The sequence below is a fragment of the Prunus persica genome, chromosome G2 (assembly GCF_000346465.2).
Source record: "Prunus persica cultivar Lovell chromosome G2, Prunus_persica_NCBIv2, whole genome shotgun sequence".
Lineage (NCBI taxonomy): Eukaryota > Viridiplantae > Streptophyta > Magnoliopsida > Rosales > Rosaceae > Prunus > Prunus persica.
Window position 1 is genome coordinate 26,824,623 of NC_034010.1, and position 61,753 is coordinate 26,886,375.

The 61,753-nt window shown below is 38.5% G+C and overlaps 9 protein-coding genes and 1 long non-coding RNA gene across 15 annotated transcripts; 4 read left to right on the forward strand and 6 right to left on the reverse strand.

Moving 5' to 3' along the window:
• LOC18785095 (cytosolic endo-beta-N-acetylglucosaminidase 1) lies at positions 4,869-9,858 on the reverse strand. Its single transcript, XM_007219061.2, has 11 exons — positions 8,880-9,858; positions 8,392-8,529; positions 8,122-8,231; positions 7,904-8,015; positions 7,714-7,821; positions 7,450-7,562; positions 6,841-6,922; positions 6,630-6,710; positions 6,404-6,459; positions 5,971-6,106; positions 4,869-5,772 (listed from the first exon to the last, which is right to left on the reverse strand). Exons 1-11 carry the CDS (start codon positions 9,393-9,395, stop codon positions 5,032-5,034), a joined length of 2,193 nt encoding a protein of 730 aa, XP_007219123.2. The 5' UTR covers positions 9,396-9,858; the 3' UTR covers positions 4,869-5,031.
• LOC18785672 (DEAD-box ATP-dependent RNA helicase 18) lies at positions 9,942-13,638 on the reverse strand. 2 transcript variants are annotated; one of them, XM_007220493.2, is made up of 11 exons: positions 13,338-13,638; positions 13,026-13,262; positions 12,656-12,913; positions 12,480-12,559; positions 12,270-12,375; positions 12,061-12,174; positions 11,879-11,977; positions 11,648-11,737; positions 11,147-11,253; positions 10,901-11,044; positions 9,942-10,668 (listed from the first exon to the last, which is right to left on the reverse strand). In XM_007220493.2, exons 1-11 carry the CDS (start codon positions 13,605-13,607, stop codon positions 10,398-10,400), a joined length of 1,776 nt encoding a protein of 591 aa, XP_007220555.1. In that variant the 5' UTR covers positions 13,608-13,638; the 3' UTR covers positions 9,942-10,397. The 2 variants fall into 2 exon arrangements, with proteins under 2 accessions (XP_007220555.1, XP_020413632.1); XM_020558043.1 differs by having other exon boundaries at positions 10,632-10,721.
• LOC18787095 lies at positions 13,783-18,569 on the forward strand. Its single transcript, XM_007219708.2, has 11 exons — positions 13,783-14,037; positions 14,666-14,708; positions 15,063-15,116; positions 15,583-15,646; positions 15,969-16,025; positions 16,220-16,326; positions 16,425-16,463; positions 17,096-17,184; positions 17,300-17,378; positions 17,919-17,966; positions 18,079-18,569. Exons 1-11 carry the CDS (start codon positions 13,862-13,864, stop codon positions 18,160-18,162), a joined length of 840 nt encoding a protein of 279 aa, XP_007219770.2. The 5' UTR covers positions 13,783-13,861; the 3' UTR covers positions 18,163-18,569.
• On the reverse strand, positions 18,139-19,171 carry LOC109947458. Its single transcript, XR_002270191.1, has 3 exons — positions 19,084-19,171; positions 18,817-18,966; positions 18,139-18,226 (listed from the first exon to the last, which is right to left on the reverse strand). It is a non-coding gene; the product is annotated as an uncharacterized LOC109947458 (long non-coding RNA).
• Positions 19,254-24,570, forward strand: LOC18786319 (protein trichome birefringence-like 33). Of its 2 annotated transcripts, XM_020557492.1 has the most exons (7): positions 19,254-19,331; positions 21,602-21,813; positions 21,917-22,133; positions 22,952-23,129; positions 23,239-23,438; positions 23,525-23,683; positions 23,861-24,558. In XM_020557492.1, exons 2-7 carry the CDS (start codon positions 21,618-21,620, stop codon positions 24,198-24,200), a joined length of 1,290 nt encoding a protein of 429 aa, XP_020413081.1. In that variant the 5' UTR covers positions 19,254-19,331; positions 21,602-21,617; the 3' UTR covers positions 24,201-24,558. The 2 variants fall into 2 exon arrangements, with proteins under 2 accessions (XP_020413081.1, XP_007218045.2); XM_007217983.2 differs by lacking the exon at positions 19,254-19,331 and having other exon boundaries at positions 21,373-21,813; positions 23,861-24,570.
• LOC18784666 (abscisic acid receptor PYL4) lies at positions 28,013-29,350 on the reverse strand. The gene has a single exon (XM_007219605.2). It carries the CDS (start codon positions 28,959-28,961, stop codon positions 28,248-28,250), a length of 714 nt encoding a protein of 237 aa, XP_007219667.2. The 5' UTR covers positions 28,962-29,350; the 3' UTR covers positions 28,013-28,247.
• LOC18786216 (SNF2 domain-containing protein CLASSY 1) lies at positions 31,525-39,226 on the reverse strand. Of its 4 annotated transcripts, none has more exons than XM_020556557.1 (6): positions 38,565-39,226; positions 37,321-37,430; positions 36,585-36,838; positions 34,337-35,776; positions 33,897-34,043; positions 31,525-33,639 (listed from the first exon to the last, which is right to left on the reverse strand). In XM_020556557.1, exons 2-6 carry the CDS (start codon positions 37,370-37,372, stop codon positions 31,699-31,701), a joined length of 3,834 nt encoding a protein of 1,277 aa, XP_020412146.1. In that variant the 5' UTR covers positions 37,373-37,430; positions 38,565-39,226; the 3' UTR covers positions 31,525-31,698. The 4 variants fall into 4 exon arrangements, with proteins under 4 accessions (XP_020412146.1, XP_020412145.1, XP_020412144.1 ...); XM_020556556.1 differs by having other exon boundaries at positions 38,548-39,226; XM_020556555.1 differs by lacking the exon at positions 38,565-39,226 and adding an exon at positions 38,013-38,496.
• Positions 40,773-43,176, reverse strand: LOC18785445 (dehydration-responsive element-binding protein 2C). The gene is made up of 2 exons (XM_020558224.1): positions 42,946-43,176; positions 40,773-42,356 (listed from the first exon to the last, which is right to left on the reverse strand). Exon 2 carries the CDS (start codon positions 42,309-42,311, stop codon positions 41,145-41,147), a length of 1,167 nt encoding a protein of 388 aa, XP_020413813.1. The 5' UTR covers positions 42,312-42,356; positions 42,946-43,176; the 3' UTR covers positions 40,773-41,144.
• On the forward strand, positions 49,456-52,536 carry LOC18784785 (cation/H(+) antiporter 15). Its single transcript, XM_020557443.1, has 3 exons — positions 49,456-49,605; positions 49,943-50,938; positions 51,063-52,536. The coding sequence occupies exons 1-3, from the start codon at positions 49,456-49,458 to the stop codon at positions 52,272-52,274; spliced, it is 2,358 nt and encodes a 785-aa protein (XP_020413032.1). The 3' UTR covers positions 52,275-52,536.
• LOC18787278 (cation/H(+) antiporter 15) lies at positions 53,009-55,788 on the forward strand. Its single transcript, XM_020557444.1, has 3 exons — positions 53,009-53,254; positions 53,358-54,356; positions 54,468-55,788. Exons 1-3 carry the CDS (start codon positions 53,009-53,011, stop codon positions 55,623-55,625), a joined length of 2,403 nt encoding a protein of 800 aa, XP_020413033.1. The 3' UTR covers positions 55,626-55,788.

Below are 61,753 nucleotides of genomic sequence, written 5' to 3' on the forward strand. Positions count from 1 at the left end.
AACTTTTGGGGGGCCAACTGGGTCTTCTAGATCATGAAACATCTGGTGGGATTTTAGAGCCAAAAGTTTTAGCATAGTCAAAATCAGGTTGAAAACAAGTAGCCAAGCAGCAGATTGATGAAAATTATATAAATATACATATCTCTTCATGGAGACAAGAATAGATAGTGGGAGCCTTTATAATTTCTCTTTTGAGGGCTCGAGGTTAATTGATTGGATTTCAAAATGTAATCTTTCTCCTTTCTTCTTTCTCTCTTGTCTAAGTCATTCCATTTGATACTCTTTAAGACACTTTACTTGGATGCCAAATATGCCAAAGTGATTGAATGATTAAATGTTAATCACCTGTTGATTTACATGATTCTGTATTAACCAAATCTTCCTAATAGCATTTGCAAACACATCAACGTGGCTGGTTAATTGGTCATTTTCCTCTGCATAATCAAAGAAATCTCAATCATTATAAAGGCATTATATTTTTTCCATAAATGCAGAACAGCAACTCTTCATTTTAAAGTCATGCATCTTTTTCGACCAAAAAAAAAAAAAGTCATGCATCTTTGTTTATGAATGCTCTGAAGTTCCTTTATAGCTACTATGCATATAAAAAAAACTTCAGAATTCAGAGTGCACAACCATTTTTACATGTTCCTGACCACCTCACCCCAACTTCTCTTTGAAAAGTTTATATATTTAATTTCAGTCAGTATTTTTATATATTATTCATGGACTGAGATTTTCATGGTGGAGAACAATCAACTGTTTGACCAAAAATGGGCACAGTTTGCTTTGACAAATTGACAAAGCAGGTAACCATATAGCTAGCTGGCTGGGTGGTTGACTTTTAAATTAGGTAAGATTTGTCAGTGGGTGAAACTAGGTCTATGAATGATGTAAGGAAGCTTAACAAAGTATGTGATCAGGGCTCGCATGTCAGCAACAGAACTGAACTGTTAATTCCTCTGTGTCCATGTGAAAATGAGTTTACTTGTGTATGCAGAATGATCTAATGATTGAGTATTAGTGCAAACCTAATTATGTTCCATCAACTTACTGTCTGGTTTTAAGGGACATTGGGAAAAAGTAAACTCGATGCTAGAAGTGCCAGAAGGGACTTCAAGGTCTGAAACATAAAAAGTTGCGTAGTTTGAGCCTGTATGGAGAACAAAAGAAAGACGCGGTAACACAAATTAATTTGCGCACAACCGCAATCGAACCCATGCACTTCACTAAGATGGACACGGACCTCATCACCACGCTATAGCTAGTGTTGTCAAATTTTCTGCTTTCTTTTATTTATTTACCCTTATACTTGTTTTCTCATTCCATATTTTCTCATAATTTTCACAATTATTTTGTGAATTGAGAGACGAAAATGGAAATCTAAGTTGAGGGACCATTGGTTCTAAAAAGCCTTTTGTTTATATTAAAATACTTAATGTCTTATTATTTTCTCACAAAAATTTCAAAGTTTTTCTTGTTCATCCATTAAAAAAAAACCTAAACTAAACTTAATTAAAAATGAAATTGGGTGTCTGTATCAAAAACTAACAATTAGTTAGAAAATTCTGTAAGTAACAAAGTTTGTCAGCGGACATTATGTGTAATCTCAATCACACAAGCTCACCGTGTGGTTTTATAAATTTCTTTTATTAAACTAGTAGATAATTGATTAAATAAACATGTCTCGAAGTTTTATTCAATTATTTCATATTTTAAAATTATTTTCATTATTTTTATTCAATTTCTATCGATATCGATATTTCTGTCAAAATTTTCGTATTTTAGGACTCTCGATATTTCTGAAACCACCGATATTTAATACCTTAGTCAAAACAGAGGCAGAAAAAATATCTCCACTATGATTTTTATTGTTTCTGATTTTATTCTAATATGATAGGGGCTTTACTTTATTCTTCAAAAATAAGATCAGCCTTTACAGTCAGCTTTCCTTGTTGGGGATTCGACAGGGCAATTGTTGCACCATACGGGCTGCAACGAAAACAACCTAACTCAGCCTTTGAAGCAGTGTAGATAAAACACCTAGCATGCTAGATTCTAAAATGTTTCCAAGGAGAGAAAATAATTAAGTTTCATTCTTGAGAAAAATTCCAATGATTAAAAGTAAGCAACAAACTTAGGAACTTATTAGATCACCTTATTTTCTCATGAAAAAGAATCAGGTTGCTTTCTTCTGAACCAACAATCTGCAACAAATACAATGTTAGAATTAGATCTCAAATTAAAACTAGTATTGCATCACACACTTGAAAACATTATGCAAAGCCCTTTTAGGGTATATAAAATACCACATCAGCATAATGTCGTTTTGTTGATTGGAGTGTATGTGATAGGGGGTTCAGGGATATAGAATACATAAAATTTTAGAGCTATATAGTAAAAGATAATAATGAACATCTTATTGAGGATACGACTGCGTACGGTACGTGATATGTTCACATTGTATTATAAGTCCAACTAAAATATTATAGCATGAGCATATTTATTTATATCTAAATCCTAAACTCTAAATGGTGAACTTTATATTCTGTATGGATTTTAATCTATATGAACTAAGTTAGCATGTCATATCCTGTTACGGGCAAAGTGGCACACAGGCTATAATTTAAAAATTATTAGTGTGTTTGGGCTGGCTAAACCAATTCTATATTATAAACATATTGGCAATGCATGGCTGTCTAAGTTGTGAAGTAAAATCTAGAAAAAACTTTACCTTCAGTAATAGTAACTTAGTAAGTAACGAATAGTCATGTATCGGTGAAAGGTAGTCATGCTTCCCATAACTGCGACCTTGACAACTTTCACTGGAGTTTCATCTTTCCACGTCAATCCCCTCTTGTATCATTATCGTTATAAGAGATATTTGCAACTATAAATATCATTCTTTTCGCGTCAACTACCCTCTTGTACCATTATCGTTATCTAACCTACAATTGGCTCTTACAGCTTCTTTTCGCGTCAACTCCACCAAAAACATAATTTGGAAGACTGTCCTTCTTCACTCGATTATCAACAATAATTATGTGTTGAAGAACCAAATAGCACTTGTCATAGTGCATCTCAAATGATTAGTTTACTAGTTGTTAATAAATTGATCTTTTAAAGGATGAACAAAAAATGATTAGTTTTCCCCCTTCAACATGGACACACAAAAGAAAAATAGTGGTAGATTACTTGTTTTTGTTATGTAACAACATATTAATTTAACCCAAGAAAATCAACATATAATTAAAGGTGCTAAGTATAATTAGATTATTTTAATTAGCCACCTAATGACAGTAGTTTCAAATGTCATTCGAAAGTGATGATATGTTGGACATTCATGATTATCTAATTTATATATCTTGCAATTTTAATTTTCCTTAATGACATAACTGTCACATCACTTAAGTTTTACATGAAATACAATCAAATGAATTAAGGATCCAATTAATCAAATGCAAGAGGGAGCAAGTAGTTCACATGTTCTTGCATGATTTAGTAGTTCCTATATGTTCTTTATATATAATTTGTCAAACAACTTGCACACAAGTTTCCGCAAGAAGAATAGAACTTTGGGGGGCCAACTTGGTCTTCTAGCACTTGAAACATCTAGTGGGAATTTAAAGCCAAAAGTTTTAGCAGAATCAAAATGAGGTTGAAAACAAATAACCAAACAGGAAATTATATATATATATATATATATATATATATTTGACAGGACAAAGGTGTCTCCCTCCTATTGCCTCTTCATGGAGACAATAATAGATAGTGGGAGCCTTTATAATTTCTCTTTTGAAGGCTCTAGGTTAATAATACTTCCAAAACAGAGGTTATTGATTGGATTTCAAAATATCAACTTTCTCCTTTCTCCTTTCTTCTTTCTTCTTTCTCCTTTCTCCTTTCTCTCATGTCTAAGTCATTCCATTTGATACTCTTTAAGACACTTTACTTGGATGCCAAATATGCCAAAGTGATTGAATGATTAAGTGTTAATCACATGTTGATTTAAAGGATTCTATATTAATCTATATTCCAGCTGCATTCGGAACCATAGATAATTCTCTCCTAGTAGCATTTGCAAACACATCACTGTGGCTGGTTAATTGGTCATTTCTTCTTTTGTGTGATATAGGTGTTGCTTTGGCAACTTATCCATAGAAGCAGAACAGCAACTGTTCATTTACATAAACTATTAAACACCTGTTAATTATTAAGGGGTGTGCAAAGTCATGCATCTTTGTTTATGGATGCTATGAAGTTCCTATGTGTATATATATATATATATATATATATATAACAAACTTCAGACTTCATATTGCACAACCATTGTTTCATGTTCCTGACCACCCTACCCCAACTTCTTATATATTTTATTGCAGTCAGTAATTTAATATATTATTGATAGAGGCTGAGATTTTCATAGTGGAGAACAATAAACTATTTGACCAAAAATTGGCTCAGTTTGCTTTGACAAAAGGTTTGGACAGAAGTGCTTGATATACACTTCACCATGGACAAATTGACAAAGCAGGTAACCATATAGCTAGCTGGGTGGTTTTGAGTAAGATATGTAAGTGGGTGGAGCCAGGGTTTAGGATTGATGTTAGGAAGCTTAACAGGGGTAAACAAAGTATGTGATTAAGGCTCACGTGTCAGCAACAGAACTGAACTGCCAATTCCTCTGTGTCCATGTGAAAATCAGTTTACTTGTGTTTGCAGAATGATCTAATGACTGAGTATCAGTGCAAACGTAATTATGGTCCATCAACTTACTGTCTGGTTTTAAGGGACATAGGGAAAAAGTAAAGCATATCGTATCAGTGAGGAAACTGTTTGCTAGATGCAATCATGCAACATAGAAGCACTTTATTAACTACCATATTTTATTTAAGCAAATCGGCAGTGGTGATCAAATGTTGAGGAACACCACTTTTCTTTATGGGAAAATAAATAATTCTTACATTTTCATCATCTTATTATCAAAGTACAACATTATTCACCCTCACAGTCACTACACTTGCAACTTGTTTACCAAGCTTCAGTATCCAATAGAAAAACAGGCGATTCGGTTAGCTTCTGGCTACTCCCGCCGACACCACTCACTTGAATAATAAACTTGATGTTAGAAGTACCAGAAGGGACTTCAAGGTCAGAAACATAAAAAGCTTCCACTCGAGCCACTCCAAGATACTCGCGCACCCCTAGTGTTGCTCCTGGATGGCCACGGGCATCTTCTGCTAGTTTTTCAACATAAATATTATAATTTCGGAATGCATAATCATTCCCATCTTTCAATTTCCACGTGATCTTAAGACTAAGGTTCTTGGAACCCTTAGATCCTGTAGTCCATTTGATATATTGACCTTCGACAAGCCACAAGTCAGAAGGTGGAAAACCAGAATTGTGTCCAAAAGTTTCAATTGAAATATGACCAAGCACTGCATAGTAGTCTGTTGGATTCTGAGAACAAGAATTATCTTGGCCTTCTGATAAGGAATTTTGTCTCCTTTCATCAAATTCAGGCTCTGACTGATAGCACAGAGCATTTATTTCTGTTAATCTGTATCCACTCATGCTGATGTTACTCTCCTGTATGACCCATCCAGGGGAAGTTCCTGGCTTTTGAAGTTGACGTGTCATAATCACTTTATTAAATTTGCTTGAGAGTTGGTTCAGGTTCTGGGAAACAAGAAGTACTGACTTTATTTCCTTCAGAGCAGAAGAGAAATTAAGACACAGGCCTAGTTGAGAATTATTCTCTGACTTCACCTGCATAAATTGGAATATTCACAGCTTAACTAGATGTAAGTGAAAAACTGCAAACTGGAATTCCTATCAGATTGGATACGCTTGTCTGCTTGTGCACTATATGTCAAAACAATCAGATTCTAGGCAGCATACAAAAGTTGAGTCTTACTAAGATTTGGACAGCTTTAGTAACTCTAATGCACAGAACGGATAACTTACAGAATATGTAAAGTGGAGAGGTAAATCCCCCAAAAGAAGATCTCCTTGAAAGAGCCTTGCAGTAAAAATAGCATTGTCTTCAAGTTTTCCTTTAAATGTGATGTTTCCTCCTCCACTATAAGATGCTTCCCTGAAACTATACTTTGCCAGCATATGCTTGAATGAGGAAGAATACTCACGTCTTATATTAACATTCACATACAATTTACTCATGACAGAAGTTTGATGACTCTGAATTAGGAGTAACAGTGGTTTTTTTTTTTTTTTGGGACAGAGAGTAACAGTGGCTAGTCCATCAAATCTATCCAAAAATGTTCTCAAGTTTTTGCAATGCTTAGGCGCCAAAACTTTGAGAGTCGATATAAAAATGAGAAGTGCTCACGCACCAGGTGTTAAATTATCAGTTTTGATAGGAAGAAGAACTAAAACTTACTCAATATGGACCTGAATGCCATCTGGAGTTGAATTGTCAGTATACTCAAGGAAAGGCTGCGAGATTCAAAACCCAATGTCAATTGCAGTAATCAGCATACTCAATAATATTTTAATGAAAATAATAGAAGAAAGAGAAAGGAATCTAACAGAAACCTAATGATACATGATTATACTGATACGTACCATGGCAAAATAAAGAATCCACAAGACTATTTGGTACATACCTGAAAACCTTGGGAAGAAATGTTGCACCACGGAGCATCTGATACTTGCTCTCCATCAACAGAAAAATGATATCCATGGCCCTGAACAACAATACAGAAAAATGGCGTTCAGATAACATATACAGGATGTATGAAGTTTATGAACGAGGGTCATGCGTCTAATATCCACCAATGACCCACTACAGTGTCAAGTTGTCAACATAGTCACAACCTGATCAAAATTTGAATAGAATGGTAGAACTTTAGGATAATTTTGTGCTATTCCCCATGATTTTTCCACAAGGGCCCACCAACTGCAAAAATATATGACAATATGTCATAAAACAATTGAAATTACTGTAAAGAAGCTATGGTAAATGTAAAATTCATACTGTTAAGAGTTCAACCAGTCCTAATGGGAACTAACTGGGGCTGATTATATAAAATTCTTTTCCAACTAACCAGGGTTGGCAATTACTAAATGTTGGCATTCAAGAAGATCAAATAGCTTTAGTAGTACACATATAAAAAACTATAATCATTATTTCAAGGACACTTGATTAAGTTAGGAATATTAGTGCATCATTATGCCCGCTTCTGTCAGGAAATAATGCATCACTATACCAGCTTTTTGTCAAAAGGTGTGGAAATAACATGTGAGCCTTTGTCCATAAATAATGCCTATAAACTATTCACTGGTACTGGAAATTCCGGAGCTTAATGATGCCACCAGAAATGGATCCAAAAATAATAATTAAATAAACTTTTAAGGAATAGTTTGTATACGAATCAATGGAACTACAAGTTTGTGAAACTTTGCAACAAGGGGCAAGTCAATTACTGATTCTGAGCAATCTGAAAATTTGGTGGTTGATTAGTTTCATAGATCCATCCAGGAGCAAATATGGCAGTTGAAACACCATCCCTTTTCAGCACATCAAGTGCAACACTTGTCTGATATGCAGAGTTATTACAAGTCAAAATATAACAATCCTCCATTCAACTTATTTAGTATAAAATAAGTGAAAGACAAAAACAAGACTACCAGATAACATGAAAGACAAAAGCACTTCTCTGAAATGCAGAGTTATACGAAGTCACATACATTCCATTGTCCACCACCGAAACTGCCCCTTCCAAATACATCTATTCCCATGTAGACATCATACTTTCTGTCTCCAGCAACATCAGCTGAAAGCATAGGGTAGTTTTTCTGCAGAGAAAAGGTTTTAACTATGTGAAATAGTAATGAAAAAGCAAAAACCAACTTCCATAAGGAGAAGTGAAAACCATACCTTCCATGTATAGTTCACAAAGATTCCATCACATATATCAAAGAAAGGTTTATTCTTTTCATTTAGTTGATCTTGCCAGTTAAGTTTACCATCAGTTGTAACACTATCATACCTGCATAATTAACAATAACCAGTCAAACATAAACTTAAAATGGTACACTATAACAAAAGGGGGCAAATAAGAAGTGACTGGAAATATAGTTTCCCCAAAAACTTGCCATATCACTAAAGAGCCAGGGACCGAGGAATGCATTGTCTGCGTCAAATGGCTGACAAATACTTTCAAATTAGGGATTTGGCTCGACTTCAACTCAACCTCCATATTGATCTGCAAGTAGCAGTTATTGTGACAACTAAAAAACAAGAGTGCAACAGACCGGATTGCCACCAACCATAAAAATGAAAGAAACCAGGAATTCAACAATGCACTATAAGCCAAATGATAATTGGCTGGTTAACAAAACATGTAGTTATGGTGAACTACATACCAGCCATCCATCGAAGCCCAAAGCAACAGCAAGCTCCGTCAAGCACTTAGCATACTTTTGAGCAGACTCTTCTGTAGAGAGCAATTTATTGCAAATAAGCGTGCCTTCATCCCATTCCGTGATGAAAGTTCCCAATACCTTAGATTCCATAATGAAGAAAGTTACAAATAGCAATTCCTTTCAACCCATCTATTTGGGATTATACACGGCTCAAAAGCAAAACATACCATAACCCACAAGCAAAAACATAAACAAATCGAAATGACTTGTAATCAACATTTCTGAGTCCCAGGAAACAAGAAAAGACGACAATTTCTGTACATACCAACTCAAAGGCTCACCCCTATGTCTTAAACTAACAAAAAGTCATGCCATTTGTACCAGGCTCTTCAGAATTCCAAGCACAAACAATTATTCACTCCATCACTGAAAACCCAAAAGCCAAAACATATTTACTGAAAATCCCAATAGCCCAAAACTTCATGTACCTTAACACCGTGCCTGTGAGCCGTATTGGTCCAACATGGAGGTGGAAGAGTAACAAGACTATGCGAAAAGTAGATGAAAACATCCATCAAATACCAATGCCATATCGCATACGCATTCGAGTTAGTCCCTCCTTGGACCCACCTGTCATCTCCATAACCACCATCCATGTCATGGCACACAATCACTCTCGGCCTATTGGGCAGCAGCAAAGAAGACGACGCAGATTGGAGAGCAACCGAGGCTTTGTTGAAAGGGTAGTGAAAGGACTCGAAGTAGGACCCGGACTCGAGCTCTTCGAGCGTCTTGATTGGGTACGAAATTGGCACGGCGGGCTGGGTCGGGTCGAACGGTGGAGGGCTCGGAGCAGAGAATTGGTTCTCTAGATCGGAGGTTGGTTTGGACATTCTGAAGAAGAGTACGAAAGTCTGGGCTTTTCGGTGAATTAGTCTGAGGAGGTTAAGGAGAGAGACGAGGGTTTTACGGATGATATAGGAGCGAAGACGAGGAAGAAGCATCGCCAAAGAGAGAGACTTTCAGATGCTCGAGCTGGTTGTGTATTATTGGTGGGAAACATTCTAAAACAACGAAAGACTTCAACGAGAGGAGACGAGACTGTGTATATGGTCAGGAATTTAAGAATTGACATTACTACCATATTAATAGTTCGTTTCTTGTTTCTTTTTCTTTTTGGATAGGAATCGGATTCATAAGTTTCAGGCCAGAAAAGTCGGTGACTTTGGAACATAGCACGAAGATGAGGTGCTTGGAATTTTATGGGTGCTTTGATTGGGTATTCTGGAAGCTTATCATACAATTTGTTTGTGCAAGATTTGATAGTTCGCACATGCACACTCCACAATAGGCCAAAAGAAAAAGAATTTCCACACTTTTTTCCCTGGAGGAAATTGACCACATATGTTAGGCTTGTTCTGCGACTGAGTGGAATTGTTGCTCAATTTGGGATGTAATTTCCTTGCGGCTGAAGGTTTGGCAGCATCCAAATCCACAAGACGATACCAATATGTACGTTCTTTTCATACAATGTTATTTTTTGTTCGACATTGAAGGCAACACAAGAATGTATGCTACTGTTTTCATTCATGGAAAATTATGAACTGTTCTGATACAATTCTCTGTTTCTGCAGTCTCCGGCGATATCAACTTAACAAGACTGAAGATTTCACAAGAAGAGCAAGTTAAACTAATAAATAAGAAAGCGAACAAACACAAACCGGTGATAAAAATTTATACTAATCAACAGATCCTGTATTCAAAACTAGCAGGAGCAAAAGCTCTTTCTGACCCTCACCTGCAAAGTTGTCTTCCAACAATTTGTGTTGCATCTGTAGGTTTTATCTTTCAACAAACTTTAAGATGCCTTGGTCAGTTTGTTTTCGTCCAAATACGGGCGTCCCAATCCATAGCTGAAATGTTTTCTATGACCTGTGAAATTCATAAAGGGCTATAGACTTCTATAATGTCTGGATTCCAGAATCACATTCTGTCTATTTATTCCTTCAAAGTAAGTCTTCCGTTCCTGTTAACTTCGCAAATTGACTTTCGTCAATATCCCCCCTTTTGAGCTTCTTTAGCAAGCGGTATTCTCTTGCCAACTCATCTTCATCTTCAACTGTCTGGGCAGCACGTCTTTGCTTAGCTGTTTTCTTCCTCATCTGAGTAGCTGTATCATTTGCGCTTTTGTTGGGTTTTTGAGGTTTAACTTCTTGCTTTTTTGCTTCTTTCTTTGCTTGCAGATTCTTCTTTCTTTGCTTCTCACGAGATTTATCCCTACATATAAATTCTTTCCTTTAGCAATGGCTTATCACGAGAGCTGAGAAAACCTAATCAATATCACAGATTGAAGAAAGCAAGCATGAAGGTTAAGCCTATACTACTGCATGCCAAAATTAACGCTCATGATTCTAAGATGAACAAAGTATTGTGCTTTTCAATATCTCAAAGTTAGTGAGAGTGAAAATTCTATTCAGATTGTGACAGAAAAGATTGATAGAGTTCTTACTTAAACTTGATCTCCTCCAAGTTGATGTCTTTAACAGGGATGAAACCCTCTGTGGAAAGAGAGTGGTGCTTGACCTCAGGCATTGCAGGGAGCTGCAGTAGTCCGAATCCCATGCCCAGTTTCCCAATTTCAAGTTCTTTCCACCTGCATTAATTAAATACTTAAATTAGAGAAAGAAAGGGCCTTTTTTTCTTCTTTTTATTTTTTTCCCCGGGCTAAGTTGAACACAAGGCACTGTTAAGACACCTGAAAATGTATGAGCAATGGTGTTCTTTATATGCACGGATGTAAGAAACAAATGCCCTGAGTCCCTTTTCCATGACATCACGGTCCTTTTTTGCGGCAGATCGTATCTGAAACAAGGTTTCAACACAACGTCAATTCAATTACTAAAAACTTTTATCAAAATGTTTAGAAGTAAAAATATCACTACATTATATTTGACCAAAAACTTCAAAAACAGACAAGACCACCATAAGCTTTATTTGCAAGACAACATGATAGATAATATATGATAGAATAAACTAATTTGATGAATAGCATCGAAATACGAGTGTTGAAATCAATCTGTGTTATAAGATCTTATATATTAAAGCTGGCATCTTTGGCACAAGTTATCGATCAGATATTCACTCAGTAAAAAGAAGCCTAGTCACATTATTATAACAGGTCTAACGAGGAAAAAGTTGAGCACATACGTTTTTTCAATGTAAAATTAGATAAAGGATACAATAAAATGATGCTTACCTGAGGAATAACATTAGAAACATCATCAGAACATTTCCTTTCTTGAAGAGGCACTCTTCTTATCCGCAGGAATTCTACATAAGCTTCCTCCTACAATAGTGTGACTACAATCAGAACCTTCAACATCATAAATGAAAATCAACATAGAAAAAAAGAGTCATAACAGAGCTGTAAAATAGTTTTGTTAACAAGGAATCAATTATCACATAGTTATGAGTGCTATAACTAAACCTTTGGCAACAGAAAAACGATTGCACTTCCTTGTCTACCCATACGAGCTGTTCGGCCAACTCTATGTACGAAAACATTTGGATCTTGAGGGGTATCATACTGCAAAAAAAAAAAAAGGTGAATTATACTTTCTAGCTCTCATAACCAGAAATGACCATCTAGGTGCTACTGTAATAAGCTACCTGCACTATACAGTCAACACCTGGAATATCGAGTCCACGAGCTGCAACATCAGTACATAGAAGGATGCCACTTGATAGAGATGTAAATGAGGCTAAAGCTTTATCCCTTGCAGCCTAGAAAACATAAAAATTTGAAAGCACAAGGACTGATGAGTTAAATAAATGCTAATCCAGAGACTGACCAAGTAAGCTGGTCCGTAATGTTTTACCTGCTTCATCTTCCCATGAAGAGCAATCAAAGGGAAACCCTTTAAAGAACCAAGCAATGGAAGAACAAGTCCCCAGTAGTCAACGCAAGCACAAGTCATGAAGTATCTAAAAAAGAATAAAGAAAATCACTATACAAAGCTAACCAACATTTAACCAGGAAATCTGATTTGATCACATTCGCTACAACATACTAATCTCATGTTACTTACACTATGGTCTTGTTAGACTTATTCTTAACAAGGAGATCCACAAGTTGTGACGGTTTCTTGTCTGCCTCGCACTCCAGATACTGTATGTAGAGTGCACCGTCAGAGTAGGAAATAATGAAACAATAAGAGACATTAGCAACACATTAGTATAGTCAATGCTATGTTATAGAGCATGCCTCAATGGCAAGGCCAGAAGGTGTTTTTGAAGAGGCTAACTGTTGCGACAATGCCGAATTATTCGATTTTGTTTCTGCTCGTACTTCGACTCTCACAGGATTCCTTAGTCCTGCTCTGGCCAGCTCTTCAACTGCTTCAGTTTGGGTAGCTGAAAAGAGACCAGTTCTACGAAGCTTTGGCAAGCGAGACATAATATCATTTATCTGCTTCTGGAAACCCATATCCAAGAGCCTATCAGCCTCATCTAAAATCAAAATCTGCAACAAATTATAGATGACATGAGCCTTTATCAGCTTACCAGCCTCATCTATCATGAAGTATAATTTCAATCAAATCCCATGAAACATAATTCCATTTACAAATACATACCTCAAGGTCTCGCAAATCCAAGCCATCCATGCGTTCCATAATGTCGTATAGTCTCCCCGGAGTGCCAATCAACAAATTGGCTCCTTCCTCCTCTATTTGCTTCGTGTCTGCTTTCACTTGCCCTCCACCAACCAAAAGCACACAATTGAAATTCGGCAGCGTCGAAATGAAGGGTTTTGCCACGTTGTATATTTGCGAAGACAGCTCCCTAGTCGGAGATATAATCATTCCCATCACCTGCACAAAAACAAAATTCGATTTTTCCTTCTACTTACCAAAATACAAAAGAAGAAGTAATGGTGTGGAGCAGACCTGCTGAGGTTTTGGAACGGTTGAAGCTCGTCGGAGTATCTCCACCAGTGGAACCACGAAGGCTAGGGTTTTGCCCGAGCCGGTAGCGGCGTCCACCGCCACGTCCTTGAACCTGCATAGTAAGGGGATTGTGGCGGCTTGAACCGGCGTGCAGAACTCGAACCCGCCTTGGGCTAGGGCTTCGAGGACCGGCTCGGAGAGTGGCGGCTTCAGGTCGGAGAAGCGCGTGTCGCTTAGCGCGCTGTTGGGGTTGAAAGAGTCGGCGTCCATGGCTTTTCTGTTTTCTTCGCGGTTCGCACCGTTAAGCTTTCTGCTTTCGCAACTTAAAGGTTTCTCCTTTTTAAACGGCCTGTCGTTCATTAGACACATGCCGTTTGTTTTAGAAAAAGAAAACGCCATGTCGTCGAATGTTGGTTGTTAGCATAAGTGAGTACAGTGATGGGCCATCAAGTGTCATGCTTTTGGTTCTTCTCCTTCATCAAGCATGAGATTTTAAGAGAATTGGTGTGAGCTTGGTGGTGAATATGGTGGTCGGAGGCGGTTTTATGAAATGGGTTTTAGTTATTTTAGCGATTCTGGAACGAGTTAACTCGGTCTCTGCTAACTGTCATTTCAGTGTCGTTGATGATAACAAGCTCTACGACTACAGCTTGGGCTCTCCCATCCCCTTATTCCCTCATGGCGTCCAAAGCGAAGATGGGTACTCTCTCTCTCTCTCTCTGAGTCCTCATCTCTCTGCTGCTTGATTTGGGTATTTCTTATTTTACATGAATGGTGAATGTTACCTTGTAATTTCAACAGTCTTACTTAAACATGGGTTATTTCTCACCTTCAATAAATTTGCCTCATGCTTGTAATCAGTGCCCATTGAGTTTAACAAGCTTTGCTGCAATGGGTGGAACATGTACCTCATCTGCATGTCCTGCAACTGTTTGATTCGTTTGATTTCTCTGTGCTGTTTCCATGTTGGAGACGGGCTTCCTTCAAATTTTTCATAGTAGTGTGCTTTTATCCTATTAAGCATTTATCAAAATTTTTAGTTGATTAGTGTTTTCTTTAGGCAGCTTAATGCGGATGTCTTTTTAAGAAATTCGGTTGAGCCATTTTGATTTCTCTAGTTTACTATTGGGAAGAATCTTCAAAAGAGCAATAGTTGTATGGAACATTATGCTTTAATGGGTGGCAAAGATTTGTCAGACTCGATACACATTGAAAGCACTCTGCTTTATGGTGACATTTGTGATGTATGTTTGTTAATTATTGATGTGGCCAGCTTCTAATCAAAGTAAAAAATCGTTGTTCCTTGCTCTTGAATTTCACTACTACAGATTCTACAAGGTGGCAGCAAATGAGACTGTGCTCTGGTTTCAGGTTGGCTCCATCAGGTCACACTTTTGTTTTTCAACTGATCTTTTGTATGACTATGATCGTGTTACCACAATGCAGTTATTTATGTTTGGGCATTTACTGCTTAATTGCAAGCAGTAAATTAGATAGTGTGTTTTCTATTTTTGGCACATGGACCGTTCTGCTTTTCCATAACAAATTTAAAATGAGAAAGATTCTTTAGTGTGAAGTTGACTTCTATGATTAGGTCATTGATCTTAAGCTGAAGATATATTTTATGATTCCATTATGAATTTATGTTATATTTATTTGAGCCTAGGCCTTAGTATTGCAGCTAGATTCATTATTGAGTTTCTTTTCTTTGACTGTCTGGAGCAGCTTTGCGATGGAATGATTTTCAATCACGACCCACCTAGATGCGTCGATTGCTGGGTAAATTTCTTGGCTTCCATGCTGTTCTTGGGTTTATGTTGGTAGAGACGGCAATGATATTGTTGCCATCTGAAATGACTTGCACTTATTTACTTGATGTACTTAGTTCCTCCCTGTATTGTGACATGTAATGAAGCCCCGCTGGATAGTTTGCTCTCTCTCGCTTTCTGCCTTCAAAGAGAAAAGAGAAAATTATAGAGATGTGACATGGAATTTGACAACTTAAGGTTGCACTTAGATACTGCTAGCTAAAACAACTTGAGGAAGAGTTATTTCTAAAATTTAAAATCTAAAACTAGGATAGAAATACTACGGGATTGGAAAGATTATTTTTACAGCATTCAAAGGTTGGGACGCTTTTTGTCCAGTTTTCACATATAGAAAGGAAAAGATAGTAAAACTTACTGTCCAACACAAGTTTCTATGAAATATCTTATTTATTTGATTATCATATTGAGCATTGCAGGATTGTGGGGGGCCATCACGCTGTGGCATGGGTTGTAGTGCGCTTGTGGCAAATAACATAGGAGGTACATATGCTTTCTGTTTCATATGATTAATGTTGTTTCACTTCATGTACTTTACTGTATCTGTTGCTTGTTGATAAAGCCAGAAATAGGAGTTCATTTTTTATTGCATTGGTACGAGAGTGGTAGTCAGTGACTCAATCATCTTTGAACCTGTTGATGAAGGAATGATACCCTTACTATCTATCCAACTGTGCTGCTCTCTTTTTTAATTTCAAACAAAGCTGGACCTCGAGATGGGCCTTGCTTGTCTAATTTGGACAAAAAGTTGTTGCGTTTTAAAAGACTAATTATTCTTCTAAAATTAACCACGTGGTGACTACAGGTTATGATGTGTGCACTACCATTGGGCGTGCCTCGAGCATTGACATTAACATAATTGGTGAGTTTTCTGTTTTATTTCTCTCGCGTCTCCCCCAGATTTAAAAATTGAATGATACTTTTAGGTTTTCAATACTTTAGGCGATTATGGAATTACGCGAATATGTCTGGACATGCTTGCTTTCTGTCCTTCATGATTGATTCTGTTCGGGAATAAAATTTTGGAAGACTTATGACTTCCTTGTTATATGGCAGACAAGAAGAATCCTAACAGTGGTGTCATTGTTAAGATGTCAAATAGTGGCCTAAAGCTCAACTGTTCGCTCTCTGTGTCTGTAATTTGTGATCCAAATAGAGTTCAGGCAAGAATTTGTACAGAATAGTTTGTGTAATTTGAAAAGATCCTGGCGTTCTGACATGCCTGGTTAATGGCCTAGTTTCTCATCTTTCTATTTTACAGGGGCCACATTCACTGGAGAAAACTGGGAAATGTGACTACGTGAGTGCTTTTTGTTTCAGAAAAGCTTTTATTCCTCCATGCTTATTTCTTAATGATATATAAGATAGTATTTTACTTTGGTAAAGTTTTCCATGGGAGTTGGGATATTCTATCGCAGACCTTTAGCCTCCATCTTCAGCTTTTGTGCACTAAGCTTATTACCTGATTTGATAAGTAACTTTAGCTTGGATGCTGCCCTTCATTGCTTGCCAAGCCAACCAAATTTATTGAACTGAACCAATCTGATTAAAATGGTAGAATCTTTGTTGGAACTGAAGATGTGTTCAACCTGTTTCATTTTCCCGCTTAACACTTGTGTGCTTCTTAGTTGACTGAAAATGTGCTCAACCCATTTTTCTGGCTGGTGGCGCTTTATGTTGTAGGCTTTCTTTTTGTATATATGGTCAAGGTGGAGGAAAGGGTGGCGGTATTAGGAAAACTGATAAACTAGCTAGTCTTTTATGCTGTGAATATTTATATCATAGATTTTAAAATATGGTGGTCAAAAAGATTTTGAAATGTGTAGAACTGGTTCTCTTTTGTCTGTTCATTTAGCAAGATGGAAAAGGGGTTTGATAGTGAGTGTGCAGGATTCATAAAGTTTGAGGTTCATAATCTTCTCTATCTGACAGGCTACAGTGTTAACGCATCCTTCTGGTTGTGCCAAGGTCGTACATGTTCATGGACACTGGTGGGGCTGGTTTGGCACCTTAGGAACCATGTAAGAGTCAATTTTTTGCCTGAAAGTGGTTACCTTACAAATAGCATTGTCTATGCCTAACTTTTGAAGTTTTATCGAGTCATCTTAATTGATTGATAATTTATCTGACTTTCAGAGTCTTATGCCTTTTTGGAGCATATCTGCTGGCTGGGGCAGTTTATCAATATTTCAGTCTTGGAGTTCGTGGAATACACGTATGTTCCTCAATTTGTTCAGCTTCTTGCCTGCAAACTATTTAGTTATGCTTGATTTTTGTCCATGTATATGTCCTGAAATTGCTGTATGCATTTATTTTCTGTGCATTATTTTGAGATGGAATTCAAGTTCTCTTAGAAATTTATCCATAGGAGAAAGAGCTAGGATATGTCAATGAGTCAGGTGAAATGGTGGTCATGAGTTAGGCAAAGGAAACATGGTGATGTATCAAACAGTGGATGGGCCATGGCAATTGAAGGGGAGAGAGAACCAAACCACATGATCCTTAGGGCAAGTGAATTCAAACTTGTAGCAGTCATGAAATAGGGAACAAAGTCTCATCTTACTTTTTGTGGCAGCATCCCATTTAAAAAATCATGGTCTCATATCATCTATTCAGTCTGATACCAAAACTAGATCACATTGCAATAGGGAAAAATAATGATGATCATTATTATGGAATCGGGGCAAGGATCTAATTCCTTTGGTATTTAAGTCCTAGTAATTAAACTCTGATGCGTTGCTCCTCCGCTTTTCAGGTTATTCCAAACTTGGACTTTTGGACCAGCTTACCTCAGAGAACACAGGTATTCTATTGCTGTGGCATAGATATTTAGCAACTTTTCAATTAAAGTGCCTTTTACTTTATCTTAAGCGCTCAATATATTGTTAATAACATACAATCTCTTCTCATTCCAGAGTCTGTTTGCATCTTTATTGCGCAAATTTAGGGGATCTTCTTCTCAAGGTCATCGAAGCTCGTATTCTCCTGTCAACTTCTGAGCATACAGAATACAGATGTTTGTTTTAGATTAAGCTGGTGAATTCATTTTGTATCATCTCTACTCTGCCATCAACATTTAGAAAACAAGAGAAATGGGTCAGTGTGCAGACAACAGCCTTGTCAAAGCTAGCACTTAAGCTCAATATGCGCCATACACCATAATAGAAAGGGTGTTTTTTCCATCTCACCTATGCTTTCCATCTCTCTTTTTGTTCTTTCTCCATAAGTCATATTTTATTTGTAATCTAAAAACATCCTTACCAAGTACTTATTTGTTATTTCCCCTCTTACGTTGTGTCAGCTGCTGTTCAGGCAATTTTGGATGTATTGTTTGCATATGGATCTTAATCTTTCTATAGATAAAATTGATAAATGAGAACATTGGATTTTGAGTATCATGCTTTAACTTGGCTGCTGAAATGTATCATAATGCGTAACTAGAAGTTTTTGTGTGAAGTGAGCAGTTTTATTTTTTTCCCTTTTAAATCTTATTTGTTGAATTTAAGAGTCTGAAGATGTTTGAAAACATGCAGATACTGGACACATCTATTCTTATGGTAGAACTATATTACAGATTGATGCTTACTACATAAAAACAAAAAAACAAAACTTTTGGATTGTTTACTGGTATACTGGAAGTATTATCCGGTTACCTTGATATACATCACAGCTGAGCAGTTAGGGCAGTGATATGGTGGGAGAAGGCCTTGCAGATAGATGCTTGAGGGATATCTCATGGATTTGGTGGAATAGATGCTGGTTCGGTTGATACCGACTTAACCTATTAAAATTATCCAAATATGCTACATGCAGGGAAGACTTCCTGTTAGTATTGTGTGATTTTCCTGATCATATAATTTTCTTGCCTTTACTTTTCCAACGACAGAAATAGTATTGGATTGAAACCACACAAGGATTACCTGATGTGCTTGTATTTTCTACTGATCTGGATGTGGCTGGCTAACCACATTGTGGAGGCTCTTTGAAAAGCACCAGCAAACGCAGCAACTGCTAGTTGTGCCCAAGAAGATGCCGGACAGGTATAAGAGCAAAGGTGAAGACTCTTTTTCCCAAACTCTTAGAAGCATGAAGTACAAGTGGCCTCGCGTTGTCTGCCTCGTTATCCTTTTGCCACTTTTTAATGCGCTCTCTGTCTCTTCAGCCTCAGGTAAGAAGTTACATTGCCAACTTTTGTAATGAAATCAATGCATTGTTTGAGGGAGGATGGCATTTTGTTTTCTTGTGTGTTGTGAACTCTTTTCTTCTTTTATTCTTTTGGTGGGGAAGGGAGGGAGGGTTGGGGGGTCAATGGTGAAGAGCATCATGATATAATGCGGCATAAAGATGATCAAACTTTCTGCTTTTGCATCAATGCATGCAATTACATTGTGAAATTATGTTTACTGAAATTATATTGGTGATGACCCAAACTTTAGAAGGAATGTTTTTAGCTCTGAATTTACCAGTTTACGGATTAAAATTTGAGGTTCGGGCCTTATACTGCCCACTACTATATACAAAACTCAAATGATCTATAGAACATTACAATAGAATCCCATAGATTTAAAGAAATCTATTCATATTTTTCTTTCGCTCTCCTCCCAACTACTGAGTTCCATGTGCAAAGTTGCGATGCACATGAAACACCTGCACAGGATTGCATGAATATAAATAATATATATATATATATATATAGTATGTTTCTTTTTCGGCAGAGAACAGAATTTGAACTCATGGACGAGTACTGGAATCCGTCCGAGTCCATAAAATATAGGGTGATTTCTTTCCGTAACATACATGCTAGATATTTACCAAAATACAGGGTGATTTTTTTCTGTAACATAACATGCTAGATATTTAGCAGAATATAGGGTGATTTCTTTCTGTAATATAACAGGCTAGATCTTTAGCAGAAGTCAGTACAATATATGTGTGTAGAGAAGGGAGGAGGAAGACAAAATGAGAAAGAACATAACTTCGTGCATATAATATGATTGAAACTTAGACCAAAAAAAAAAATTGATTGAAACATCCAAGAGAAACCAAATAAAACTCATAGGCATAGTAAGATTACAAGTTATTAATGAAGACAATAATTGATTAGTTTATTAAGTTTAGTTGTTGGGTCACCATTATTTGTTGTGGTTGTCAGCTAATCACAGCTGCGTAAGAAAGCAGGTAAATGCCAACCACTTTGAAGCTGAAATGTGACCCAATTTCGAATCACCCTCTACCCAAAAAACCCAAAGCCCCCTTCATTAAAAAAATCTCTCTATCTTTTTATCATCGTGACGAGAAAGTGCAGGAGAATGATTTGTGATGTTTGACAGACAGACACACTTACCTTAGAAGCCAAGCCACATTACAACCAGTTCACATCATCATGCATCAGTATCAACCCACTACACTTCCTCGTTCTATGAATTTAGATTTAGATTTCTGTTTGGACCAAACATGGTAGTGGATTTTATTATTTCCAAACATATAAAAACCTGAGATGCAATTTACGATTCAGTTGCCAACATTTTGGATATGGTTTTTAGTTTTAAATACAAGGGAATTAAATAAGATATAATGGAAGTTTCCCATGTTTGATTTTTTTTATAAAAAAAAAAATACAAGTGATGTTGTATTTTAATTTAATTTAAATTACGAGGAGGGGGATTCGAATTCGGTACAAAGTGGTGAGTACATTCTCTCTAGCCAACTTGGCCAAGCTCATGTCTGCGATGTTTGAATTTTTACGTTCCTATTAACAAATAAAATCCATTAAATGTGAATCATTATTAATTTCAACAAATTGGAAAACAATCATATAAAAAATTTGAAAGTGTCAAATAAAGAAGGGTAAATTTTCAGATATATGCTCAGATTTTATTCTGCTCTAATGTGGAGGTGTTTATAAAAAAGTACAAAGATGTATTAATCCTAAATAACATAGGAAATATATCTAAATTACTATACGAAAAATAGGCAAGTAACAAAAATCGTAATATGGTAAGGAACTAAAATCCTAACTAAATAAGGACTCGTAAACCGAAAGTATCAAATATACTCCAAAATTGTGAGTGCATATAAGAGTAAATTTCACACTACCCAAATTATAAACTTGATAGTTAATTAAGAGCTGAACTATCCAATTTAAAATCAATTACTTTCTCAACAACTAATTGTTCATACAGATTTTCTTCTAACTAAACAGACCAACTCTGTCGCAGAAGTCTTTGCCTTGGAGAGAAACTTACTATGGCCGGTGGGCACCAACGATAGTGCATTTTAATATTCAACTTTATTTTTAAGACTGCCCGGCTTTCATTTCATATAATAATAATCCCTCCCTTCTACACAAAGACGATGAATCTCTCTCTATGTTCCTCTTCCTCCTCACTCTCATAAATCTCAAACAAATTAATTCGCATTCGATTCATTTTTGCACAGATACGTTATAATTTACATGAGAATAATGAAGCCACCGCCATTCTCTTCCCCTTCCTCCTCTGTTTTTCGCAAGGCCCGCCTCTCCCCCTACCTCTTCACCTTGCTCGCTTTCATCCTCTTCGTCGCCGTCCTCTACGGTGAGGACCTCATGTGCATCTTCGGCCAGCAGCTGCAACTCAGCCCCAACTCGGACCCACTCGTCATCAGAACCGGTGAGTCAACTCAACCCATCACCGAGTAATTTCCCATTAAAAAAATGGAATTTGCAATTGAAACTGTGGTTTTACTGAATTGGGTTTTTTGTTTTGGGGCTAGGGAAGAAGAGGGAGAAGCTGCCGTTCGCCATAGGTAAGAGCGAGGAAGGCTGCGACATATTCAGTGGGAGGTGGGTTTGGGACGAGTCGAATCGGCCGCTTTACGAGGAATCGGAGTGTCCGTACATTCAGCCTCAGTTGACTTGCCAAGAACACGGACGACCTGACAAGGATTATCAGAAATGGCGATGGCAGCCGCACGGCTGTGATCTTCCCAGGTCAGTGGCTCAGTCTCTTGCTCTACGCACCCATTAAACGCATTTTTTAGCTGCTCGTTTATTGTATAACGCTTTATTTCCTCGTTTAATTGGTTTTCTTGGGGAAAGTTGAACCGATTTTGCTTTCCGTTGCTTTACCCAAAAAAAAAAAACAAAACAAAACAAAATCAAAGACTCGTACGATGGGAACTCTCCTGTTCTCGATCCCTACTCACGAATCTCATCACCGACAAACAAAACCGTTTGTCCCTTTGTCTTTGTTTTGCCGAACCTGTTTTTTCCAATCGAACCGGCCGGGTGGACCAGTCATGCATGGGTTTAGAATAAGCTGCGTTAAATTCAAGGGGAATCGAAATCGCTTGTACCTTTCTTCCATCTGTCCCCGTGTGACACAAGCTATGAACGGGGAACCAATTTGTGTATGAACACGTGTATGTTTTCAACGGCTGTGATGGCCGCCGTTAATTTCGTATGTATCCGCCGCTAAGGCTCCGAAATGAGAAAGGCCCAAAACATAGTGGGCGTGGGCACGGCCCAGTTTGCTGATCATTTCCTGTGCAATTAATGTAGAAAACTATGTAATTTTAACTTGATTGTCAAAACTCAAAACTATGTTAATATACGTAATTTAATTTCTCTAATAATATATACTTCTTCTGCTCTCTTTTTTTCTTCTGTTTAGGGTCTTCTGTTTAATTTAATTTCTGTAATTACTAATTAGTAGGTGATCAACTATTACAAAATCATATACTTGATGTTGGATTTTCTAATTTCCCAGTAATGTAAAGTGTAAAAGATTCTACTCACAAATGATACAGCTTCAACGCAACATTGATGCTCGAGACACTACGCGGGAAACGGATGATGTTTGTTGGCGATTCTCTGAACCGGGGTCAGTATGTTTCCATGATTTGTCTTCTCCATTCGCTCATCCCCGAGGATGCCAAATCTATGGAAACCTTTGACTCAGACTCACGAACCGTTTTCACTGCAAAGGTTGGTCACATTTCTATGGGTTTCTATGTTGGTTCATACTTGGTTCTCAAATGTACATTCACATTTTACTGAATTGTTATCCTATAAATTTCTTTTTTCCACAATGTAGGAGTACAATGCCACAATTGAGTTCTACTGGGCGCCATTTCTTCTCGAGTCAAACTCCGATAATGCTGTCGTCCATAGGATATCTGAGAGGCTTGTCAGGAAAGGGTCCATCACTAAGCATGGCAAGCATTGGAAGGGCGTGGATGTCTTGGTGTTTAACACCTATCTGTGGTGGATGACTGGCTTGAAGTTTAAGATCTTGTACATTCTTGCCCCAGTCAAATTATACATTTTTTTATTTATAGCTATCTCTTCCTACATCGCTTAACCAAATGTTTAATCTTCAGGCAAGGTTCCTTCGATGATGAGGTGAAAGATATCGTGGAGGTACCAACAACAGAGGCTTATCGCATGGCGATGAAGACTATGTTGAGATGGGTGCGGAGGAACATGAACCCCAAGAAGACAAGGGTCTTTTTCACTAGCATGTCGCCTTCTCATGGAAAGTGAGTACAATTCTGTCACCCCATTTCTTCAAATCATATATATAGCATAGCAAACCATGGACAAAAATAGACAGAGAGTGAGAAAATTTGAGATCAATTTGAAGCTTTTTAGAAGGGAACTTGTGCTTGAAACTTTTACAAAATTTAGGTTGAGGACTAATGTTTATAATTTGGCAGGAGTGTAGATTGGGGAGGTGAATCAGGAGGTAACTGTTACAATCAAACTACTCCGATTGAAGATCCTAACTATTGGGGTTCAGATTCCCGGAAAAATATAATGGAGGTGATAGGAGACGTGTTCGGTAAATCAAAGGTGCCCATTACATTTCTCAACATCACCCAACTCTCAAGCTATCGCAAAGATGCACACACAGCAATCTACAAGAAGCAGTGGAATCCACTGACTCCAGAGCAATTAGCAAACCCTGTTAGCTATGCAGATTGTGTACATTGGTGTTTGCCTGGCCTTCAGGATACTTGGAATGAGCTTCTATTTGCCAAGCTTTTCTACCCTTGATTATATGGCTTCTTTCTTTTCTTTTTCTTTTTGAAAGAAAAAAGGTGGTGAATTCTTCTCCTTTCAGATAGTCTTGTTGGTGAGCTCCAGCCGGTGGCAATTGAATAGTGTAAATTAACGATGAAATGTGTGACATGGAAGGCTAAAGAAAGAGGGAAGTGAATGCGTGCAAAACTGTAAAAGTAAGTGATTCGTGGGGGAAAAAGAAGGGGGGGCCATACAGGAAGATAGATTTGGTCTTTTTGAAGTTGAAATATCAAAATGAAAATTTTGTTATTAAATTTGAGGTTTGTGAAGGGAAATTCTTTAAGTGATTGAATGTGCAATGGTACAGAATGATTTGCAATGTTTCAGACAATCTTTTTTCGTCTGGTTAACCTCTACACATTATTATGTATCGCTGAAAACTAAGTTTCTTTTTGGGATAATTGTAGAAAGGTTAGTCTTTCCATTTTCAAGGATTTTAAAAATTAAAATTAAAAAAAAAAAAAAAAAAAAAAAAAAACCTCTCCCTTTCCCCCTCACCCCAACCCCATCCGCCCCTAAAACACGTTGCACAATACCATTGAAAATGGAAAGACTAAAATAATAATTTTTTTAGTCTTTCCAAAATTTTTATATAATAATTTTTCCGTTTCTAAAATACCATTGAAAATGGAAAGACTAAAATACCCTTAAAATTGATGAACAATTGGATAGTGTTCAAGTTATATGACAAATCATGGATTTTGAAACATTTAGTTGACATTTCTCTTAAAAAATTTATTTAAAGTGACAAATTGAAACTGAAATAAATTTAGATGACATATCTATAAATCATTATGGGCCGGACGGCCCAAAACCCAAAAAACTACCCCTAAATGTTTGTGGGCCTATATGCCCTACAAAGATCCTTCAAACTACCCACAAATGTTTGTGGGCCTGTGTGCCCGACAAAGATCCTCCAAACTACCCACATATGTTCTTGTTTTTGGTCGGTAACTAGAAACAAATGTTTGTTTTCTAATGAACTGTTTTCACAGCCAGGGGGCACATTTCATTGCATAAGATTTCATATGTAGGCTAGGGTCAAATTATGATAAGGTGAAAAATGCGGTGGAGGTGGCCACCATGGAGGCTTATCGCATGGCGATGAAAAGTTTGTTCGGATGGGTGCAGAAGAACATGGACCCGAGAAGACGAGGGTCTTCATGGAAAAGTGAGTAGCCACCATTTTTATATCACACATACATAAAATGAGACATTGCACTTCAACTGGGAAGGTGAACCAGGAGACATTTGCTCAACATCACCCAATTCTCTCATTCCCATTACATCGTGTGTATTGGTGTTTGCCTTGTCTGGCCTTCAGGACACTTGGAATGAGCTTCGATTATTATAAGTCATACTTCATTAGAAGTCCTAAAGTGCTCATCGACATAGAGACTTGGGGCCCAAATGCTTTGCGTGGTGACAAAGTCTACAAACACTAAGAAACAGTCTTGTATAATTAGTGGCAAAGACTCCAAAATTAAGGAACATTAAAAAAAAATCCAATTATATATTCACACATAATTGATTTTCAAACCATCAAAATTCTATATTGCCGAGATAACTTTTCTAAACCTAACGACGTGAGAGGTTCCTTCTTTTTATTCAAGGGAATGAAATGCAAATATGAGTTGAATATTTGTCATAATCACAAAGGTGAGAGGCTCCTTCGATTTTTGACCTTGATTGATGATTGTATTGAAAACATTTGTTAACAAGTCTAAGTCATACATCATAATTAACAAAAGCAAACAACACATAAGCTCTTCTAGAACAAATAATTTGATGGTCCGTAACCTAATATTACAATAGTAGCCTTGATTAGAGCATATGCGATGATTATGATAAATTAAACTAAAACAGTAAAATTTCGTTTACAATAGAAGGTGCTATGTGATGAATCTTTTATTGAATTGCAATAGACTAATTATGTGACTCACATGCTAATAAACTAAAGCTATTAAATTATACAATTGCAAATAAAACTGAACAACCATTACAAATGCTCTTAAGAACTAATGAGCATGTCAATTGGAATTACTATGACTAGCTAGAAATCGTTAGTCGATGGTCAATCCATATTAATCTAGAGGAAATTAATTAAAGGATCTTTGGTATAAAGTAATGGTGCCCTTTGGACCTTAAATTCAGACGGTGGTTTCAAGAAAATTTCAGCGAAGAATTAGGTTTGGGTTGGTCTAGTCAAATCAGTCATGGGCACACACAGAGTCACATACACACACTGGCGAGGCAAAATGGGTGGCTTTGATTTCATTCTCTTGTAAACAAGAGGGGAACATTAAATTGCCTTCTTTGCCCACTTGCCTAAGCAACTTGCAAATCCTAAAAGACTATCGTCCCTTCCAACACACAACATAAACATATATATATAATAATAGCAGGCAAAACCTTGCAACTTGCATTAAACTTTTTAAAGTTTCTCCTTGATTTTGTTTGGTAATTTGCAACTTGCATTTGGTTTCTCCAACCAAGTTGCCTCGTTTTAAAGTCAAGTTGCAAACGCAGCTGTTGATTGATTCTTCAACCTCGCCAATTACCAATATAATACCTCCTCCTCCGTGCATTCTCTTCTATGCAAAAATAATAATAATTCCAAGGCTGCTATTTTATAATTCTTTTTTATTTCTTTTTTGAACTTTCGAAGAAAACTGCAGTAGACAAGAAATGCCAACTGTATCCCCAGCCTATAACAAGACACCTCAAGCAAATACAAAGGACACAAAATAATATTTATCATAATCTAACTATATATATAGCCTATCTGTGGCTCTGATCATCTTATTTGATAATTGATGCATGTCTATTTTTTTAGGTCGGCAATGCATGCCATATCTATCAATTAATTATCTTCTTTTTTTTAAGTATCAATTTTTTAAGAAACGCTTCCTCGTAGTAAACCATACTTTCATGGTAAGTATTAATAGAGTCTAGCCAAGTAGAAAATGACATTAATTTATAAATAAGTGATTTTCAGTTTAAATCTCCATGACATCTTGACAATGTGTGTGAGAAGACTGCCCTCCTCAATATCACTTGTATCGAAAAAAGAGTGTCATTAAAAGTGAAAGGCGAAACAGAAGGGGAGCAAGAGACTGTGTCTATTTAATTAATTTGAATCAATAAATTAAAACTGTAAAAATGTTTTTGTTTTCGTTTTTTATATTCAATATCAACTGGGCCAATGTAGCCATGGCCGCCCATACATGAATTTGAAGCTACATTAATTCATTCACGCGTGGTAGCACATCGGTGTAAGCGCAATGTTGCGAATCTTAACACTTTACAGCAGTTTTTGATCTATCTCATTGGCATTGACAATGAGAAGAAAAAAATAAATAAATAAAATACATTAACTCGATTTCTTAGCCAACTTTCTTTAAATTATATTAAAGTACATTGATAATTAGTACCTATATATCATTAGTATACTAAACGTACGGCAAGAAAGAATCACAAGTGAAATTTGTTACATGCATATAGATAAGATCATGCAACTCACGAACCATGCATATTATTAATTGATTAATTTAATTAGGGTTTAATTATATCCGTGATTAGCCAGTTGTTTCCATTAATTTGAGAGAAGCTGAAGAAAGAACCTGATCATGCAATCTAGGGTTGCACACAAATTCCGCATTAAAGTCGAAGAAATTAACAATTGAGCAAGAGAGAAATTAATAAGATGAACAAACAAATCATGAAATTAAACACAATTTGTATATATATATATATATATATATCGCGAGAGAGAGAGAGAGAGAGAGAGAGAGAGAGAGAGCGATAATCTTCAGAAGGGATACATGGTAAAGGAAACACGGGGTTTTAATTATACACAATATCATACGTACGGACAACCTTTGACCATTTCAACCAGCTGCTGATGAGATAGAGCCTCAGAAAACCTATCGAATCTACAAATAGTCTCCACAAAAAGAAAGAAAACGAAAAAAGAAAGAAAGAATCATGAACTCATTTTGATTATGAAATAATAATATTTCATGAGGGCTTGTTGTTGTTACTCTTGGTGGATGGTTTGGCCATGCTCTCCGCGATCTGAGCCAGCGACTGCAAGTTGCAGCGCACGATGGTGTCGACGAACACGCACGTCTCCTCCTTGGTGTTTCCCGGCGGAACGTCCACCACGTACGACTCCACCACGACGGTCCCGAGTCCACTCGGCGAGTCGTGGAGCGTGGTGACGGATCGGTAGTTCTCGAGCCGGTGGTCCCCACCCACAACACTGAAGCTCAGGACGTGTCGCTCGTCGTCGAGGATCTCGAGGCGCTCCGTGCTGGACCCCGCGGGGAGGCCCGACACCACGTGGACCTTCCGGAGCGTGCCCACGTCGCCGGTCCCGTCGATGACCTGGCAGCTCTTGAGGAAGTGCTTGTAGGCCTGTGGGTTGTCGAAGCGCCGCACCACCGACCACACGGTCGGGACGGGGGCCTCGATGGACTGCACAACCGCGGAGCAGCACTGGTTGGGGTTGGGCGACATCACGTGAGCGTTGAGGCGCGTGAAGTCCTCCGCTACAGCTGCGGCCGCGGCGTGGGATTGGAATTGCTTGTGGTGGATTAATGTGTTTGTGGGATAAAAATTAGGAGAGTTATTGATGGGTCTTTGGAATTGCAGTGAGGAAGGCATTTGCTTTGGTGATCTCTCTTTCTCTATCTCTGAATGTAGACAACAAGGTTTAGGGCTGGCCTTCATAACTTCATCATATATATCATAGCCATGGAGAGAGAGAGAGAGAGAGAGAGAGAGAGAGAGAGAGAGAGAGGGAGAGAGAGAGATTAGGGTTATAATATTTAAGCTGGTGTGATGAGGTCCACTTGTATTAGTTTTGCTGTTTCCTCGGACAGAGAGAGAAAGATGAGAGAGAGAGAGAGAGAAGAATGGGATTGGGGGTTGGGGGTGATGATGTTGAACACAAACAGCTTACGCCGGACTCGCAAGTGGATCCTCAACTTGCAGCTCTTCTTTGGACTTAGTTAAGCCTTTTAATTATCCCCTTCTTTATTTCCAACTACACCTTCGCCCACTTGTTTTTATATATTTCTTTTCAACCTTTTTTTTAATCGCGTGTTGATTCTGTTTTTTCAAACCTTGGTACTTTTCGATTTAACTTTACCCGGTCATCCAATTACCCATAAACTGCCTTCTTTTCTTAATCCTTATTTTCTCATAATTAATTAATTAATTAATTGTCCCCATAGTTTACGCATACTAAAGTGAAAATTATAAATAAATAAAAAAGATTACAAGGACAAGAGTAAAAATTCGGATAAACAATACCTATGTTAAGCATATAATTTAATGTTTAAAAAAAAAAATACAAACGATATTAAGAGAAGCGTGATTCATGAAAGTACTTGGTCATCAACGTGAGAAGAAAAAAAACAAAGGTATCCTTCCCTTTATCCCAGCTATATATTTTCCTGAGTCATGCATTGTGAGTTCAACTATTTATTTAATTAGGAGTCAAACTTAGAAACCTTCTTACAAGAAATAGCTAGGCAAAGGCCGGAGAGATAATATTCCTCTGCAAAAGTCAATCATTGCAATTGTCTTTTATTGGTGCAAACTTACAGCACCATAATGCTTACTTGACTTACCTGGCCTCTTTGTTGTAAGAGAGATTCTTTTTTACACCCACTCTACAAGAAACACTTGCTATAACTTGATTGGTCGAAAATAATAAAAACGTGTTATTCCCGCTTCATATAAATTTTTTCTGCCACTTTATATAAAGATAAGTTTTTCTGCCACTCTACATAAAGAAAAGTAAGGAGATAATTACCTTCTCAATATCCTATCAAACCATTCTTTTAAATTACCTCCGTTAGTGTAATAATATCTTATAATTTGGGTACCCTACCTCAAAACCAAATTCTTTTGGGAATTAGTAAATAATCATGTGCATGTTTTGAGTAGGGTTTTGGAGACTGAAAGATGTCATATAACTCAACCTTTTTTTGTTGTTGTCGTATACTTGGAATATGCAAGAATTACTCGAATTTTGGAGACTGAAAGATGTCATAGAACTCAACTTTTTTTTTTCTTTTGTTGTTTTGCTTTTAAACGTTTTCTTCAATTCTCTCATGTGAAGTGAGTCTCACATATCATGTTTCCCACTCACTTTATGCGAGAGAGAGAGAGAGAGAGAGAGAGAGAGAGAGAGAGAGAGAGAAGAAAACTAATTGAATTTCAAACAAATTTCCAGCTAAATTTTATATGCAAGTAGATCCTTGTCTAGCAACTTGTTGTCGGATTATCATAAAAGTACTTGTGCAAGCTTTTTGACTTATCATCGCCATTGCGCATATTGCCTACATACTTTGTGTAAGCAATACTTCATCACCTTCCTCAAAGTTATTTCTAACTTTCAACTTTTGGGAGCTCCACAGAAGAAAACAGATTAGGTTTCTTTGCTTTCGATATATCCACTAGTCGACATCCGTATTGACCGCCACAAAAGTTCATCAAATTAATCAACTCGGCACCATTATCCACCAACAACTTTTCATAATTTCTTGATTATTCTCCAAAATTTAGATGACTTAATAATATGATCACTCAAATGGTTTTGTTGGAAACTGCTGGCCCGAAGGAACTATTTTAGGTTTAAATTTTGGAGGCTAGTTCAGTAATTCCGTGGCATATGCACCAACTAGGTTCTATTTTATTACCATCATCAACTTTATTTATTTATTTTTTCCGCTGTTTTCACCGTTTAATTTACTTCACAACTTTAGGCGTGATTCCATCTCTATGAACTTTCCTCCTTTGTCATTTCTCCTCTTTTTTTTTCTTTTTCTTTTTTCTAATTCCACCCACTTCCACCAACTTGATCGTTTTTTAAAGTTGAACTTGAAACCACTCCCCCCCACATGGTTACTAGTATGTATGGTGTACTATTCTCTCACTTTGTTAATGCCTGCCTTTGATTTTTAGCTCGTCTTTGAAGAATTCAATCACTAGGATGAGACTTCACTTGGCTGCTTCTATTTTACTCTCTTAGTTTTTGGCTTTTAATCTCTTGTTATGACATGCCTTTGCCTTTCTTTGTATGTTTGCTTTCGGCTCGGGCCTCTGGCTTGTTTGGTTTGGGCCTGGTTCTCCTTTTCGCACCTGTCAATTTATTTTTTGGATACAATCGATATTGGGGAGGAGAGATTCTAATCTAACATATGATCTCGAGGTAACCCTAGTAAGTTTACATTTTTTGTTTTTTTGTTTTTCTCTTTTAAACACGAACTATTTGATTTGGCTATGAGATCATAAAGTATAACTGCCATTCATGATAATAAAATACAACTTAGCCGTTACACAATTCAAGTTCAAATGGGAGGTTCTCATTTTCCCTTTTCTCGCTTGGCAAAATTCTTGAGAGAAGAAAGAAAGCCCAATATTGCTGCAAGCTAGATTAAATCACACAAGGCTTAATTTAGTCCTTACCTCTGACCACAGTTGAAGCCTTTTCATTCTTCATGATCATATGGAATGATTTAGACTTGTCCTCTGCCACCATCTCCCTCAATATATCATCTTCAATCTTCTCTGCTTGCCAGCGGGACGGGTCCTCCACGAATGCCTCACTGAAAATCATGCTTGACACCCACTCCTTCCAAGTTGTCCTCCCATACTTGTCTTCTTCGAGAGTTCCAGTTGCCAAGAGCTGGTAAACATACACCACCTTCTGCTGACCGGGACGGAAGGCTCGTGCAATGGCCTGCTTCGTCTTCGAAGGGTTCCATTCGGAGTCCAGCAAGATGACCCGAGAAGCTGCTGTCAAACTAATTCCCTCAGCACAAGCTGTGATTGATGCAAGCAGGACCCTTGAGGCTCCACCAGCCTCTTCAAACTTGTCCATCACCTTTCCGCGCTCAAACAGCTCCAAATCCCCTGTGAGAACCAAGACTTCTCTGCCTCTCTGCCACCCAAACACCATTTCAAACAGTTCTAGAAACAGTCTCACAGGTGCAATGTTGTGACAGAAAATCAAAACCTTCTCCTTCCGGACAACCCTGTAAATAAGGCTCAAAACAAACTTGACCTTGGACCCTTTGTGCAAATCATGCTTGTACTGCTCAAGATCCTCTAGTTGCTCAGTAGTAAAAAACTTATCAGCACAAGCTGCAGTTTTGATTAGCCAAGGATGTATTGATCCAAGGGTAATCAAAAGTTCCAGCTCCAGAGGGTAGCCATGGTATTTGGACATTATGTCTTGCAGTTTGTCCAAAATCTCTTGCTGTATGTCAGTAGTGTTCATCAACAAGGTGTAAATCTGCAGACCAGGAAGGGTGTCTGAATTTCCACCTTCATACACATCTATGAATCCATTTGTTATATTTCTCAACATGTTTAGACCTTGGATCCTTTGATCTTCACCTTCGTTCGAATCAATCTTCTTGGCAATCTGGTCCAAGAACAACTTTCGTGCTCTGGCTTCCATCAAATGGCGCGCTTTTTCCTTACCTTTCTTTTTCCTTCTGTATTTTGGGTCCAATTGCCTTAAAACTTCATTCACAAACTTTGGTCTTGCCAAACACAGGGTGTTGAAGTATTCACAGAAGTTGTTCTGAAACAGAGTACCTGATAGCAATATTCTCAAGTCCGTTTCAACTTTCATCAATCCCTTCCTCAACCTTGATTTAGTACTTCTGGGGTTGTGCCCTTCATCTAGTACTACGATCCCGGGACTCTCCCGCAGCACTTGAGCCATGAATTTTCTGTGCACAAATTTTGAGTCTTCACGCATCAATGTTAGGAATGAAGTATAACCCATGACAAGAACACTTGGCTGTGCATGCCACTTCTGTATTTTTTCTAGGCAATCCAAAACATGCAACACATCATCCGTCGGCTTCGGGCCTCCAGTAAAGGTCACTGTTTTCTTCTTGAACACTCTGTAGGTTCTACGGCCGTGAATTAGATACACTGGTATAGGAATTTTCCATTTAATAAATTCTTTGTACCACGTATAGAGTGTTGTCTTCGGAGCAAGGACCAGAGGCCGTTTTCCTGGGAATAACTTGAGGTAGCTAACAAGAAATGCAATGATCAGAAAAGTTTTTCCAGCTCCAGGAGAATGAGATATAACACAGCCACCTATTTTCTTGGCCTTATGTTCCATAAGTGCTGGTTCCAAAGATCCTGCAACGTTTTTCCACAGAAACTCAAAAGCCTTCTTCTGGTGGAATAACAATTTCCTTCTAAGTTCAGGAATTAAGGCCCAAACGTTGTCATTTTCTTCTGATAAAGGCTCAGGCTCATCAGGGGAAGTACGAGTGTGGAAGAAATTGAATTCCTCATATTCAGCTCGCTTATCGTCTGTTTGTTCTTCATTGATCTTTCTATCATCTGCGGCCCACCCTGTGTTTTGCACCTAGAGAAATAAACAAACAATTATATATCTTTTGAAGCAACATTATCAGATCCTACACCAGCATCTTTTAAAAAATATATACGCAAAGGAATTGGAACCCTACATTCTTGACAGGAGATTATGGTAACAGATCAACCTAATTGAATGAGTGAAAATGATATTGCAGAATAGAAAGTTCATTCTCCCATGCAAATTCATAACAGCACAAGGAATGTGACATAAAGTTCTTCCATAAATGAGTTTCGACGTTGACTTACAAAGGGGGCCGAAACATCTCCTATTTCGATGCTGACGAAACCACATATGAGGCACACCATCCCAATTTCTTCATTCAATCTAAATTCATGCCGGCAACCTGCACCAGACTTTTGTGCAGTCCCACCTGACGTGCTCCCTTGTGATCCCTGAAAATCATTTTACCAAATCAGATGAAGCAAGGCATATCAAATAGAAATTGAAGGTAAACCAGAATGCTCATCAACTTAATTATTTTCTAGAAAGAGTTATTGCATTATTTAGCAGAGTTTCGAGATTATATTCTGAAGTTTTAATCTATGATTTTCAAACAAACACACCCACATACACAGTGTCACAGAGAGAGAGAGAGAGAGAGAGAGAGAGAGAGAGAGAGAGAGAGAGAATCCCCCATTGAGTCATAAATAAAAAATTAGATGCCAGTGAATATATCAAATTTTACCTCATCACCATCAAGAAGGTAAGCTGATGCCAGTGCTAATTCCATTTCTTTCCACAGCATTTCAGTCTCGGACATTTCCTCCTCATCCTCATCTTCGGGCATTTCAGTTTCGTTCTGTTGCTCAGGGTTCTTTCCAGCCTTAAATTCTTTCCACTGGTCCATAATATTTGGCTCTTGCTTATTTGAGCAATCCATGTCTTTCAAAAACGTATTTATCAGTTCCTTGTAGGCACCTGCACTTAAGCTCCTCTTTGGGTAAGTTCTTCCACTGAGACCCTCCCTTTTCGAGCGTATGGAGTTATGCCTGTTGTTATAAACTCTGCTAGCTCTGCTAGTGGATACTTTTCCATCCCATTTCATTTGAAAGTCCATATCATCTAAGTCAGAATTCTTCTTTCTCTTTGCTTTAGAACTGTAATGATAATAATACTTCGCAGGAAATTCTTCACCCTCTTTTGTACTCTTTTCAGGACTATTGGCATTTAGATGACTGCGTCCAAGGGCGAAAGGATCCCTTTTGTCAGGCAGAGGAACAATTGCAAGTTGAGCTTGATGTTTCTTCCTTTTAGCCACATCTGATTTCACCTTCCTCGACTTAATCTTGCTTTTGCATTCAAGGGAATCCTCACTTTCGCTTGCAAGATCATCCTCACTTTTGGATGCATGGAGATCCTCGCTGGACTTTAATTTCTTATAATGAACCTTTTGCTCTGCCTCAGTATGCTCTTCTGAACGTCTCGCATGTTTTCCAAACAACTGTGAAAGTGGTATATGCATATCATCATCATCTGAGTGATCTACTTTATATGGTCTGCTACGAATATATCCAATCTCTATCTCTGCTGGAGCATCACACCCAAGGAAACGCTCAGGTCGAACATTCTGACGCTTGGAACGTCGCAGGCCCAAAAGATCAGAAGATGATGATGGTCCACCTTCAGTAGGATCATTCCCGGTAGCATCAGCTGGTACAAATTCAACTACTATTGGTACCAGGAGCCCGTCGTCTACTCTGAAGTTGACAGCATGTAAATAATTGTCAGACTTTGACAGAGTGCTGTCATCATCACCTCCCACAATTTGGTACACCACTTTTCTTTGTACTGATCTTACATCAAATGAAACCTGCTTCAGCACTGATGTCACAAGCAACCATGAAATGTCTGATAAAAATTTCCCCAACAGCAATTTCGTTCTGGGCAGCGTTGGGCAGTCTGCAGAGAACTCCCATCGGTAGTGCTCATTTGCACAAGAATCACGATCAAGTGTTTGGAAGACGAAAATGTCATGGATTCCAACACGTTTAGCGTCCTTGTTAAGGGTTGCTCTTTCTGAACCAAGAGGGCCTTGGTTCACATAAAAGTTAACGTAAAAGCGACATGAGCAATGGGACTCATGAGGCACCCTCTTGATTGAATTGATTCGAGCATCAACCATCACCTATATTAGAAAGAGAATCTGTTGGTCAAACTAACAATAAGGCAATCACAACTTCCAACATAAACTAATGTTTTCAGTTTTGGGCATTTATACATAAACAACCCAAGATGTGAAGCTAAACAAATTTGAAAAAAGAAAAAAAAAAAAACTAAAGTGAAGCTATCTAACGCAAGAGATGTGAATCGAAAGAAAATTTTCGATAACTAAAGTGATTAGCCAACGAATAGAAAAATCGATTTTAAATCATAAAATGCAGAGGAGATATCTCTAGTTTTCACATAGACGAATTAGGTGGCTGCATTATTCTGATGGTAAACAGACTTATGAGGAATGCTGCCTCAAATTTTATTTTTATTTTTAGTTATTGGGTAATTCTTCATATCTCAACCTCAATCGAGAGTATACATATACATAAAAGAGCACTTTGTAATGATATAGTGCTGGAAGCTGTTAGCAGACCAAGGAATATCTGTTCTATAAGTGCAAGAAACCTGGAATGTAACCAAGAAATGCAAAATTTGTCTCAAGATTGCCAAAAGCAAACAGATAACAGAGGACTGTTAAGACCAGACAGTTGGTGTATCTCTAGATCTCTCTCAGGAAAAGAAATGTATTGTGTTTTACAAAACATGTGACTTTATCTATAGAGACATGCATCATGCTTTCTGAAATGGATTATCACAAAGAGCTGCAATAAAAATATTAAAATTATCAAACATGTGCATCAACACTTGAAAATATGCCATGTAAGAGTTATAGAAAGTCATAAATACCAAGTGACAATGCCTAATTATAGAATGCCACTCACAGGAGCTCGAATTTTCTCTTCTGAGTTTTCTGTATTTTCAGGAGTTGAAAGCACGCATACATCAACACCAGGCCGCAAAAAGCAGGTGCAGTCATATGAATTTGCCTGTCTTGACCTCACTCGAATGTTCGGGAATGGGCCTTTATTTTGAATGACACATGAATGATTGTCTGCGAAATTTATCGTCATGGTTCCACTCCTGATGCCTAGAAGCTCCACAGGATGCCATGATCCGCAGCAAAGAGCCTCAAAAGCTATCAAGCCAAAAGTTAGTAGAATGATATTGATAAGAATTTAATGAGTGAAAACGAAAAATATTGGCCATTTGATAACAACAACAAATAAAATTCTATTGTGCTTCTGTGCAAGACAGGAATTAAAGCAATCCCTTTTCTCCGTTAGTCAAATAATAGCACTAAAAGTGGCAGCTGCATTTCAACAATGTATATAAATAAGGAGTTCAAGAATGAAAAATTCCTATATTTGCTACCAATTAATGAAAGACGAATGCTAGGGACAGTCGCGCACTAAAAAGTGGTGTTACCACGTCTACATGACACATGGTGTTACCGCCGCACTAAAAAGTTAACTCCAACTTGTGGATTCAAGTTTACAAGTGTTACAAGAAAGCAAGACTTTGAACAGAGAAGCCATTTACTTGAGATAAATTACACAGTTCATTTTGAAAAGAAAATGAAAACTAAGAGAACATAAAAGGGAGGAGGCAAATTCTTACGATAAGCATCAAATGGATGGGTAGATCGGTACAGATGTCTCTTCCTCTTCATCTTGATTAGCCAATTGGTACCCGAATTTCTCCTACGCCCTACAATCACTGTCAAATATCTGCAACAGAAACAAAACAAAAAAAAATGCACTGCTGTTAGACACATTTCAAACTGGAACACACGAAAGCTAAATGCAATATTGCCACCAAACCCTAATCACATATACACAAGAAAAACGAAAAGTAAAATATGATCAAACACCTGTGGTCACTTGTTTTCTTTTCTTATTTTACTCCACAAAGACTCAAACCTAGCTTAGATTTTTCTACCTCTTTTCATCGATTATATATATCTATGCCATTTGCGGCTTTGCCAGTGCCACTTGAGCTAATAGCTCATGTTGGCCTAACACCTGTCGCTATTCTGCTTACATATCGGACTCACACAGTTACACTACCATATATATATATATATATACTCATATCTTATTATTATATAATCATAATATGGTAATAATTATATATTAGGAACACACAAGTAAATACACTACCAAAAAAGTAACATCATTGACCCAACATTTACACCATCAAAACAAGAAATAACACAAACAAATCAAAACAATAAATAAATAAATAAAAACATGATCTTTTCCCTTTTTTCTTCTTCCAAACGTTAGAAAACCGAGAGTCTGTAGTAATACCCAAAAGCCATAAGCTGGTGAGCGATTGACTCAAAAACAACAATTTTCTTTTTTTTCCTTCAGGAAAAAATTCTCAATCAAGTTCTTGTTTAGGAAAATGTAAAAAAATAAATAAATAAATGAGGATGGAAAAAGGGAAAGGAATCTGCAACACATCAATTCCTTGTTAGCCAAAAGCATCATTCATATTATTGGAGAGAGAGAGAGAGAGAGAGAGAGAGAAGGAAATGGTTATCCTTGAGATGCGTTATACATCAGAAGAAGAGACATTAACATTTTATTTATTTATTGGTCGAATTTAGAAAATATTATTCCTACATCTGCAATTCAACATGCGAAGGAAGATTTAAAAAAATAAAAATAAAAACGTTCCTTCATATGGTAAACAATCCCATCAGTGCATGCCGTACCAAAATCACCCGAAATGCCCAAACAGCAACCACAACAGCAAAAGTAAGAAAGATAGAAAAGAAACAATTACCAAAATGAAACAACAATAATATAATCAAAACTTTTAAGGTTAAACCAAACAAACCCAATTTAGCTGCTCACTGTGGGAACAACTTGTAGCCAAAACTTCAGCAAGAAAGCAAATTGAGCTGAAAGTAGAGCTTCTGAAGAGATGGGTGATCGGAGAAGCTCAGATTCCGGCTAAGCTTTTTGCTCTTGGGCCGATGAAGATAGCTGCAAAGGTTGAATGAATGGTGAAGCTTGAAATATGTAGTCGTGGGCATTGAAGTGAGTGTTATGAAAAGACAGAGAGAGAGAGAGAGAGAGAGAGAGAGAGAGAGAATCTGAGAGTGCGTCAGTGGAAAGTGACAGAGGGAACAGAGAAATCTATAAGGTTCTGAAACGAAATCCTTGAAATTTGTGCGCTTTTTGCATGAAACGCAAAACAGAGAGGCAGTCGCGGCAAAGGGGCAGTGGGTGTAAATAGTTGGGGATGGGGAGGGTGGAATTGGAGAAGCTTGGAGTGGATCAACGGCTGTGATTGATGGTTAGGGGTTGTTGGGTGGGGACCACCACTGGTGATGAAATTGATGATCTGAATTCTGAGGTAGAGTAATGGCAAGCAATAAGCTCGTGTGAGTTTGTTGGGAGATGAGCTCATTGCTCAGCAGAAAAAAACGTAAAAAGCAGAGTGGTTCTCGATTGTGGAAGGGAAGCGCATTTAGTCAAACACTTTTGTCTGGTAGTTGACCCTTTCTTGCTCTTCCCTCAGCCGAAAGCCACGGATTCCGCATTATAGCTTATGAAAAGCTGATTGACCAAAAAGATACAAAAGTTTTAAAAGAGGTCCTACAAAGCCCGGCCCAAACCAAAACAGCAATTCTAGAATAAACGGCAATAAAAAATTAATAAATAAACTTAATTTTATTATCGAGAGACTTTAGAAAAGGGTCATGCTAGGGAGACCAACTTTAGATACCAACTTGTGTACCAACTCTCTAATAGAGGTGGAGCCCACCAATACAATGGGTCCTACACTCTATTAGAGAGTTGGTACACAAGTTGGTATCTAAAGTTGGTCTCCCTAGCATTTTCCTTTAGAAAAAGCCAAAAGAGAAAGAAATTTTTTAAAAGAAGTCAAAATAGACAAAATTGCCCTTATTTATTTTTGGATTTCCTAAGAAATCATTTACATTTGCATGTTTTTGGTTTGAAAGTTGAGAGATTTTTCTGTCTTTTTTTAAAAAGCTTAACTTTTTTCAAAAGTGAATAATTTTTATATAGCTAAAACTTAAATTTACTTAAATAAATCATGCATATCCCTAAACCTTATATATGACCACATTGTGGTTTTGGTTCATCTTGGTACCAAACACCCCTCCTTTGTGGTTGTGGACTTGCTGTCCATTCTTATTTTTTTATATCTAAGGTTTTCTATTTTGCTAGATCATTGTATTTGGGGCTTGAGCATGCTAAAATTTTTATTTTATTTTATTTAAAATTTTAATGTTGAGCCTATGTACTTTGCTTGTTTATGTTGGGCTGCCTATGCTATTAGGCCTTTCACTTCCTGTAGTATTGCTTCATTTTCTTTGAATAGAGTTATTTGACAACAAAAAAAAAACGACAATAATGATAATTACAAATTAATAACTTATTGACATGGATATGACACGATGATGAGGTATTGTTATACTCATTGTCACCAATTTTGTTCATTGAGTGGTTAAACAATCTTTATAGGATAAATTTGCATTCTCTTCCAATATTCTCCTTATCGTTCTCTTTTATATCAAAAAAAATATTTATTTACAGATTATTGATTTTGATCGTTGAGATTTCTCGAGGCTTTTCCTCGTCATCTTCAATACGTTTGAATACAAATTCAAAAGTGTTCATCAATTCCAGGTTTGTCCACCGTATGAACTTCTACAAATCATGCTCGATTTTCCTATCATATTTTTCATTAGCTTCAACTTCCAGTACAGAGGGATTTGTGCCTACCCTAGAAGGCTGGGGAGGGCTTGGGCTTTGCTAGTGAGGAGCTTGGGATCCGAGAGGATTTTGAATGGGCCAGGGCTGATGGGACCAAAGATTTTACATGCAATCAAGAGAGGCTCGAGAGAGATGGGGGAGGGGTCGATGCCTCTTACGCTCTATATACAGCCGCCAACAGACATATAGCACATTGTAAACCAACCACAGAATAATTCACCGTGGCACGATAATTTGCAAATCAAGGGATGTCATGAAGTCGGAGAAGAAAAGCAAACAAAACAAAGAAGCAGAAAACAAATAGCAACCACAGAAGAGTCCCCAAAAGCACAAGCTGTTGTATTTGAATTTCCTTACTTACACACGAACACTGAAATTCAAGATACCATATTTCAATTATACTTCATTTCTCATATCTACAATAAAAGAATTTGTTAATATAGTAATATAGAATTATCAAGCACCACAAAAGTTGGCTGTCAACCCACCACCCTGTTGAACACAAAATGACCAGACATGACAAGGGAAAATTGTCTACGCTGCCAAATTCTCCAATCTAAAACCTATAGAGAACTAGCACATTCATGGGGTCCGCTCCAAAATTAAAAGGTAAGAAGCAAAGAGGAAACAACCACATTGATGTTCTTCAAACTACACTCCACTGGACCCCCTTTCAAAATTTAGCCTTCACATATCCATCGAAAAGTTATAACTTCCGTCTTCCGGTTGCATTGTTCCTCCAGTGAAATCTCCCAAGCCTAGGTCAGACAATCCCAGATTGTAGTATCCTTGATCATCTTCGCCAGTAACATCATCCCTCTTCAAGAAATCAAAATTGTATTCGCCACCCGAAGGGCCCTGCTCCATGTGGTTCAGACTCCCAAGCAGCTTGGCATCTGGAAACTGCAGCTGGTACGACAAGTTCGATGGCCTATCACACTCATAAGGGTGCATGCCCGAGCACCCAGGCTGACCAACATCAGATCCTAAACTTTGTTCTGGCTCAGGATTTCGAACGGGAGTATCGTCTAAAGGACTCAATAGCTCATCCACATCAAACACCTCCTCCTCTGTAAAGTTCTCCAAATAATCCCCAGTATACTGTCCACCAGCCCAATTAAAATCCCCAACATATGCTTCTGGTTTGACGGCCGGTTGATCATTGTGAAAGTAACCCTCAGTAAACTCATCCTTTGTTTCTTCCTTCACGAGGGCTTGATTGACTGCATTGGACCAAGCATGAATTGCCGATTCGCCTTCACCATTCTCGGTTTTCACATCAAGGAAACCCTTGGAATCCTCATCTGCACAAACCTCAGAGTGATTTGATGATGATGTGGATCCAGAGCATCCTGGAGTTGCCACTGCAGAAGACCCCGATGGAGTTGTGGCCGAGGAAGTCTCCTGTGAAGATTCCTTCCAAGAAGAATAATTGGCCACATTCGGGAGGTTGAGGCGAGCAGCCGGACCATACATAGCCTTGGCAGCTTCATCGTAGGCAAGAGCAGCATCAAGGGCAGTTGGAAAAGTCCCTAACCAGAGTCTGCTTCCCCTGTTGGGCTCCCGAATTTCTGCAACCCACTTGCCCCATGTCCTCTGCCTCACACCTCTGTAATTGCAGCGCGAATTATCGGGCCCTCCCTTGCCTTTCATACAACCTTTCTTCGATCCCTTGGCGGGGACTTTGCGTGTTTTCCCCTCGTTATTGTCAGATTCGAGTTGTTTGTTATATTCCTTCCACTTTTCTAGTGTCTCTGCCACAGAGGTTCCATCCCGCCTACTCCGTGTCTTCCTCTTCCTTGTAGAATCCAAGGTCAGAGCAACCTCGTTAGAACCTTGATCATAAGCTCCCATTCCTTGTAATTTACTCAGAGACTGACTGATATTTTTCTCAACAATCTGCATTCAAATGTAGAAGCAATTCTTATTAGGAACTGCAATAGAGCACAGATAAAATTCTCTAAACTATAGAAGAAAAGACAAACCGCCTGGAGCTTTTATATAGCAGGAGGCACACTCAAATAAATCTTAAAAAATTGAAAAAGGACTCGGAGCTTCCTTCGGGCCCAAGTATTCCCTAAAAAAACCAGCCTAAAAAGACTAGTAAAAGGTTTTACTTGCCACCAAAGAAACGGAATTCAATATTTCAGGAAAGAAGTAAGGGAATAAAAAGGTACGCGTCAAAGAAAAATACCCATCACCAAGAAAACACCCAATTTTTATCGAATATAAATTACCCAAATCCTTCAAATAAGAAACCAAAAAAAGGGAAACCTAGTTTCTGAAAACTCAAATACTGAAAAACCCAGAAAGACCCAGATTTCAGTTTACCGAACCCCAAACAAACAAGAATTGGTAACAAAGAAATAACTCTGACTCTTTCCCCAAAAAAAATCTAAGAAAATATATCAGAAAGGCAATAAACAATGAAATTAAGAAAAAAGGAAACAAAAACGAAAAGCTAAGAGAAAAAAAAAATTCAACCAACCTCAGAATCGTTTGGCTCGATAAGTCGGGCTTGGAGAAACTTCTTAGATTGATATCGTAGCCTTGCCCCTTTCCAATCGAAACGACACTTTCAGACTCGTTTTGGCGTTTTTCTCCTGGTTGTTGCGTGTGATTTGAATGATTTGCTCTGCTCAGAGCGTTCTTCAGAGAGAGTATTTACTTTGTAAGCTTGAAGCTAAGCGAATCCAGAAATCTTTAGATTAACAAGCTGTGAGAGATATTTATAGCCTTCTCTAGATATTTCCGATATTTATTCGAGCGATGACGTGGCGATTTTCTAGTCGCGTCGTGGCGTTTCGATAATGAGGCTTCCAGCACGTGTCACCCGAACCTTCGCGAATCAAGCGAGTAACTCGTCGCTTTCTTGCTCCCGAAGTACTTTCTCGTTTTGTCCCTCCTTTTCTCTTCCCACTTTATCCTGGATGAATCTAGAAATTGCGATCGTACCACTGGACAGCTAATGCGTCATTGCTGTGTGCTTCTTCTTATCCTTTTGGGAATTTATCAAATATATAACTCCAATTGGGTGTTATTTTGATTAAATTAAGTCTTTGGTGTGCTTTCAAGTTTCAAGTCTTTGGTGTTAATTTGATTGAATTTTCTCCCTTCTCTTTTCCCTTCTTAAAGACTTGGGCATAATATAAACTTCTACCACTAGAAAAATATAAATTATTATATAGTGTAATATGATCAACGTTGCATAGGTATATGAATATCAATAAATTATTAAATTAAATCACGTCTCACATCGAAAATTTGATAAAATAAATACAACATACAATGAATTGTTCCATTATTAATAATACTTAGATATTTTGTATAAAACCTCTTAGGATTTAGGACAATAGCAATGTTGGTAGTAGTGGGCCGCAAATTTGTCCTTCTAAATTTTTTTATTTTTATTTTTATGTTTATTATCAAACCTTGAAATCTTAATATGATATCAGAGGATGCTAGTTGTTTTTGATAGCCATAATTAGAGCATGCTAGTTTACTTGGCCTGATTGAACTTGAATCAGACAAAACCCGAATTGAAAATTCAAAAAAATCTCAAAATTGAAATCCCAAATTATAAAAAAAGAAAAAAAATTGAATTTATTGGTGTAGAATTGGTTGTATGTGTAGTCCACTAAAGAGCAGTTTCACGTTAGGGGGGGTGTGGAAAAAAGTTCCATGTCAGAAACTTGACAAAATAAAATACTATATACATCTAACTATATATATGGTTAAATTAAGGACAATATCGATATTAATAGTGATAGATGGTCGATCAATCTCTCTAAAATTTCAACATAAATATCCACACTACAATTATTTATGCATAAAGAAACATTGCGTCAATATAGATTTATTGGATTATAGCCATCCTAAATCAACGACATGGTTTATCTTATTAGCTATGAATCTACATTAGACATTTAAATATGATATAAAACTAAAAGTTATTAATATGATTTTATTAGGAAGCTCTTATTAGAATTAAAAAAAAATTATATTGCATTTGAAATTTTACCTTATAGCATTCGTAATAGATGTTCAATAGTTCAATGCAATGCAAATTGAACTATTTTGGCATCTATTCAATTGAACTTCAGTTTTACTTGCAATGGTACAGTTCAATACCTTGATATCAATAGTTATATCTTCTTACATACTCAAATAAAATAAAATTTTAATAACACTAAAAATTATACCATTGAAATATTCTCAAAAAAATCTTAAAAAATGTACCAATTTTGAATATATTTGAAGAAAAAATTTAATTTAATTTAGATTATTTTTAAAATTATAGGTAAAAAAAGGTTCAAGTATGCATGCTACACATGCATTAATTGCTGTATTTTTTTAAAATATTTTTTTATTAGAGGGTTCATTGCATAACATCCTCTATTGCAATTTGCAATGAACTAAATTACACCATTACAAGTGAGATTTTATTGCTTTAGTTCAATTACATGCAATAAAATTGCATTGATCATAACCATTGCATGTACTCTTATGTTGTTATAACAAAGCAAAATTTATTAATAAAAAAATAATGTAATTTATAAAGTTGTGTAATATACATTGTATGCGATTATTACACATAGTGTTTGGTTCTTTATAATTAAGGAGTCATTACCTGTTACTTAACAATAATAATCGTATACATATTTTTATTTTTTATATAAAATGATAATTTAAATTATTCATATAAAAAAGAATTCGAACTAGAGTACAAATAGACGAACATATCTACAACTGTGGGCATACTAATGTAGATCTTTAATTTAACATCACAAAAAAGATATTTTACATATCTAACTATATCTTGTAATTCTGTAAATTAAAAAAAATAATAATTAAAAACTATAACTTGTACCTCGCAACATAATACATGCAAGAAAGAGATTATCTAAAGCCCAACCAAACAATGAAAAGCAAAAACGAAGATAGGATAACAATAATGTCTCCCTTATTCGGTCAAGAAGGATTTTCCTGTCCTGCTCGTCGACACCCTGATCTAGGCTTTGCATGTGCACCACGTGTCGCAGATTGGGTAGGACACGGTGGCAGTTTGTTGAGGCCAAATGTCATGTTATGAATGACGCGTTGAGTTTTATGTGGTGCAAAATGGAGAGAGCAATAAAAGCGATTGGGTTGGGTCATAGAATAGTGTTGGGGTGGGGGATGATTATGAAAGAAAGGAAAGCTGGAGTTTGTTTTTATGACAGTAATGAGTGCCACTAGGCGTACTTGCTGACGCAGTGGCTTTCCTTGGCTGCAAAATCAAAATACAAATTTTCCAACTTCCTTCGTCTTTTTTTTTTTTTTTTTTTGCGAAAGAAGAACTTATTGATAAAAATTAAGAGGATACAACCATGTCATCGTTTACAATTGATTCCAGCCAGAAGGGAACTTCTTCAATCCAAGTTACCATAGTATTACAATTAAGAGCATGCTTTGCTAGAAAATGCGCTACTTGATTAGCCCCTCTTGGACTATAAGAGATAATAACATCTTCAAAGTGTTGTAGACTTCTCTTAATATCACCAATAAGATGCCCATCTGATGCCCAAGACTCTTCCTCATCCTTTTTTACATCATTTACCACCCCTTGTGAATCAGATTCAATTAAAATGGAAGAAAAGCCAGCATCCCGAGCAAATTTCATCCCGAAAAGAAACGTCATGATCTCCGCATGTTTAGATAAGGTGGCACTTGCAAGAGGAAGGGCCATAGCCGCCATCACTTCCCCATTGTCATTTCTAACAACAGCGCCAATTCCACCCACACCTGTTTCGAGAATAAAAGCAGCATCAACATTTAGTTTATATTTACCAGCTGGAGGAGGAGACCATTTAGTTGATTTCTCTACAAATAATTTAGGTTCCCCTTCTACAAGACTTCCATATTCACCAGCCAAGTGATGGGCTCTGTTAAAAATCACATCTTGTGCACCCTCAATAACAGCTTTATTTCTGTTTTGCCATAAACTCCAGCAGACATATAAAAACAATCGCATTTCATACCTCGAGAGATACATAGTGGCTATTTCAAACAAGTCCCCATAGTTGGAAAATTTTAGCCCTGTGAAAACCCCCCTAAACAGCACTTTCTTCCAAACTTTTTGGGCATTAGGACAACTCCACAAAGCATGAATTACACTCTCGGAATTCACATTACAGATGGGGCAAGAGTCCTCAGAAATTATTTTCCTTTTCAACAGATTAGATCTACAGGGAAGATAATTCTTAATAGCTCTCCAAGTAAAATATAAGATTTTTTGTGGTACCTCTTGGGACCAAACTTTCCTCCAGAAAGCATTTTGAACTCTTGGTTCCGAAGAAGATCCAACAGCCCCACTGCAATCCTTTTTCTTTGACATCTCCAGCCTGTATCCACTTTTCACAGAATAAATTCCATTAGCAGTATAATGCCACATCCATCGATCTTTGTGATAATTAACACTCAAAGGGATAGATTTAATAGCCTTAACATCTTCCTCATGAAAACACAAATTTAGTAAATCAACATTCCAATTCCCAGGAGGAAAAATAAAATCACTTACTTTAGTTTCTTGATCCAACACTTGAGGGGAAATAGGGCGGAAAGAGTTTGGTCTGGGAATCCAAGCATCACCATAGACTAGTGTTTCTTGTCCATCTCCAATCCTCTTCCTTAACCCACTCAAGAGCAACTCACGACCCCAAATTAGAGACCTCCAAATATATGAAGAAGCTCTTCCTTTACCAGCTGCCAAAAAATTACAATTTGGAAAATAACGAGCTTTTAACACCTTATGAATCATGGTCTGTTCATGGGTAAGAAGTCTCCAACATTGCTTAGCCACAAGCGCTTTGTTAAAAGACTCCAAATCTTTAAACCCCATTCCACCTTCATCCTTTGCAAAACACAAATGCATCCACTTTGCCCAACTAATACCTTTGCTACCCTTTGAATTCTTCCACCAGAATTTAGAAATCATTGAGTTTAATTCTGCACATAATGTTACAGGAAATTTAAAGACTCCCATAGCATAATTTGGAATGCTCTGAGCCACTGCCTTGATAAGGAGAGCCTTCCCTGCTTTTGAAAGTAATTTCTCTTTCCATCCATTCAACTTCTTTCTCAATCTTTCTTTTATTCCATTAAAACAATCCTTCTTTTTCCTCCCAATCACAGTTGGCAATCCCAAATATTTCTCATGAAACTCAACAATTGGGATAGTTAAAATGCTACTAACCTCATTCCTTAATTGCATGGTAGTGCCTGGACTGAAAGCAATCGCAGACTTAGCCAAATTTATTTTTTGCCCTGCTGCCAGCTCATAAATCTCAAACACCCTCTTTAGGGCTCTACATGCCTGTGGTGTTGCTTCAAGAAAGAGTAAGCTGTCATCTGCAAAAAACAAATGAGAAATTGGAGGGGCCCCCCTTGCAACTTCAATCCCTTTTATGTCACCAGAAAGCTCTGCTTGTTTGAGTAGTGTAGAGAAACCCTCTGCACAGATGAGAAATAGATAGGGAGACAAGGGATCTCCTTGTCTAATCCCTCTTTGTGGGATAATATTACCTTCAACAGCTCCATGCCTTAACAAAGAATATGAAACTGTTGAAATACACTCAAACACCAGCTTGATAAACTCATCAGGGAAACCCAATTTCTCCATCATTTTACAGATGAAATTCCACTCAACTCTATCATACGCTTTTGCCATGTCTAGCTTCAAAGCAAAACTTGGAGCTTTTTTCCCCCTTCTACTTTTCATGGCATGGATTGTTTCAAAAGCCAGAATGATGTTATCTGAAATTTGCCTCTTTGGAACGAAAGCACTCTGGCTTTCAGATATAATCATTGGAAGCACACACTTTAATCTGTTTGCTATGGCCTTAGAAATGATTTTATAAATCACATTGCAAAGAGATATTGGCCTGTATTGAGTCACAAATTCTGGTTTTTCCAACTTCCTTCGTCTTGATAACTTTATATATATAATTCATATATAATTCATATCCCTTCACATGGATTGTGGATAATTTGAACTTTGTTTTTGCCTGGTCAATTATAGCCTCTAATTCCACATGCTTGGCACCACAGTGAAAAAAGTGAGGAAAACTCTCCTCTTCTTTCAAATGTACACGGCTTTGATTTACGTAAAAAACAATCTTGAGGCAGGCCCCTTCCTTACCCTAATGAATGACAAAAAAAAAAATAATTTATAGCCACTAATTTGTTCACAATCCTTTAAAAAAAACAAAAAAACAAAAGAGAGAAACTAGAATGAATTGACTTGAGTCAATTTGGGCTTTCTATTTTGTGTAGATAATTTATTTGAGCTTTCTATTGAATGATAATTTCAAAACCAACCAACAAACAAAACCCATAAAAGAAAAAACCTCATTTGTTTGCTCGTTGATTAAATTTTCATATAATTATGTTGATATGTTTTTTTTAATCTAAGTTAGATTGGAGAAGAAGGGATTCAGATACAATACTTTAAATATAAAAATAACTACTCTTAACTACTTGAGCTATATACCTTTTACATTGATCTATTGTTTCATAAAAAAAAAGAGAAAGTCCTTGCATAAATGAACCTTAATATTTGTTGAAAGTCAAATAATAATAGGTTGATGCAAATAAAATTTACCCTCGCGGGAGTTGACCACTTTTCTTGCGGATGAAATTTGCCAATCTTTGGTCATAAAATGATGACCATACCTTCTACAGCGACTTTTACCGCGCGTCTGAACGCAAGGCCAAAGATCAACCCATTCCAATTCCAATTCACCTTTCGCCCCAGGCCTCCCTACTCAACCGTCTAGCGGCGGCGGCCACAGCCACGGCGGTTGTGGTTGTCACATTGCTACTGCATTTCATTTTCAATATAGAGTTGGAATTACAATCAATCCTATGAATCTCTAAACATTAATTGGTATTCTGGCAATGTGATTAGATTGAAGATTAATAATATTTGCTCAAGTTGGGAGGTGTATAAACATCAAGAATGGAGGTGACATTGAGAATTACCAGCCCGTCCGCAGGTGCGGGATTGGTCCCTACAGCCATTTGTCAGCCACAAGAGTCCATCTCCTCCAAAGGCATTTGGTTTCGAGATAATCCGTTAGATTATTCATTTCCATTAATCATGGCCCAAGTCAGCCTTGTCCTTTTGACCTCTCGAGCGCTTTATTATCTTCTCAGGCCTTTGGGACAAACCAAATTTGTCTGCAATCTCCTGGTACATATTCATCTCTCCATGCTTCACATGTTTTAGATATTGTCCTCTGGTTTTAATCAGAGTGTTTAAGGTTGTTTGTCCCCCTATTGTTTATTTCATAATATTCTAGCAACTTATGGAAATTTATTTATGTTTGTCACACTGTAATATTCTAGCTTTGATGGTTAATTGAAAACATTAAGGAGCAGCTTACTGGTTTTGTTTGTATGTGTTGATCATGTCTTAATTTGAAGCCTCCATCTTTAATTTGCAGGGTGGGATTATCTTGGGGCCTTCTCTGCTAGGGCACAAGAAGGTAATCAAGGAGAAGCTATTCAGAGACAAAGATGCTCACTTGTTTGAGATACTTTCTCTACAGGGCGTAATATACTCCATGTTCATAATTGCAGTTAAATTGGACAAAAACATGTTGAGAAGGACAGCAAAGAATGCTTGGAAGATTGGTCTCCCTGGGTTTCTTGTTCCCTTAGCAGTATCCCTAGGCCTTGTTCATCCAATAGGCTCCACCCTTCCTGGTCCCAAAGGAGGAATGTTCTTCATCTACTTTTCTTTCTCTTCTTTGTCTTTCACCTTCTTCCCGGTCATAGCTCAGGCCTTGAATGAACTCAACCTCATGACTTCAGAACTAGGCCATCTTGCCATGTCCTCTGCTCTGATCACTGAAGCCATCCAATGGCTTACCGTGGTGGTCCATATCATTTACGCCCAAAAAAGTCTAATCCACGGAATTTTGGCTTTGGTCTCCTTATTTGCACTCACAGTTTTGATTTTCTTTATTGTAAGACCCCTTATTCTACTAATTATTAAAAACACACCGCAAGGCAAGGAAGTGAAGGAGGTTTATGTGGTAGCAGTACTTCTTGGGGTTTTAGTTTCTGCAGGTATTTCTGACGCCTTGGGGGCAACTCCTTTGGCCGGCCCTGTACTTTTGGGGTTGGTCATACCGGATGGACCGCCTCTTGGTGCCACATTGATACAGAAGACCGAGTTCCTGGTCTCCGAGCTTTTTCTTCCGGTCTTTTTCTTTCGCGTTGGATTCATGACCGATGTGTACTCGTTTCGGGATTGGGGAAGTCTTGGCAAGCTTCAGATGGTTATTTTGCTCATATATGGAGCAAAGATTGTGACAGTTACAGTGGCTGCCGTGTGTTGTAAGATTAGGTTCAAAAATAGTTTTTTGCTCAGCTTGATCATGAACATCAAGGGTATAGTAGACCTTGTCGTTTTTAGTCGATGGAGGTTCTCCGGGGTAATCAATCATACTCTTCTCTTCTTTACTTTCCATTCAACTCTGAATTAATGTTTAATGTAAAAAAAAATGAAAAGAATCTTGTCTGAACATGACAATCTAACTTCTTAAACATTATGTGCAGATGTTAGACCAACAATCTTATACTCAAATCGTGTTGTCTATGCTGCTGGTGACATTGATCGCAACCCCGGTGGTTCGATTTTTGTACCAGCCTCAAATACGACTCGAGCCATCAAGCAAGCACTCACGCACCAGAAACATCCAATCTCCTCGATACGACTCCGATTTCAGCATTCTGTGTTGTGTCCACAACGAGGAAAGTGTTCGCAACATCACCTCCCTGTTAGAATCCTCGAACCCAACCGAACAGAGCCCTATTTTAGCCTATGTTGTCCGCGCAGTCGAGCTCATTGGTCGAGCCGCGCCACTGCTACTCCCATGCAAGAAGAAGCAGCAGGAGGAGGGAGGGACGAAGAAACTAAAGCGCACAAACACACCAACCCATCAATTGATGCGAGCCTTCTGGAACTACTCAAAGAACTCAAAAGGGCCTGTTTCCATCCATGCCTTCACTATGATCGCCCCTTACAATACAATGCATGAGACCGTTTGTCGTCTGGCGGAGGACAATAACATTCCTCTGATTCTCTTACCATTCCATGAAAACAACCAGTACACAGTTGGCGCAAATGTCATGGCGGGGATCCGCCAGTTCAACGTCAATGTACAAACATATTCCCCTTGTACAGTTGGAATACTAGTTGAGAGAGGGTTGCCAGCTCGGCTAACTGTTTCCCACTTCTCTTACAATGTGGGTGTGTTTTTCATTGGTGGGCCAGATGATCGAGAGGCATTGGCCTACGCCTCGCGCATGTCTGGCAACCCTGACGTGGGGATCACTGTGTTCAGGATCATCTTGCGGAATGAGTTGAAAGAAGGGAACACAAACGAAGAGGAAGTGGAGGAGACGCTGGACGAGTCGTTGGTGGACGAGTTTAAGATAAGGAACATGGGGAATGATTGCGTGATTTGGAAAGATATTGAGGTGTATGACAGTGTACAGATCATGGATGCCATTAGGAACTCGCAAGGGGATTATGACCTTGTGTTGGTTGGGCGGCGGCACACTGAGATATCGTTGAGGGATGAGGAAATGGCAGAATTTGTGCAGAATGCCGAATTGGGAGTGGTTGGTGACATGCTCGCCTCTGTGGATTTCTGCGGTGGAATGGTGAATGTGTTGGTTTTGCAAGAAAACGTGGAGTTGGGCAATGGAGCGTTTCGTGCCAACTCTGCAAAAAGGTCGGCAAAGTGGACTAAAGTTTCAGGGTAATTACCAAATTTTTTGGCAATGTGTATGGCAGAAGGTAGACAGAGGAGGAATGACTCATGGCTAGCTACGTTTCTCCTTTCGCCTAGTTTTACTGTTAATAAATTTTGTGCAAAACCAAATATGCGAAGAGTTACTAGTTTTTTAAAGTCAACGAGAATTACTAGTTTGATACGTGTTCCCTTTGTGATTAAATGGAAAATTTTCAATGACAACATTCAGCCTTCAAACTCTTGTAATGTTTTTGCATATTTAATGAAGGGAGTTTGCCTTGAACCCCAAAAAAAAGAAGAAAAAGCTTGGCTTGTATGTATCGAGCTTCAACAAACTCCAGCTCATAAATGACTGAATTCTAATGACTATAAATTGAAATAAGCTATATATGACTTGGCCAGCTTCATCCCCTCATCAGACTTTGAGTTTGAGCTATCTGTCCCTCATGTAGTTAGTTGCTTTCTCATCATCTTGTACCAGTGTACAACGCCTCTTTCCCGCAAAGGGGGGGATAACACAAGATCACTTGAATTACCTGTTCTTGCCTTCTTATTTTACTATAACAACTCATGCTTTGCTCATAGTTCCATACATATATAATGTACCTTAAAAGCTTCTGAAATCGATTTCAAACCTGTAGTGGTCGGTGACGGGGATGGTTGTCCTACCAATAATCTTGAATTTTTACTTTCAATCTACTGCTCGAAAAATTCATAGGGGGGGTTGAGGTGACGACCAAAACCATGGATGTGCTCAAGTTGGGAGGGACAGAAATGATAAATAGAACCCAAACTATCCTGGCCATTCGAAGAACGGTTTGTGTTCCAGTTCAGCGCATTGATTCCGAGGGCATTTGGTTTAAAGACAATCCTTTAGATTTTACATATCCTCTAATGTTGTTCCAAATCATCCTTCTTGTTCTCATCTCTCGAGCGCTTTATTGTTTGCTAAGACCTTTGGGACAAACCAAATTTGTCTGCAATCTCCTGGTATGCTTCTTCGAATTTTTCTATTTCTTTTCTTTGGTATCAAATGTACACTTTAATAAGTTATTTGAACCCTCCTTTCTTTTTATTGCTTGTTTTTCTTTAGGGTGGCATCATCTTGGGGCCTTCCTTGGTAGGGCACAACAAGGCATTAAGGGACAAACTGATGTTCGGAGGAAAAGAGGTTGGATTGTCAGACACTCTTGCTCGTGTCGGCGTAATATACTCGGTATTCTTAATTTCAGTGAAATATGACATGGCGACGTTCAAAATGAAGGCGAAGAATGGTTGGAAGATTAGTTTGGTGGGATTTCTCTTTCCATCTGCAGTCACCTCAAGCTTGGTTTACACGAACGCCAGCACCATTTCCGGGCTCAGTGGAGGAACATTCTTCCTTTTAGCTCTTACATTTTCTTTATCTTTCACATACTTCCCTGTCGTAGCTGAGGCCTTGGATGAGCTCAACCTCATGACTTCTGAGTTGGGCCAACTTGCCATGTCATCTGCCACCATCAACGACATAATCCAATGGATCTTCACGGTGGTGCATCTCATAGTTATTCAACGAAGTATAAACTACGGAGCTAAGACTTTGGTTAGCTTATTAGCATTGATATTATTCACTGTTTTTGTCATCCAGCCGGTTATAAAATGGATCGTCAAGAGAACACCAGAAGGACAAGAAGTAAAGGACGGCTATGTGATTGCAATGCAACTTATGCCTCTTGTCATGGCCTTTCTCTCTGACATCATAGGCATGAGGCCTGAAGCTGGGCCTGTCCTTTTGGGGTTAGTCGTTCCAAATGGACCGCCTCTTGGTGCAGCACTTGTACAAAAAACTGAATTCGTGGTCTCCGAAATTTTTCTGCCCTTGTTCTTTTTCCGGGTTGGCTTGACCGTAAACGTCTACTCTGTGGACGATTGGTCGAGTTTTAGAAAACTTCAGCTTATGCTTACCATGTCTTATGTTGCGAAGATTATCGCAGTTACGGTGATTGCGTTGTGCTGCAAAATTAGATTAAGAAATGCTTTCTTGCTCAGCATGATGATGAGTATGAAGGGCCTAATAGAGCTTATCGTTTACGATGCATGGAAGGCTGTTAAGGTAAGAAACAGAGAGAAACAGAGACTCTTTAATTTCTAGTTCTTTTTTGTTTTTCGTTTTCCGTATACCAACAATGAATTAATTTGGGTTCCAAATTTTAATCAAATGCAGGACATAGATGAGCAATTTTTCACTCATATCGTGTTGTCTGCTCTTGTGATGACCATGATCGCATCGCCGTTGGTACTGTTCATGTACACCCCTCCCAGAGCATCGGAAACCATACTTTCCCGAATCAGAAACATCCAATCAATGCCAAGCAACTCAGACATGTTCCGCATTCTTTGTTGCTTCCACAACGAGGAGAGTATCCCCAACATCATCTCCCTCCTCGAAGCCTCAAACCCGACACCATCAAGCCCCATTTACGCCTACGTTGTCCACGCAGTCGAGCTGGTTGGCCGCGCTGTACCCCGACTAGTCGCCTTCAACATTGAAAAACAGAATAAAAAATATACCCGCCAAAACTCAGCCACTCGTCAAATGGTTCGGGCATTCGATAACTACTTGAAAATCTCCAGCGGGCCGGTCATAATCCAAGCATACACTATGATCGCGCCGTATAAATGTATGCACGAGAGCCTTTTTCGCCTGGCTGATGACAAGTTTGTGCCTTTGATCATCATACCATTTCATGAAAACCATCCAGGCGTTGTTGGACCAAGTATGGTCGCCGCGATCCGACACTTCAACGCCAATGTGCAATTATATTCCCAGTGTACGGTTGGGATCCTAGTCGACAGAGGCATGTCTTGTCCACTGAGCTCAATCCACTTCTCTTGCAATGTAGCTCTATTTTTTATTGGGGGAGCAGACGACCGCGAGGCGTTAGCCTTCACGGCACGCATGTCTGGCAATCCAAATGTCGGCATGACGGTGTTCAGGATAGCTTTGAGGAGTAAATTGAAAGAACGAAATGAGGAGGAGCAGGTGGATGCAAAGCTGGACGAGTCGTTGATGGATGAGTTCAGGCTAAGGAACATTGAGAATGACCTGTTGGACTGGCGGGAGATCGAGGTGGATGACAACGTGCAGCTTATGGATGCGGTTATGAACTCGCAGGGGAGTTATGATCTTGTTATGGTGGGGCGGCGGCATGCGGATATGACATTGAGGGATGAGGAAATGACGGAGTTTGTGGAGAATGCAGAGCTGGGAGTGATTGGTGACATTGTTGCTTCCTCGGATTTTTGTGGCGGGCAGATGAATGTGTTGGTGATACAAGAAAGCAGGGAATTAGGATATGGAGCTTTTCGCAGTGGACTTTGAAATTTTGGCAATACATGATGAAATCTGCGCCGGCTAACAAAATTTCGCCTAATGTGGTCGAAGGCCATCATGTTAGCGAGATTCTAGTTTAATTAAGATATTTGTTTTCTAGTTTATTAGGATTATATTTCTTTCATTTTTGTACATATATTGTGTAATTAGGTTTTTATCTTGTTTCCTAATTTGGCCATACTAGGGTTACATCCTTGTATTATAAATACCTTCTTTTGGAGAATGAAATACAACCTGAAAATTATTCTACCATATTGTTTGACTTGGTATCAGAGCCTAGTTTCCTGGTGACCTGTGTGTTGTGCCCACCCGCGTTCTATGCCCATATTTTTTCTCTACCTGTACCATGTGTGCCCTCCTGGGTTTGTGTGTTGTGTTGTAGTGTTCGTGTCATTCATGTTTTCGTGCATCTACCGTCTTAGTGCATTTTGCTGTGTTCCGCTATCTTCGTGCCTGTCTTCTTGCATCTGCCGTATTTGTGCATTTGCTGTGTTCCGTTATATACTATGCCGTGATCTGTTGAGTTTCTGCTGCAATTATGGGTGATAACTCCATTGTTGCTGCTGTTGCTGCTGCCTCTGCAAATTTGTGTGTTTTTTATTTTATTCCAAGTACTTACTCTAATACTTGGATAATTGACACTGGTGCTTCTGATCATATGACTTATGATACTAAATTTTTTGATGAATTGTCTAATAACACCCGTGACCCATACATAACTAGTGCTAATGGCTTGCCCTCTCCAATTACTGGTGAGGGCACAATCTCTTTCACTCCTACTCTGTCATTGTCTCGTGCGTTATTAGTTCCCAATATCCATTGTAACTTGTTATCTGTTGATCGATTACTTGATACACTTACTGCTTCTGCTACTTTCTATCCTACGCATTGATCTTTTCAAGATCTCAAGACTAATGAGACGATTGGGCATGGTAAACGGATAGGAGGGGTTATATTATTTGACATTGCCTTCTACACAAGTTCGTGATCATGTCGTTAATACTGTTCAAAGTTGCAGTGTCAAAGACAAACAACAAATTTAGTTATGGCATCGTCGCTTGTGATGAGTCCAGTTTTAAGTGTGAGACATGTATTTTGGCAAAGAGTCATCGCACTATGTTTCCTTTGAGTGACAGTAAAGCTGCAAAGCCTTTTGATTTAGTGCATACTGATGTGTGGGGTCCAGCTCGCGTTACTTCGAATGGATTTCGTTGGTTCGTCACATTTATTGATGATTGTACCCGACTCACTTGAGTTTTCTTTCTGAAAAATAAACATAATGTTGCTTCCATCCTTCTAGAGTTTTGTACTATGATGTCTACTCAGTTTCATACTCGAGTCAAAGTATTCCGGACTGATAACGGAAGCGAATATGTGAATAACACTTTGGCATCTTTCTTCCGTACTCAAGGTATTATTCATCAAATGACAACCCCATTTACTCCTCAGCAAAATGGTGTGTCTGAATGCAAGAATCGTCAGTTACTTGAAGTTGCCCGCTCTCTTATGTTGGATATGTCTGTTCCCCCATCATCTTTGGGGGCATGCTGTTTTATCTACTGCCTATTTGATTAATCGTACTCCTAGCCGAGTTCTTTGTAACACCTCGACCCCAAATTTCCCTAAATTTTACCCTTATTTAATTATTTAATTATTTAAGGGTATTTTAGTCATATTTTTAGCCGAAGAGAGTTTGGGACCGTGACTTGTATTTTTGGATAGGTCGTACTGAGACGAGTTCATAGACACGTAGTGGGCTCGAATCGGAGTTGTAACGAGAGAGATATGGTCAAAAGAAGTCCAGTGGCACAATCGTAAATATTTCGAAATGAGATTTTTTATAAAAATCTGGTTCTCTCTCTCTCTCTCTCCTCTCCCTCGCGCGCGACAGCCGGCCACGTTTTGGCCGGCCGTGCTCTCCTCCGGCCACCAATGACGACGGGACAGGTACCAAAATGACCGGGCCGTCGTCCTCTTCCTACCCCAGCCAGCCCCTTCCTCCAGCCGCAGCGATTTTGCCGGAATTTGGAGAAGAAGCGGCCGACGTCGCCGGATCTTCACAGCCGCCGATCTCCCTCCTCCGGCCACCAATTCCATCGACCCAGGTATGGATTTTGAACCTCTCGAGCTGTTCTAGCTGATGGTTGGGGTAGGATTAGATCGATTCTTAGCGTAGACAACTCGATTTTCGAATTGAAAATCGGCCGAAACTTCGGCCGCCGTGATCAGCCATTTCCGGCCACTTTTTGGGGTAGGTCCAAGAACAAAAGTGGCTCCAAATAGGGTGTTATACCTAGGGTAGGAGTTTGGAGCCGTGGTTTTGAGATTTTCCTGGGAAGCGTTATCACTTTGGGCACCACTCGCTGCCGGCGCGTGCGGCAGCGCGTGGGCACGGTGGAAAAAGTAGCACCATGTTCCGATGAGATCCTTAGGTTGTCACGAGTGCGTAGGATTTTGCGGATCTCAATTCGGACGTCGTTTGACTATCGAACGGATAATCGCATATTGTGCGTAATCCGGGTTCGATAGGTTGGGACCGTTGGATGGTCCCAAATTTAATATATGTTAATCTAGGTAATTCTAGGATCGTGTAGGATTTCACGGATTGTGAATCAGAGCCCCGGATGTTCCGAATAATAATTTTAAAGTTTGTATTTTATATTAATTGTCAGATCGTGCGATCGTGAGCAATCCGACCGTTCGATCTGAACCAAACTTGCAGGACAAGTGTCCTATACCTGGTAGAACCCATAGGGACCTTCGGATCGGAAATTGGAGGTCGTGGGTTCCGCAGGTCCGTTTGACCAGGGTTAGAGAAGTTTGACCCTTGGTTGACCGTGAGTCTCCCGGAGTAATCTCACCTTTCTAGGGGAGATTATCGGGTACTAGATGATTGTGGAGGGTTACACAATATTAGAATTAATTTATATAATTATAAATTATATATGGTTGTACAAGGGTACAACAGAGTCTAGAATGTCAGTTTGGAGTGCTATACGCACTACTTTAGGTACCTCCCCGGATGTTGGATTCACTACAAGTACCACCAAGTGAAAGTTAGGTCCCGCGTGGCGTAGGTTATCCGGCGTTGGGACAGACCACATACGTGGCGTTGGTTGTACCGGCGTATGGGGAGCTATGTAATATGATGTTCATGTCTCACGTGGCGTAGGTTATCCGGCGTTAAGACAGGCCTCATACGTGGCGTTGGTTGTACCGGCGTATGGGGAGATTATGTGATATTGTGTTGAGGTCGCACGTGGCGTAGGTTATCCGGCGTGTCGACAGACCCCATACGTGGCGTTGGTTGTACCGGCGTATAGGGAGATTTGTGATATGATATTGAGGTCCCGCGTGGCGTAGGTTATCCGGCGTTGGGACAGGCCCCATACGTGGCGTTGGTTGTACCGGCGTATGGGGAGATGTTATGATAGTATGGCATGGTCGCACGTGGCGTAGGTTATCCGGCGTGTTGACAGGCCCCATACGTGGCGTTGGTTGTACCGGCGTATGGGGAGAATATGTGAAATACAGAGAAATAAAATAAGGCATCGCCCAAGTGTGGAATTGAGTTTTTAGGGAAGAACTACGTGTGGCTTGATCCCTCAAGGAGGGTACGTAGGCAGTCTAAGGTTATTAGGTGCAGCCGCAGACTAAATATTAGTCATTTTGGTATTTGAATTGTTTGGTAGTTGTTTGAGAATTATTGGAAGGCCGAAGGCCATTTATGAGAATTTGCATGAAATTATATTGTTCATGCTGCCCGTTGGGAATATTAAATGCGTTTTTATGCAGGTTGAAATTTTGGGAAATGTCCAAATTATAGGGGAGACTCTGCCGAAATTTCGGCAGGAAGTCTCGGTTTTTAGTAAGTGGGCCTGACATCGGGGTGATGTCAGGAATTCCAAAGGGTTCGTCTCGGATTTTGAGAAAATTCGGGGCGAGTCCTTAAATTCTTGATTTCAAGACTCCACATGATGTGTTTGGTGACCATGTTTCCCCTGTATCAGTCTCTAAGTTGCCCCTTAAAGTTTTTGGGTGTGTTGCCTATGTTCATGTCTACTCTCACCAATGGAGTAAACTTGATCCTTGTACTCTGCGATGTGTCTTTATTGGTTACTCTTCTACTCAGAAAGGTTATAAGTGCTACCATCCACCTACCCAAAAGGTGTATGTTACTTTGGACGTGACTTTCCATGAAAAAGTGCCCTATTATGTCTCTCCCTCCTCTCCAATTCAGGGGGAGATGGGGAGTGAATTGGAGAGTCTTGGATTAGAGAATGATGTGTTTGAAGATACTGCTCTCGGGAAGGAAACTACCTGTAGCACTGAAGTAAGTGACCGGTCGCCCATATTTGAAGATGAAACTTGTAGTCCCTGTAAAGAAACTACGGATCGCCCTCTGGAACTCGACCAGTCGCCCATATCTGGAGATGAAACAGGTGTTCTTGGTGACGAAATGACCGGTTACACTGAAGCAAGTGACCAGTCGCATGTATCTGAAAATAATGACAGTGATTCTTGTATGGATGAGTTCGATGCAATACCCTCATCTGCCCTGCCAGTGCCCCAATCTACTCGTGATAGTGAATTAAGTGAGGTAATTTCTAATGATCTATCTGTGTCAACTTATCAGTTACCCTTACGAACCACTCATGAGAAACCTAAAGTACAATATTCTTTTGATATACATGCCAAGTCTAAATATCCATTTAGCCATTATGTGTCAACTCATTGTTTGTCTAAGTCATATGCATCATATTTATGTCAATTATCTAGTGTATGTGTGCCAACTAAGCTGCATGATGCTTTATCTAACCCCAAATGAATGGATGCCATGAATGTTGAAATGGATGCCTTGAATAAGAATAAAACATGGGATTTAGTTTCTTTGCCACGAGGGAAGAAAGCTGTTGGATGCAGATGGGTGTTTACTTTGAAGTATAAAGCTGATGGTTCCATTGACCGTTACAAGGCTAGATTGGTTGCAAAAGGTTATACTCAGACCTATTGGAGACTTTTGCTCCAGTGGCAAAGCTCAATACTATGCGTATACTATTGTCTCTGGCTGTTAACTGCGACTGGCCCTTATTACAATTCGATGTCAAAAATGCGTTTCTACATGGTGACCTCAAGGAGGAGACTTACATGGATCTCCCTCCTGGTATTCCTGTAACCTCTAAGGAGGGTGTTGTGTGTAAGCTGCGGAAGTCTTTATATGGATTGAAGCAGTCTCCAAGAGCGTGGTTTGGGAGATTTGCAGCATCTATGAAGAAATTTGGGTATGTGCAAAGTAACTCAGACCATACTTTGTTTCTAAAGCATCATAAAGGTAAATTGATAGCTTTAATTATTTATGTTGATGATATGATTGTGACTGGAGATGATCAAGCAGAAATGCAAAATCTTCAAAAGTATCTGGCTTCTGAATTTGAGATGAAGTCATTGGATGATTTGAAGTACTTTCTTGGGATTGAAATTGCCAGATCTAAACATGATATCTTTCTATCTCAAAGAAAGTATATTTTGGATTTACTTGCAGAGACTGGAATGTTAGATTGTAAACCAATTGATACCTCTAGTGAACAGAATCATAAGTTGGAATTGTATCGTGATCAAGTCCCTACAGATAAAGAGCATTATCAACGACTTGTGGGGAAATTGATTTATTTATCTCATACACGTCCTGATATTACATATGCAGTGAGTGTAGTGAGTCAGTTTATGCATTCTTCTAGTGAAGATCATATAAGTGTTGTGATGCGCATCTTGAGGTATCTGAAAGTAACTCCTGGAAATTGGCTAATGTTTTGCAAGTATGGTCATAAAGATGTGGAAGGTTATACGGATACTAATTGGGCTGGTTCAGTCACTGATAGACGTTCTACGTCTGGGTATTTCACATTTGTTGGTGGTAATCTTGTTACTTGGAGGAGTGAAAAGCAAAAAGTGGTGTCTAGGTCTAGTGCCGAGGCCGAGTACCGTGGGATGACTCAAAGTGTGTGCGAGTTACTATGGTTAAGAAGATTGTTGAGAGATCTTGGGTTTGGACTTCATAAACCGATAGATTTGTATTGTGATAATAAAGCTACAATTACAATTGCACACAACCCTAT

Bases quoted from the DNA above. Each gene is read 5' to 3' on its own strand.
- LOC18785445 (XM_020558224.1), bottom strand. From the start codon at position 42,311: ATGGGAGCTTATGATCAAGGTTCTAACGAGGTTGCTCTGACCTTGGAT.
- LOC18787095 (XM_007219708.2), top strand. From the start codon at position 13,862: ATGGTGGTCGGAGGCGGTTTTATGAAATGGGTTTTAGTTATTTTAGCG. The intron at 15,647-15,968 runs GTACATATGCTT...TGGTGACTACAG, and splicing joins TGTGGCAAATAACATAGGAG to GTTATGATGTGTGCACTACC. The intron at 17,185-17,299 runs GTAAGAGTCAAT...TCTGACTTTCAG, and splicing joins TTTGGCACCTTAGGAACCAT to AGTCTTATGCCTTTTTGGAG.
- LOC18786319 (XM_020557492.1), top strand. From the start codon at position 21,618: ATGAGAATAATGAAGCCACCGCCATTCTCTTCCCCTTCCTCCTCTGTT. The intron at 23,130-23,238 runs GTTGGTCACATT...TCCACAATGTAG, and splicing joins GAACCGTTTTCACTGCAAAG to GAGTACAATGCCACAATTGA. The intron at 23,684-23,860 runs GTGAGTACAATT...ATAATTTGGCAG, and splicing joins ATGTCGCCTTCTCATGGAAA to GAGTGTAGATTGGGGAGGTG.
- LOC18785095 (XM_007219061.2), bottom strand. From the start codon at position 9,395: ATGCTTCTTCCTCGTCTTCGCTCCTATATCATCCGTAAAACCCTCGTC. The intron at 8,530-8,879 runs GTACATGAAGTT...ATGGAATCTAAG, and splicing joins CTCACAGGCACGGTGTTAAG to GTATTGGGAACTTTCATCAC. The intron at 6,923-7,449 runs GTAATTGACTTG...ATATTTTTGCAG, and splicing joins TTTCAGATTGCTCAGAATCA to TTGGTGGGCCCTTGTGGAAA.
- LOC18786216 (XM_007218827.2), bottom strand. From the start codon at position 37,477: ATGTGTCTAACAGCAGTGCATTTTTTTTTGTTTTGTTTCTGTTGCAGA. The intron at 35,777-36,584 runs GTGAGTGGCATT...TTTCTAATATAG, and splicing joins AAGAGAAAATTCGAGCTCCT to GTGATGGTTGATGCTCGAAT. The intron at 34,044-34,336 runs GTAAAATTTGAT...AATGATTTTCAG, and splicing joins ACCTTCTTGATGGTGATGAG to GGATCACAAGGGAGCACGTC.
- LOC18784785 (XM_020557443.1), top strand. From the start codon at position 49,456: ATGGAGGTGACATTGAGAATTACCAGCCCGTCCGCAGGTGCGGGATTG. The intron at 49,606-49,942 runs GTCAGCCTTGTC...TTTAATTTGCAG, and splicing joins TTCCATTAATCATGGCCCAA to GGTGGGATTATCTTGGGGCC. The intron at 50,939-51,062 runs GTAATCAATCAT...CATTATGTGCAG, and splicing joins GTCGATGGAGGTTCTCCGGG to ATGTTAGACCAACAATCTTA.
- LOC18787278 (XM_020557444.1), top strand. From the start codon at position 53,009: ATGGATGTGCTCAAGTTGGGAGGGACAGAAATGATAAATAGAACCCAA. The intron at 53,255-53,357 runs GTATGCTTCTTC...GTTTTTCTTTAG, and splicing joins AATTTGTCTGCAATCTCCTG to GGTGGCATCATCTTGGGGCC. The intron at 54,357-54,467 runs GTAAGAAACAGA...AATCAAATGCAG, and splicing joins ATGCATGGAAGGCTGTTAAG to GACATAGATGAGCAATTTTT.
- LOC18784666 (XM_007219605.2), bottom strand. From the start codon at position 28,961: ATGAAGGCCAGCCCTAAACCTTGTTGTCTACATTCAGAGATAGAGAAA.
- LOC18785672 (XM_007220493.2), bottom strand. From the start codon at position 13,607: ATGGACGCCGACTCTTTCAACCCCAACAGCGCGCTAAGCGACACGCGC. The intron at 11,978-12,060 runs GTAGCTTATTAC...TTTTTTTTGCAG, and splicing joins GTGTTGACTGTATAGTGCAG to TATGATACCCCTCAAGATCC. The intron at 11,738-11,878 runs GTTTAGTTATAG...ACACTATTGTAG, and splicing joins TCGTTTTTCTGTTGCCAAAG to GAGGAAGCTTATGTAGAATT.